This window comes from Macaca fascicularis, chromosome 9 (assembly GCF_037993035.2).
Source record: "Macaca fascicularis isolate 582-1 chromosome 9, T2T-MFA8v1.1".
Classification (NCBI taxonomy): domain Eukaryota; kingdom Metazoa; phylum Chordata; class Mammalia; order Primates; family Cercopithecidae; genus Macaca; species Macaca fascicularis.
Genome location: NC_088383.1, coordinates 93,063,385 through 93,135,473, shown reverse-complemented (window position 1 = coordinate 93,135,473; position 72,089 = coordinate 93,063,385).

Sequence of the window (72,089 nt, the reverse complement as noted above, 5' to 3'; positions counted from 1 at the left end):
GTACTTGAACAGGAGAAATTTCCCAACCGATTTCTATAATGGTGTTCACATCCTGCACTATCACCAGCAACGTATGAAAGTCCAGGTGCTCCACATCCTCTCTAATTTTTGGCATTGTTAGCTAAATTGTTGTTGTTTGTTATTTTTGTTTGTTTCAGTTTTGCCATTCTAATAGCTATGCCTGATATCTAAAAGTAATTTTAATTTGCATTTCATTAATGACTAAATATTTTAAATATATTTTCATGTCATCTGTTTCTCTTCTTGGTGAAGCACCCTTTAACACATTTTTTCATTTCACATATTATTTATTTTCATTGCTCACTCTCTGTATATGTTGTATGCATATTAAATTCTTAACTATATAGGTGTTTTGAAAATGGTTAATCTCAGTTTTTGTCTTTTTACTTTACCTTTCTTAACAGTATCATTTGATGAGGAGAATTTTTAAATTTTTATGAATGTCAATTTATCAGAATTTATCATTTTGCAATAATTTTGCCTTTTCTTTGAACCAAAGCCACGCAGATTTCTTTCTATATTTCCTTGTAGAAGGTTTCTAGTTATACGTTTTACATTTTAGTCTTTGATATTATTTTTACATATGTCATAATACATATTTAATAAAAATGTACCATTTTAAACTTGGTCCATTTCATGCTAATTTATGTCATAGTATATTTTTATTAGTTTTGTTTACTTTTTATTTTGAAGTAAGTATAAATTCATAGCATGCTGAAAAAAATATTTTATACAGAGGTCCCATATGCCTTTCCTTCAGTTTCGCCTAGTGGTAACATCTTTCATAACTTAGTACAATATAAAAACCAGTAAGTTAACATTGACTTGTTTTAGATTTCATCAATTTTACATATATTCATTTGTCTGTGTGTGTTTTTACAGACCTATGTAATTTTATTACGTGTGTATGCATGTAACTATCACATCCCCACTGTCTGTGCTACCCCTTTTTTGCCTAAGGTAAAACCCAATACCTTCCTTAAATCCTGGCTATCACTAAACTGTTCTCCAAATTTCTAACTTGTTATCTCAAAAATTTTATATAAATGAAGTCATATGTACAGTATGTAAAGTATATAACCTTTTGATACTTGCTTTTTAAAATGTAGCATAATTACCTTACAATTCATCCAAGTTGCTTTTCTTTTTTTTTTTTTTTTTTTTTTTTTTTTTTTTTTTGAGACGGAGTCTCGCTCTGTCGCCCAGGCTGGAGTGCAGTGGCGTGATCTCGGCTCACTGCAAGCTCCGCCTCCCGGGTTCACGCCATTCTCCTGCCTCAGCCTCCCGAGTAGCTGGGACTACAGGCGCCCACAACCGCGCCCGGCTAATTTTTTTTGTATTTTTAGTAGAGACGGGGTTTCACCGTGGTCTCGATCTCCTGACCTTGTGATCCGCCCGCCTCGGCCTCCCAAAGTGCTGGGATTACAGGCGTGAGCCACCGAAGTTGCTTTTCTTGTCATTGTTTTTTTTTGACACAGTTTCACTCTGTCACTCAGGCTGGAGTGCAGTAGCGTGATCTCAGCTCACTGCAACCTCTGCCTCCGGAGTTCAAGTGATTCCTATGCCTCAGCCTCCGGATTAGCTGGGACTACAGGCACCTACCACCAAGTCCATCTAATTTCTTTGTATTATTAGTAGAGATAGAGTTTCACCATGTTGCCTGGGCTCATCTCGATCTCCTGGCCTCAAGTGATCCTCCCACCTCAGCCTCCAAAAATGCTGGTATTACAGGTGTGAACCACTGCGCCCAGCATCCAAGTTGTTTTGTGTACCTATAACTAATTCATTTTTATTGCTGATTAGTATTCAATGATTTGAATCTACCATAGTTTAACCATTCACTTATTGCCAGACACATGAGTTGCTTGCAAGTTTTGGCTATTACAAATGAAACTGCTATTAAAATTTGTGTACAGATTTTTGTGTGAAATGAATTTTCATTTTTCTGGGATAAATGTGTAAGAATATAATTTTTTGGTTGTATGGTAGTTGCATGTTAAGTTTTTTTTAAAAAAACTGTCAAATTGTTTTGTAGAGTATTATTTTACCTTCCACCAGCAACTTATGAGTGATCACTTTGCCCACATCCTAACTGTGGCATTTCTTGTTCTCATTATTTTTTATTGTAACCATTCTGATATTCAGGATAAACATTTGATTGCAAATATTCGTTTAATATTGATTTCCATAGTGATATTGGACATCTTTTTATAAGCTGGGTTTCCACTTGAATTTCTTTTTGATATAATACCCGTTCATGTCTTTTATGCATTTTACTTTTTGATATTTTTTTCTGTTACATTTTGAGAGATTCATATATATTGTGGACATAAATCTTATGTTAAATAAGTAGTTTGAAAACCCGTTTTCGGCCGGGTGCGGTGGCTCAAGCCTGTAATCCCAGCACTTTGGGAGGCCGAGACGGGCGGATCACGAGGTCAGGAGATCGAGACCATCCTGGCTAGCACGGTGAAACCCCGTCTCTACTAAAAAATACAAAAAACTAGCCGGGCGAGGTGGCGGGCGCCTGTAGTCCCAGCTACTCGGGAGGCTGAGGCAGGAGAATGGTGTAAACCCGGGAGGCGGAGCTTGCAGTGAGCTGAGATCCGGCCACTGCACTCCAGCCTGGGTGACAGAGCGAGACTCCGTCTCAAAAAAAAAAAAAAAGAAAGAAAACCCGTTTTCTAGGCCGGGCACAGTGGCTCACGCCAGTAATCCCAGCACTTTGGGAGGCCAAGGCAGGCGGATCACGAGTCAGGAGATCAAGACCATCCTGGCTAACACGGTGAAACCCCGTCTCTATTAAAAATACAAAAAAAAAAAAAAAAAAAAAAAAGTTAGCCGGGCGTGGTGGCAGGTGCCTGTAATCCCAGCTGCTCGGGAGGCTGAGGCAGGAGAGTGGCGTGAACCCAGGAGGCCGAGCTTGCAGTGAGCTGAGATCACGCCACTGCACTCCAGCCTGGGCCACAGAGCGAGACTCCGTCTCCAAAAAAAGAAAACCTGTTTTCTCATATTTTGAAGTGTTTCATGGAGGAAAAAATAATAATGATGAAGTCCAGCTTATCAGCATTTTCTTTTATTGATTGCACATTTAATGTCAAGTCTACAAATTATTCACCTAGTCCTAGGTTTGTTAAGTTTCTATTATTTTTCTTTAAAATTTCATTTTTAATAGTTTTACATTTTAAATATAAATATCAGATCTATTTTGAGTTAATTTTTGTATAAAGTATGAGGATTAGGTACCACTTAATTTTTAATTAAGTGATTTTTTAAATCTACAGATGCCAAATTACTCCAGTATTTTTTGTTGAAAAGACTATCTTTCCTCCTATTGATTACATAGATATGCAGTAAGTTTAATATGGAAAAGTTATATTTTTCACTCTATTCTTTTTCAAAATTGTTTTAGCTATTATGATTTTTTGTCTTTCTATATAAATTTTAGAAAAATCTTGTTTTTATAATGCAAAAAACTTCCTTGGACTCTGATAGAAATTACATTAAGCCTATAGATGATTTGGGAAATATTAACATCATTATTATTTTTAATCTTCCAATTCAAGAACATATATCTGTCCATTTATTTAGGCCTTTTTTGTTTCTTTCATTAGTATTTGTAATTGTCAACATACAGATCCTATACATAATATTTTAGACATATATGTTTATGTTTCTTTTAGAGTAACTCCAAATAGCATTGTGATTTTAATATCATTTCTACACATTTGTTTTTATTTTATAGATACATGATTAATTTTTGTGTTGAGAATCTTTAACGCTACAACCTTGCTAAATTTACTTATTAATTCTAGGAGTTTTTTGCTTTGTTTTCTGTTGTTGTTGTTTTTGTTGTTTTGTAGATTTCTTATGATTTTCTGTGAAGGCCAGCATATCATATGGAAAGAGGAGTGTTTTATTTCCCCTTTCTAATCTCTCTGCATGACTTTTACTTCTTTCATTTACTTTGCTGTACTGGCTAGAACTTCCAGCACTATGTTGAATAAGAGTGGTGAAAATGGGTATCCTTGCTTTTTCTCAGTTTTAGGGTAAATTATTCAGTCTTTCATCATTAACCATAATGCTAGCTGTAGGGATTTTTTGTAGATACTCTTGATCAAATTGAGATAATTCCTCTCTATTTCTAAACACTGAGAGTGCTTTGTTTTTCGTGTTTCATAATGGATGGCTGTGAGAAAAAAATATATATATACACATTTGGAGAGCTAAATTATAACAAAAGTCTAACTCAAATCTGTGAAAGCAACTTGCCTGAGACCATTTGCATTTATTCCTGTATCTCCTTCTAAGTTAGAAGAAATTCTAGTCATACCAGGCTGGATCTGGAGCAAAAAACTAGTGATTTTGCTGGCAAGGAGTTCACTTAATTCTGTGAAGAAGGTGAGAATCTGTTTGAATAGCTAAAATTATAAACTGGTCTTCCAAATAAGACCAACTTATTTGGAAATGGACAATAAACATTTTCAGGTTTGTTAGTTCAACATGGTGGTAATCATACAAGGTGAGCAGTGAAACAAGAAATGTAATCAGAATCACCAAAAATGAGAGTCCATTGGTGTGATGTAAGTTTTCTATACATCTCTGGGTGAAATGAAACTACACACAAATGTGGGTGGTAAGAGAGTGGCCCGTTAACAAATAAAATAAACAAAACCAACAACAACAACAATAACACACACACACACCAACAAAACAAGGGAGACTTCAGAACCATTTGCAACTTTAAATGTGTTCTCTAACCCACACAGATGGAACAATGAACCGTGGCAAGAAACCTTAAAAAAAATTAGCTCTCCATACATAATTAAATATATAATTTTCTTGATTATAAGTGTCAGGAACAAGCATTTCATTTTATTATTTTTCTCTTTTTAAATTAAATCCATGTTTCCATGAAGAAACAGGCATTTTAGAGCAGTAAATAATTTTACCATTAAACACAGATAACATGATGGATAACAACCACCTATGCAATGTCCACCAATAGCACTTTAAAATTTACCCCCACATTACAACTGAACTTCCTAATTGTTCCTCAAATACAGGCTTTAGTACCAACTTGTTTTCGTCTACTCAAGAAGGTACACACAATGAAAATGAAAGTGATTGGCGGGCACGGTGGCTCACGCCTGTAATCCCAGTACTTTGGGAGGCCAAGGCGGGTGGATCATGAGATCAGGGGTTTGAGACCAGCCTGACCAACATGGTGAAACCCCATCTCTATTAAAAATACAAAAACTAGCTGGGCATGGTGGTGGGCACCTGTAATCCCAGCTACTCAGGAGGCTGAGGCAGGAGAATTGCTTGAACCCGAGAGGCGGAGGTTGCAGTGAGCTGAGATTGCACCACTGCACTCCAGCCTGGGCAGCAGAGTGAGACTCCATCTCAAAAAAAAAAAAAAAAAAAAAAAAGAGAGAGAATAGCTTTTATAGATATTGCAATTTGTTTGCACACTTTCACATTTGATACTTCTATTACTAACGCATTCTTTGTGGCACACTGCTAACTGACTCTTGTATACCATGAGAACCACTGCACTGGTGGTAACAATAGTTATTTGAAAACCAAATTTAATTAAGTAAAAATAATCGTGTTCTTATAGTGGTAATGGGAAAGCAATGATAATGCCACACCATTGTAGCCAAATGCAAAGTCACATAAGAAAAGGAATAAAAAGTTTCACTTAATGGAAAGGAGAAAAACGCAGCACTTAAACATTTCTTGTTGATTTAGACATTTTTTATCAATGACTAGAGAAAAATATAGTATCTCTTCCAGAAGAGTATGGGAAAAGAGGATTAGATGACACTCAAATTCGCTATTTATGTGTAAACATTTGTTCTTCTTACATATAAAAGTAAAACAAGTAATATAAGAAGTTGAGGAGTCTTCAGAAATAGAGTCAAAGTAATCAGAAGATCAAAGCAGGAGTGAAAAAATATGAAAAAAGAAAAATATGCCTATTGTACTGGAAATTGAGCAGAACAAGGAAATCCACATTAACTAACCCGAATTCTAAGTTGGACCACTATTATATGGCAGCAAAAACTTCACTAGCATATATCACCTTATACCCCCATTGTGAAGTCTTATGAGGTGAGGACTGGGTCTTTTTAACTTGTTTTTTCACAATATCAGATTCAAATAGAAGACCAAAAAGCATACCAAGTATTAGAGTAAAAAACATAAATATTGGAGATAACACTAAATTTCAAGCTGTAGGCTAGAATAAGTCTCTAAGGAAACTCCTTCACTAATGTTATAAAAACCTACAGAAAGTGAGACTTTTCTTCACTATTCACTTGTAGACCTTTTATTTTCCTTCTTTGTTTTCCTAATACTTTCTGAGGTCTACGGCTAGGTCCTTAACAAGGCCTTTTATTTTGTTCTTTTCTTTAATTATCAATCTTTTAATGTAGGCGCTAGTATGTCCAACTATTTAACAAGAAACTTAAAATGCAGAGAGTTAAACAAATTTGTCTGGGCCGGGCATGGTAGCTCACGTTGGTAATCTCAGCACTTTCAAGCAGAGGCAGGAGACTCGCTTCAACCCAGGAGTTCAAGACCAGCCTGGGCAACACAGGGAGACCCCGTCTCTACAAATGGTAATAAAAAGAATAGCTGGGCATGGTGGCATGCGCTTGTGGTCCCAGCTACTTGAGAGACTGAGGTGAGAGAATTTGCTTGATCCCGGGTGGTTGAGGTTGTAGTGAGCCCTGATTGTACCACAGTACTCCAACCTGAGTAACAGAGCAAGACCTGCCTTCAAAACAAAACAAAAGAAAATTTGTCCAACGTGATACCTTGTTTTGTTCTACCAAAGTAGAATCTTCTTTTAGATGCAAGAGCATCTTCTTAAATGACCTATGTATCTTAAGTAAAAAATAAATAAAAAATCATTCTGAGGAGACAAAAAGTATTTTTTGTAACAAAGGAGTGAAAGTAAGAAAAGATAAGGAACTTACCTGCCATTATACTTAAAAAGGCAAAATGAAACTTGAGGGTATATAGTTATATACTCCTAGTTTTCATTTTATTCTGACTTCATGATTGAGAAGTAGTAGAAAACAGAAATAGTTCTTAATGTTTCTTTTCTTTTCTTTTCTCTCTCTCTCTCTTTTTTTTTTTTTTTTTTCTTGAGACGGAGTCTCGCCTCGTCGCCCAGGCTGGAGTGCAGTGGCCGGATCTCAGCTCACTGCAAGCTCCGCCTCCCGGGTTCGCGCCATTCTCCTGCCTCAGTCTCCTGAGTAGCTGGGACTACAGGCACCCGCCACTAGGCCCGGCTAATTTTTTGTATTTTTTTTAGTAGAGACGGGGTTTCACCATGTTAGCCAGGATGGTCTCGATCTCCTGACCTCGTGATCTGCCCGTCTCGGCCTCCCAAAGTGCTGGGATTACAGGCTTGAGCCACCGCACCCGGCCCTAATGTTTCAATAAAATAATTTTGCGCTTCCCATAAAGATATAGGAGAGTTCTTTTAAACTTAAAATACTCCCAACTTCCTTATTTTACCAGAGACAATTTAAACTTGTTATGGAGGGATAATTAAAGATAATTTATCCCCTCTTTTGATTTTTCCCTAATTGTAATTGGAATGCAATGAGGACGGGATAAAACCTACTTTTAATGATTTAAGATATACTAAAAATATTTTATTGTATATTTTACTAAATAAAACATAGAATTTCACTTTATTGATCATTACCTAATACCAACTATGATAAGGCTGAGTAAACAACACAAGCCAAAAGACATTGGAATTTTCTACTGATAACAAACTGAAAATGGGTATGCTACCTGGATCTGTGCAGGTGTCTGTTTATTATGCAGGTATCTGTTTACTGCACAGGTGTCTGTTTGCATGTGTGTTTAACTGATTTTGAAAAAAGTACAGTGCAAGAAGACAAGAAGCAGTAACCTGAGGGTGAAGTCCCACTAGTAAAGTTATAAATAATAAATTTCTTCCTTCATAATTAATTTAAATAAATATCAACCTCCATTCTTAGTAAAGAAATAAGCTCAATAGATGAAAGTGTCTTCTCTCTCTCTCTCTCACACACACACACACACACACAGAGAGAGAGAGAGAGAGAGAGAGAGAGCAAGCAAGAGAGAGAAAAATCACCCAACTAGGAAAGATCTGAAAAAAAAAAAAAAAAACATTCAAATGATTGGCTAATTATTAGGCCATTCAAAAATGACTTAAGATTATTTATTTATAGATATATTGCAATAGCTTAAAACTAACAACGAGCCGGGCACGGTGGCAGGCACCTGTAGTCCCAGCTACTCAGGAGGCTGAGGCAGGAGAATGGCGTGAACCCGGGAGGCGGAGCTTGCAGTGAGCCGAGATCACACTCCAGCCAGGGGTACAGAGTGAGACTCCGTCTCCAAAAAAAAAAAAAAAAACTAACACCGAATTGCAAAATACAGCGTGGACGTGACAAGGTCAGGCACAGTTTAATCAAAATAATTCATGACTTGCCTACAGATTTTTATGAGAAAAAGTCTAACCAATAAAGTGACTATATTTATTCTCTCTTAACCTTCTGAGATTCTAATTGAATGTATTTTAGACTGTTTGATATTGCTCCACAACCCTTGGATGCTTTTGTATCATATTTTTTTACTTTTAGACAATAAATATCTAAATACAAATGTCTCTTATACCCATAATAATATAAGAGACAGATAAAATGTTTTTGCCTTTTTATCTCTTAGTATTTTATTTTTTTATTTTTATTTTGGTATATTCAAATTCATTGATTTAAAAAAAATGCTTGTTTTTACATTTGCTCCTTGTCTGATGATTATAGAATAATTCAGTTTTGTAAATGTCTTTGTTATTTGCCATTCTTTTAATAGCTGGTTATTTTTACTTGCTTGTTTTGTAAATCTCTTAAGATTTTGTTGAATGCCAGGCATCATAGGCATCATGAGGTAGGAGACTAGGAGAGTAGAGACATAGATAAATGGTTTCCCCGGAAATGGGCACGCCTCTCCTTCTGCCACAAATCTGCAATGAATTATTGTAAAGGTTGAGTCACTCTCAGCAAGAGTAGAGTTAGGTGATTATTTTCAGTGGTTCCTCATCACTAGCTTCAATTTTATATAGCATTGTCTTTTGACTAAGTTGGGGCATGTGTTGCCAAAGAACTTTCTCGATATTCCTATTCTGCCTTCAGCTATCAGCCTTTCATGTACCTAGATAGCCATATGGAAAAAATGAACTTTATATTTTACCACATGCAAAATAAATTGCAAATTAATCATAAACCTAAACCTAAATATAAAAGCTAAACTCGTTAAGCCTTTAGGAAAAATGAGGCGAAAAAAGTGTTGCTATGAGTTGGTAGTACCAAAAAGTTCTTAAAATATCTTAGAGGCCGGGCACGGTGGCTCATGCCTGTAATTCCAGCACTTTGGGAGGCTGAGGCAGGTGGATCACCTGAGATCGGGAGTTCAAGACCAGCCTGACCAACATGGAGAAGCCCCGTCTCTACTCAAAATACAAAATTAGCCAGGGTGGTGGCGTATGCCTGTACTCCCAGCTACTTGGGAGGCTGAGGCAGGAGAATCGCTTGAACCCAGGAGGCGGAAGTTGCGGTGAGCTGAGATCGCGCCATTGCACTCCAGTCTGGGCAAAAAGAGCAAAACTCTGTCCAAAAAATAATAAAAAAAAAATCTTAGAAATCCATAATTATATAAGAAACAGATAAATTCAATATCTCCAAAGTAACAAATTCTACTGTGAGTGGGCATGATTACCAAAATGAATACAGATGCTATAGACAGGAACAAAATATTTACACAACAGATATCTGATAGAGACTAGCATATAGAAGTTATACAGAGAACAAAGAGTAGTATACAAGAGATATTTAAAATCATACCATGATAAGATAAACACTCCAAAAACAAAGTATTTTAATATAGTTCACAAATAAAGATACGTGAATTAAATAATAAACACATAAAAACAGGGCTCAGCCTCAATAGTCATAAGAAAAAAGCAATTAAAACCAGTATGAAGTACAAAAACACAACCAATAGAAAAAATGAAAATGACTGGCAATACCAAATATTGCTAAAAGTTATTGATGATGTGAAATAACTCAAACTCTGATGCATTGTTGATATGAGGGTAAAATGTTACACCTTAGTTTCTTATAAAACTAAACATAACCTATAGTTATACCTATCTTGTCCTTTTATAGATACGTAAGAGATATTTATATGAATGCTCATTGCTTTACTCATAACAGCACAAAACTTAAAATGGATATAGTATCCATCAGTAGAATGGTTAAATAGGCTGTGGCATATTTAGTTAATGGAATATTATTCATCAATAAAAATGTGCAAAGAACTGATAGATAACAACATGATTTCAAAAATATGCTGGATGAATAAATCATAAAAATAATGTATGATTTACATAATGTTCTATAACAGGCAAAACTAATGCCCGATAAACATCAGAACAGTGCTTATTCTTGTGGGAGAGGTGTGGCCTGAGAAAAAGCATATGTTAATTTCCTTATCTTGATAAGCTGTATTTACTTTTAATCTGATCATAAAAGATAGTGACAGTGGTTTAAGGCCATTTTAGAATCATCCTTCAATTTTCTGGAAATCCCAATAAAACAATGACAGGAAAGAGCCAGAAGATTGTGTCTTTCTCTTAATGGAGTTTTAAAATTTTGAACACTTTAATTACCTGTTTTATTACCTGCTATTGTAGGCTTAATAGTGGTTGCCCAGTAATGTTCATGTCCTAATCCCTGGAATCAGTTACTGTGTTATTTTATATAGTAAAGGAACTTTACAGACATGATTAATTTAAGGATTTTGAGGTGGGAGATAATCCTGGATTCCTGGATTATCCAAGTGGGCCCAATGTAATGATAAGACTTCTAATAAAAGTGTGGCATGAGGGTAAAAATTAGCAGTGGGAGATATGACAATAGCAGCAAGAGGTTGGAGTGATGCAAGGATATGACCATAATCCAAGGAATGCAGGTGGCCTCTAAAAGCTGAACAAGGAAATAAAATGAATCGTCTCCTTGGTCTCCTAAAGGGATCAGTGCAGTTGACATTTTGACTTCATCCCAGTGAAGTTGATTTGAAATTTGAATCTCCTAAACTGTAAGGTAAACTTGTATTCATTTAAGCTACTAATTTAGTCTTAGTTACAGAAGTAATACCAACCAAATATATCTGCCATATTCATGATATACTCTGATTAAACTCTAACTTCAAAGGTGGCATGGGTATGAAGGTTAGAAGAAAAAAACAGTGGAATATTGAAGATTTCTATTTTCCTATTTTTCATTATCTAAACAGATTGCATTAGATCATTCAGATAGCTACCTTAGAAGAATTAAATCACAGAATTACAGTGGGGAAGAAATTTGCAGACTGTTTCTCCAAATGTTTCATTTTGTAGTTGAAGAAACTGAAACCCAGAAAGGTGAATTTATTTTTCAAAAGTTTCAAAGGTGCCATAGATTCAGCGTCCAGTGTTCTGAGTATTCAGAATGCCCAGTAGGCATCTCCTATAGAAAGAAAAGATGCTGATTTACAAACTCAAATACAGTCTACTTGAAAATTTCATGGTGCCCTCAATTTAGCCTTACAGATATGTGAAGATTGTGAAGACTGAATAAAATGGGGATTTTTAAATAAATGTAATTATATAAATTGTGAACTATAAAGACAGCTGTTAGATTTAGTACTTTGATTTGTAAATGAAAAGATTTTCCCTTTGGAACCACACTACCCTATAAATTAAGTCGATTTTGGGGGGAGACATTTTGCCCTTTATTGAACAGATCACAACATTCCTATTAGTAAAGCTGACACATTGCAGACTCTGAGGCATTTATTGACTAGTTCCCACTTCATTTTCTCGTAAAATGTATCATCTATTTTTTCATATATATTAATCCTCAAGATTGAAAAATGTAGAAATACTGTGCATTTATCTTTTTCAATTAAGGGATATTTATCAAATTTATATGTTCTTCTTTTTGGGATACTTTTGATACTAATAAAAGTGACTATCAGTTGTTAACAATGTGTTTTAATGCAAATATATCTGTGAAAGTCTGTAACATGGTTGCCAAGCTAGTTTAACACTCTGGTGTAAATGACCCCGTATGTAAAGTACTAGATATATTATAGAAATCCCTTACATTTTATTTTGCACTGGCACACTTTGGTTAACTTAAAGGACAGAGTTTGAAGGAAATGTCAACTTGAGATCAAACAGAAAAGGATATTACAACTTAGTGTTGACAGAATCACTCTAAACCCATTTAAAAGAAACAGTGTCGGCTTTCTGCAAGTAGCTAACCTAATACTGCTTGCTAGTCCCTGACAAATGAAGGGTAGGGCTTATAAAAATGGTAATGAAAAAAACAAAACAAAACAAAAAAAACCTCTTTTGTCCCAGAGCCCTCACCCTTCTCCTTTCAGAGGCTTTATTTTCATTTTATGTCTCTGTACACTGTCAGAAACATACATATAAATCTATATGTGTATATATATGTATAGATTTTATACATGTTTGTGTACATAATACATGTAGCTTGTGATTCCAGCAATAATGATGTCTGTATGTGTCTGTGTGTGTGAGTGTGTGTGTGTGTGTGTGTGTGCGCCTAGTCATATTGCAGGAGCCACAAGCTAAAATATCTACAAAGTTGAGGTATATAATAATGAGAAAAATGACTACAACATATACATATTTGTGTGCTTTCTGAGTAATAAAACTTGTATCACAATAAAAAAAATTGAAGAGCATGAATGTCTGTACCGTTTGAATCAGGAAACCCTTACTCAGATATTTCCATATTTTATTATGAGGAATATGTTGCCAGAGAAGTAAAAATCAATGTTTTATGTAAAATCTCTTGGTTTTTATACATGGATATACTTTTCAAAAAAAAAAAAAAAAACACCATACTCTGTGCATTGAATATTTCTAACTATCAAATTCTGCCAAATGTCTTCCAATTCAATACCTATCAAAACAAAGTAAAATCATATTCTCTCCAAATTGGTTTTATAAATTTAGTGTTATATGACTAAGGCAATTTGATAAAAAGAGTCAAACTCTGTAAAATATTTGAAAAGATTTATTCTGAGCCAAATATGAGTGATGAATGGCCTGTAACACACCGTCAGGAAATCCTGAGAATACATTCCCAAGGTGATTGGACTACAACTTTGTTTTATATATTGTAAGGAGACATAAAGCATCAGTTGATATGTGTAAGATGTACATTGGCTTGGCTCAGAAAGATGGGACAACTGGAAACAGGGGCTTCCAGGTGATTTTTTGATGGGAAATTAATTGAAGGAGTTATTATCTAAATACATAGAATCAATAGAAAGGAATGTCTGGGTTACAATAAGGGCTTGTGGAGACCAAGGTTTTATCATGCAGATGAAGTCTCCAGGTAGTAGGCTTTGGAGAGAACAGATTGTAAAGATTTCTTATCAGACTTAAAGAGTCTCTTCTATCAGTCTTAAAATCCCTGTTTTAATGTTAATGCTGGTTAGCTGTGAGGCATGTCAGACTCTCAACTTCCCATCATGGCCTGAACTAGTTTTTCAAGGCAACAATGGAATGCCCTTGGTAGAGAGGAACGTCTATTCAGATGGTTGAGGGGCTTATAATTTTATTTTTGGTTTATGGGCATAGGTATTATCTTTTAATTTTAAAAGTCTAAATTAACTAACTCTTTAGGCTTAAATTAATTAGTAATGGTAAAATTGAGGAGCTATTTGTACACAAAAACATTCAGCACCCTTCCAGATCATTTAACAACTAATTTTTGTATTGTTCTTAAAGCCAGTACACAGTTTCCAAACATAATAATCTACTACAAATATAAAGATCAGCCTAGTTCTAATACAAAGAAATAGCATTCTAGTCTTGTGTTTGAGACAGTGTAGGGAAGAGACTTGGTTTGGGCAGACAAAAGACATGAGCAGACTCCCAATAAGTCTCACATGTCTGGACATATTCCCTCCCCTACCTTCTTGCCTCTCTTAACAAGCTGACCCAAGTCACCTAGTAGAAAGCTACCCCTTCCTAACTTAGCTGACTAGACTGAATTCTTAACCACAAAAGGAAGAACCTAATCATTTATCTCCTTGAGTGACGCCTCCCAAGGTTGCTAAGTCAGGACTCTGACATTCCTGGTAAGAATTTTACCAGATGCAGTTGAAAACTCTCCATCTCTAGATGCTTACACATCACTCTTTTCTTTGTCTTAGCTTCCTTAAAATGACAAGAGCTCAGTCTTTCAGGAAGTTAGCACCAGGATCTCTTTTCTAGTTGTTGGTTGTTGTGGTTGGTTACCCAAATGTTTATCCTTTGCAATACTGTGGGGTTTTTTATTATTATTATTTTTAATAGGTTTTTGTGGAACAGGTGGTGTTTGGTTACATTAATTACACCATTTAGTTACACCACTAAATATTCTTTAGTGGTGATTTCTGCGATTTTCATGCACCCATAACCCAAGGGTGCTCACTGTACCCAATGTGTAGTATTTTATCACTAACCCCCATTCTTACCCTTCCCCCCCAAGTCCCCAGAATTCATTGTATTATGCTTATGCCTTTGCATCCTCATAGCTTAGTTCCCACTTATGAGTGAGAACATACTTTGTTTGGTTTTCCATTCCTGAGGTACTTCACCTAGAATAATGTTGCGGGAAGTCAGGGACCCCAAATGGAGCGACCGGCTGGAGCCGTGGGAGAGGAACATAAATTGTGAAGATTTCATTTTAATATGGACATTTATCAGTTCCCAAATAATACTTTTATAATTTCTTACATATGTAATCTCTTAATCCTGTTATCTTCATAAACTGAGGATGTATGTCACCTCAGGACCACTGTGATAATTGTGTTAACTGTACAAATTGATTGTAAAACATGTGTGTTTGAACACTATGAAATCAGTGCACCTTGAAAAAGAATAGAATAACAGCGATTTTTAGGGAACAAGGGAAGACAACCATAAGGTCTGACTGCCTGCGAGGTCGGGCAAAAAGAACCATATTTTTCTTCTTGCAGAGAGCCTATAAATGAACGTGCAAGTAGAGAAGATATTGCTAAATTCTTTTCCTAGCAAGGAATATTAATATTAATACCCTGGGAAAGGAATACATTCCTGGGGTGAGGTCTATAAATGACCGTTCTGGGAATGTTTGTCTTATGCGGTTGAGATAAGGACTGAGCTATGCCCTGGTCTCCTGCAGTATCCTCAGGCTTACTAGGGTGGGGAGAAACCCCACCCTGGTAAATTTGTGTTCAGACCAGTTCTCTGCTCTCGAACCCTGTTTTCTGTTGTTTAAGATATTTATCAAGACAATACATGCACCACTAAACATAGACCCTTATCAGTAGTTCTGCTTTTGCCCTTTGTCTTGTGATTTTTGTTGGATCCTTATCAGGAGTTCTGCTTTTGCCCTTTGCCTTGTGATCTTTGTTAGACCCTTAGTAGTAGTTCTGCTTTTTGCCCTTTGAAGCATGTGATCTTTGTACCTACTCCCTGTTCTTACTCCCCCTCCCCTTTTGAAACCCTTAATAAAACTTGCTGGTTTTGAGGCTCAGGTGGGCATCATGGTCCTACTGATATGTGATGTCACCCCCAGCGGCCCAGCTATAAATTCCTCTCTTTGTACTCTTTCTCTTTATTTCTCAGCTGGCCGACACTTATGGAAAATAGAATCTATGTTGAAATATTGGGGGTGGTTTCCCTCGATAGAATAATGGTCCCCAGTTCTATTCAGATTACTACAAATGCCATTATTTCATTTCTTTTATGGCTGAGTAGTATTCCATGGTGTGTGTGTATATATATTCACAATTCTTTATCCACTCATTGATTGATGGGCATTTGGACTGGTTCCATACTTTTGCAACTGCAAATTGTGCTGCTGTAAATGTTTGTGCAAGTTTGCAGCTGCTCCCTTAAAATTTCTCGAGTAGCAAGCCTATTAAACCTTGTCTAAGAAAAATGCATGTTTGTCCTAGTGTTAATTTTTATTTACATGAGAGCCAGAGAACTTGGAGGCCCAAGCTGCAGTAACAGGTTGATATGTTTAATAGTATGATATGATTACTAATGAGGACAAAATTCTTTGTCTGTTTATTTGCTCCCTAAATATAGTAAATTCATAAGAATTAGATTATGCTTATATTGGTGGTTTATTGATATTAGAAAAGAGATGTTTATTTAAATCTTGATGAAAGTATTTCAGGCTCATCATTCCTTTTCATGTATTCTTAATTTTCAGCAGAGAAAGAATATTCTTAAGGAAACTTGAAATACTATAAAATTTAGTAATTTAGTTGTTATGACATAGATATTATAATTCCAATTATGATTAATACACTAGGATATTTCAAAATAGCAGTTACATTTTTCAGAATTCTTAGATGAATCACGATATATGTTTGTTCTTGTTTTTAAATTATTTATTAATTCATTTATTTTATAAATTTCTTCTCAAAATGTATAGGTCAAGAATTTAGAGGCTTCCCCTATACATGGACTACAGCTAATAGTGGAAGGTGTGAAACTGATTTGGCTGAAATGTACATTCACTTTAGTTCCATGAATCCAAACTGTACCCCAGTGAATGCTCCATAAGCCAAGACCTTGGGTACAGAAAAGAAATTCATTTCTTTTTTAAGTGATTTGATAAATATAATGTTAATCCTTTGAGACAATATAAATGGACACTGAATCCAGCTGAACATTACTATATCAATGACTTGAAAACAACAATGATGCTTGAATTTTCAGGTACAGGTGTTGTAAAAGTGCACATTCTTCAATGTTTAGATACCACTTAAAAGTGTATGTCAGCCACAGACAATTACTAAATATATGCAAAGACAGACTCAAAGCTACTTTATGGAGCTGCCCCTGCCTTCTTCTTTCTCCTCTGAAGTTCTTTCTCTTCCTGGTGAAAACCTTTCCAAACCCCTTCCCTCTACCTTGGGAACGTTTCTTTAGGCATTTAGTACATCACATTTTTTGGAAGCTTCCCCCAAATTTTTTGTCTAAATTAGGCAACTATTAATTCTACGGTAATCTATAGAATATGTTTAGGTGGTGGCCCAGAATCTTAGCTGTGTTCACTACATTTTGATGCTGGGTTCACTATCTTCGAAGTAGTGAGTGACAGATTATTTCAAGGACCATAATTAATTTGATAATACATCACTTAGCTGAGATGCTCAACAGACATTTCTTAATCAGGCTGTTTGTCACCAAAGGCAACTAGTTGGGGTTGGAGTGCCTCAGTGGCCAGAGGGGATTAATAATCTAAGGTTAAAACTGAAATATACTCATTGGACATCTCATCTAGTCACAGCCTGAAATTTAACATGCACAACACTTCCTTTGAGCCATCAAACATTAATTATATGCCAAGAGAAGAGTTAAAATTATTCATGAATATAGATGCATTGTACTTTACATTTTTCTCATTGATATTTAAAAGAAATATTTCTCTGTTTTTTTCTTTATGTTTCTGAATTCATAGATATGGACATGAAGCTTAGCTAGAAAATCAATAGGTTTTTAATATTAGAAAATTTTTAAACATGTATTTACTTCTTTAGGTTATGTGGACTATAAATATTTCAACGTTTTTGTTTGTTTCAAAGCATTAAGTTCCACTATCTAACAAATATGTTCGTGTGTGTGCGCACACATGTGTGCTTATGTGCATTTGTATGCATGTCTTTGGGGGGAAAGTTTTTTCCTGATAAATATAAATAACTAAAGCTAAGTTTCTAAAACCCAGATAAGCCAATTTTCCCATATTCACTTCAGTGAGATTTGCTAAAAATATCTACTATTACTAGATACAAAATCTCATTCGAAGATCTATGATCCCATTCATGTGCAGATCCTCTTTTCTCTCAGTAGGAAACATATAAAATTAATCCATCCATTTGAAGATGTTCTGTGCTTATTTTTGAATTAACATTTCAAAAAAGTAATACATTATTAACCTCCTGTTTTAATGTAATATTTCTAAGTATTGCTACATGTACAGCTACATTCTTCTTTTGATATATATTTATTTAATATTTTAAATTGAGTGACAAGTTTCCCAACATTAAGACATTCTAATAAATCATACAGAATTTTGAATCAGAAAATAGCTATTTCTTTCCCAAGCAATTATAAAAATGATTCTGAAAGCATTTCATATAGTCTTAAATTTAAAAATTACCTCTCTGTAATAAAATATCAATACATTTTGTTATCTAAATTTCTTTTCAACATTATTTAATTCACATACATTATTTTTCAGAAACTTCCTGTGAAAAGGATTTAACTTTTGGATATCAATTCTACAATGTTATCTTCATCTAACTTAATAAATTTAGCTTAAAATGGTCTCAATAATATTGACATAATAATTACAATAAGGGTGATGTCATTGATGACTTAGAATAAAGGGTTTTCTGAATCCAAGATAATAATAATACATCCTACAAGTAATTTTTTGTATAATCTTTAGCCACTGCTTACTCTTACCATTTTAATAATTTCAGAAACTTCAACTCAAGCAATTAACTAAAACAACATCTAGTTAAAAGTTTCACCTTTGTGCTAATTGTCTCATTATCAACTTGGTTAAACTGGAAATTGTTTCCTAGAATCTTTTTTGGGGGATATGTTTCTGGGCTATAGTTGGTCAAAAGAGAAACTAGCACAAAATTCAGGAGTGGGCAAGAAATCAGAGACTTTTATGTATAAGCAGTATTTGTGTCCAAGTACAGTTATATCAGATATAAAAGTGCTTCATGTCTGCATTGTTTTTAATCTACCTCCTCTTCCTAATGGCTGACTTTGCTAACCATCAGCAGCCCCAGACACCATGGATACAAGCCATGTAGTCAACTATGGGGTTTTACCTGTGGAAAAGCAGGTTGGACAAAGATAGTAGCACTGGGCAAAAACCAGCAGGACCAAACTTCACTTTGGAAAACTCAGTTTTTCAGTGATGATACCTTTTTAATCTATAAAGTAAAGGTGATATAACTATATTAAAATGTATTTGGAGCTTAAAATACTAATCATTTGAAACAACAACTTATATACTATATCATATTAAATGTATGTAATCAGAATATATTTTACTATTACAGGCCTCCTACCAACATGACACTACCCATAATAAAGTTGGTTACTTTGTCTAAATGGGGACTTTTTAATTCAAATCTTCCAAATTGTTTTTTTTATGTTAGGTTTTATTCATTTATTGAAGGCATTTTCTGATATGAGACATTTCATTTCACATTCCGGACATGGTCTATACTGTACCAAGCCCCAAATGGGTAAAAATAGAAAGCAGCAGTATAAAGGTAAAGTTTTTTCTGTGATGAGGGGGAGACTCAAAGTGTTTTTTGTGGTGAGGGGGAGAAATTAAAGCCCCCAAATTAGTAATGAGGATAATTGTAATATGATATGATGATATCTAATATGACATAATAAAATAATATGAGGTTAAGTCCATGTTGTGGATTGAATTGTGTCCTCCAAAAGATACGTTGAAGCCCTACCCCCTGATTCCTATATATGCACTATTTTTTTTGGAAATAGGGTCATTGTGGATATAATCTAGATAAGATGAGGTCATAACGGGTTAGGGTGGATTCTAATGCAGTGACTAGGCTTTTCATCAGAGAAACTCTGGGGATATTTACGCTCAGAGACACAGATGCACAGAAGAAGGCCATGTGAAGGCAGAAACAGAAATTGTAGTGATGTTGCCATAAACCAAGGAACTTGCTGCCAAATTGTCAGCAACAGCCAGAAACCAATTAGGAAGCAAGAAAGGATTCCTTCCTGGAGCCTTCAGTGAAAGTATGGCCCTGTTGACACCTTCATTTCAGAACTCTAGTTTCCAGAAGTATTAGAGAATAAATTTCAATTGTTTTAAGCCACCAGGTTTCTGGTAATGTTTTACCACAACCCTAGGATAGTAATATAGTCAGTTTTTACTAAGTATTCTCATTAAAACACTAGATCTGCAGAATTTAAATAGATTACTTCAGGGGATAAAAGGTTTGTAGTCAAATAAATGTTCAATAACCTAGGTTTTATTTATAAAATTGGCTGGGTTTAATTGTTGCATTAAAATGCCATGTGTGCATTGTTAAATTTATATGGCATTTTCAAAGCCATTTGTAAAATAAGAAAAGATTTTAAGGTAGTATTCATAGAATTGGCTATCTTAAATGATAAACTTTTGAAAACACTGCTAGAAGCCAACTTAAATTCTAAAAACAAAATGTATATCCAAATAATATTTACAGGTAATTAATTAAGTCTTATCCCAGAATTATAAAATTCTGGTAGAACATTAGATAATATATTACTGTTATAAAATAGAAGCATAAATAAGACAAGTATCAGTGTTGTAGTCATATGTATGGTGAAGATACTCAACAGAAAAAAAAACAGGTTGCTATCTATAAATTCTGTAGAATTGAGAGAATGTTAATAATAAAGCTCAAGAACCATCTTACTGCCCTCAGGAATATGAAAATTTCTATCAATACATTTTTACTTTTATTACAAAATATTGATCTGAAAATTCCAGTCAATGCAATCACCTAAAGAGTAATATTTATTCAAAAATGAGGATATTCAATTATCATGTTAAAAGAGAAACATTTGATCAGTTGAATTTAACAGTTTTTAATTGAAAAAAGAATGATTTGCTAATAGGACAATCCTCCACCTTCCAAGCAGAATAGGTTCACAGTGACTCTGGGACTTCCACGTGGTTGGAGATTTGGCTACTTGTTACAAGAGTCCATTTACATTTCCAGTTAGATTACAGTTCACTATGTATGGAGAGACCTTTAGGCTGAACTTAAAATATGTAAGGAAGCAGCTTTAGGCTAAACTTAATTTAATAATTCCTCCCTTTTGGTTAATCTCTCAAAATTAAGACGTTGATCAAAACTTTAGGCATTGATGTCATTCTTTCACCATTGTAAATAAAGTAACTTTGTCTCAATTCCACTGGAAAATAGCAAAACAGTGGGTTTTGTAAGCAAAGAGAACAACAGTAAAAAAAAAGATAAATAACTGATTGGTTACTTCAGGTCACTTTTCTTTAAAGGTTAGAGCAGAAAGGATTTCCTTATTATTCTGTGATCTCCTATTTTCAGAAGACAAAAAGAAGTTTGTTTTGAGATCTCTTTGCTTCCTTAGCGTTTCCATTTGATCATACGGCATTTAGCAGGAATGACTCCATTTTGTTTGGTCTGGTCTTTTGGGGCCTAGTGCTCAAGCTCAGCCTGAAATAATGGCCTCTTATAGTTTTGTTTAATAATCATTATATGCAGAAAACATGATCTACCCAAAATACCTTAGAGAACCAGTTGAAAAATAATAAAATCTAATGAAGTCATTGCGATATTTGGTCAATTTTAATGATATATGTGTTTTTAATAATGGAAAAAGATACAAATGATATATAGTAGGTAAGTGAATATATAACATAGTATATAGTGAATATGTAAAATACAAGTTTTATATTAAATTATCTTACAAAAATACTAGAAAAGAAATCGAAAGTTTCATATTAATCTTTTTGTCAAGCAGAGGTATAATAAGAGGTGATTTCCTTAGGACATTTTTTCAAATTATTTCTGTGGAATATGAACTAATTATACACAAACACCCATATATAATTATATATGTGATTTATGAGGAAAAAAGTTACCATAATATGAGTTATGTTATTTTTCAATTCCCATAATATGAGTTATGTTATGTTTCATTTAAATGACACATATAAATGAAATTTCTTTTCATTTAGTAAAAATGAAGAATAATAGTTTTGTCTCATTTCAACTATAAATTTTCCTCCAGTTTTCCCTTTTCTTTCTTGTTTCTCCTCCCATTCCTCTCCCAACCCCCTCAATCCTAGTCTTCTCCTTTTTGTTCTTTTAACTTGGTATTTGAATACCAAGTTTTTTGAGTAACGTCAATTATTTAGACTGACATTCAAATACGGGGTTTTAGATTTTGTGCATTTTTTTTCTACATTGCATGAATTACAGAGGAAAGTTTTCTGAATGGTAATGCTTGTGTTATTCAAAGGGGAAGATATAACTTGGCATAATCCCTGGGGGAGGTCTATTTTCCATTTTCATCTGCTTTTTCTCTTCCCTTTTCAGCTACTTTTAAGGTTAGGATGATAAGGCTAAAACAGTTGGGCAAGTACAGGCTTAAGAGAAAAATCTGGGCTCTGGAACATGATTCTGTAACAGCTGAGTTGCAGTCTTCTTACTAGGCAAAAGGTTGTGTGGTAGTGAAAGAGGAGAGGAGAGGTATTCCTTTTTTTGTATCGCTCTGTCACCCAGGCTGGAGTGCAGTGGCGCAATCTGGGCTAACTGTAAGCTCTGTCTCCTGGGTTCATGTCATTCTAGGAAAGGTATTCTTATGAGACATGGGGTTGGCGTAACAGGGACCAATTATAACCTAAATGACTACTTAGGAAAACAGACGTTTCACAAATCACAAATTGATTGTTTCACAATCAATACACCAGTTCGGAGAACAAAGTCTACTTTACTTTCAAGAAACAAATCCTGATAGATTACTGAAGAAGCCTTTGCTTTGGTTTAATTTTGTGTTATGTACCTAAACCCCTAATCTGATTTCCTACAGTTATCTTGGGGAGAGTGACCATCTCTTGTCTTCCTGGTTCATGCATAAAATTCCTTGGGGTTTCTTTAGACACCAATTTCTACTCCCCTGGCTGTGTTACTCAAGTGGGAAAATAGTCAGACAAAGATATTTTTGTGGCAATATCCATGTTGTAGTGATGTACTTAAGGCATACAATAAAGTAGATAGATGTATGAGATACTGACTTACACCTGAACTTGTTCTTCGGTTTAAACCTGGACCACAGGAATGCTTGTGCCTCAATAGGCAGGACCTCTTTGCCATTCCACATCCAAGTGATGAATGCTAGTAAACATGAAGTCAATAAGAAAAGTCTAATTTTCTTAGTTTGCTAGACCTATTACACAGCTCCAAAAGAGTGGTAAAGTAAAACAAAGTAAATCAATAGAACATAGAAGTAAAATATTAGTATTACTTGTAATTAATTTTAAGAAACTAAAGTTAATAAATGTTATAATAAATAACAATAAAATTATTTATTCATTTTTGTAATTAAAAGTAATGGCAAAAACCATATAATTACTTTTGCACTAACCTAAATACAAAAACAGACATTAATGATATATAAAGTGAAAACACAATAGACATATTATTTAAAGCCAAAAGTTCTTTTCACAGTCTGAAAGAATAGTGCAGCAACTCATTAGTATCATTAAATACATAAATTGGAAATGAAAAGTAATCATAAGAATCAGAGAAAATTTTAAATCATAAGGGACCAATTTTGTACACCATTATACAAATGCATTTGAAAACTAGATGAGAAAAGCATGTTTCCTAGAAATAAAGCTTTACAAAACTGAGTCTTCTAGAGAAACTTTAGTCTTCTAAACAGATTAATTACAATAAAAGTAATAAAATTATTAAATACCAAATAATTGTTCATCGAAAAAGGACCAGGCTCAATTGTTTCTTCTTCTTTTAAGTGTCAGTGAAAGTGGTTACCTACTCCAAACATACAATGACAATTTCCATTTTAAAATGTTGATATTGGTCTCCAAAACTGATAAAAATTGCACTGAAATATAAAATACCAAATTTCACTCATGAATATGGATGGGAAAGAAATATTATATTACCAAATAGAAAATGAACAGCACATTTTAGAAAAGTACAGTCTGTTTTAAGAATGCAAAGTTGGTTCACTATTAGGAAACATATTCATATAATCCACTTATTAAGGAAGCTAAAAAGATTCTCCATGATGTCCCTACCCCCACAGCAAACTTCTGCTTGGACATCCAGGCATTTCCATACATTTTCTGATGATTTCCATCATTTTTAATAAATGATACTTTATGAAAAGTAGAGTTTATTTTATGAATGCAAAGTTGGTTCACTATTAGGAAATATATTCATATAATCCACTTATTAAGGAAGCTAAAAAGAAAAATCATGTAACTATTAATTTAAATGCCAAAGGCATTTGACAGAATTCAACATCCATTGGTGTTAAGCACAGTGGATGTTGAATTTTGAAACAGAGTCAAAAAACTAAAATTAATAAATGCATTTGCAACATGATTTATTTTTCTTATCCAAAAAGCAGGCAACTTCTTCTATGGAAAAAAATAAAGATATTTACTAATATGAGGGAAAAGATGAGAGTGGACACTTTTTCCATTATTATTTACTTTGTGTTGGATTTATTAGGTAGATCAATTAGACAAGAGAAAACAATTAGAGTAATAAGAAATGGAAAAGAAGTACAATTATATTTATTTGCAGACCATATAATAATAGATTTAGAAAACTGAATGTAATCTATGAAACCAGCACTATATGCAATAAATTAATATAATAAGATAATAGTCTGTGAAATAAACCTATAAAAACCAGACCCTCAATGAATAGAAACAAAAACTGTTCAGGAAGAAGATGCCATCATGTAGCAAACATAAGCAACTATTGCATACATTAAAAACAAAGCAAACAAATAAATGAAAACAAGCAAAAACTAACTGGATAATAAAAAGTATAAAACTGCTCTGAAACATAGGAATGTAGACTGAAACAAGTGAATCCCGTATTATGATCTTGGGTGGAAAGATTCACATCATAAAATTGTCATTTTTTCCCCTTATAATGACTGTATTAGTCTGTTTTAACACTGCTGATAAAGACATACCTGAGACTGGGTTATTTATATAGAAAAAGAGGTTTAATGAACTTACAGTTCCATGTGTCTGGGGAGGCCTCACATTCATGGTAGAAGACAAAAAGCACTTCTTACATGGCTGCAGCAAGATAGAAATGAGAACCAAGTGAAAGGGGTTTCCCCTTATAAAACCATCAGACCTTGTGAGATTATCACTTCCATGAGGATAGTATGGGGGAAACTGACTCCATGATTCGATTATCTCCCACCATGTCCCTCCCACAACATGTGGGAATTATGAGAACTATAATTCAAACTGAGATTTGGAGGAGGACACAGTCAAAGTATATCATTCCACCCCTGGCCCCTCCCAAATCTCATGTCCACACATTTCAAAACCAGTCATGCCTTCCCAACAGTCCCCCAATGTCTTAACTCATTTCAGCATTAACTCAAAAGTCCACAGTCCAAAGTCTCATCTAAGACAAGGCAAGTCACTTCCACCTATGAGCCTGTAAAATCAAAAGCAAGTTAGTTACTTCCTACTTACAATGGGAATACAGGCATTGGATAAACATATCCATTACAAATAGGAGAAATTGGCTGAAACAAAGGGGCTAAAGGCACCATGCAAGATTGAAATTCAGTGGGGCAGTCAAATCTTAAAGATCCAAAATGATCTCCTTTGACTCCATGTCTCACATCCAGGTCACGCCGATGCAAGAGGTGGGTTCCTATGGTCTTGGACAGCTCTGCCTCTGTGGCTTTGCACAGTACAGCCTCCCTCCTGGCTGTTTCCATGCACTAGCATTGAGTGTCTGTGGCTTTTCCAGGTGCATGGTGCAAGCTGTCGGCAGATCTACCATTCTAGCACCTGGAGAACAGTGGCCCTCTTCTCACAGCTCCACAAGGCAGTGCCCCAGTGGGGACTTTGTGTTGGGGCTTCAACCCCACATTTCCCTTCCACACTGCCCTAGCAGAGATTCTCCATGATGTCCCCACCCCTACAGCAAACTTCTGCTTGGACATCCAGGCATTTCCATACATTTTCTGAAATCTACATAGAGGTTCCCAAACCTCGATTCTTGACTCCTGTTCATCTGCAGGCTCAACACCACATGAAAGCTGGAAGACTTGGGACTTTCACCCTCTGAAGTCATGGCCTGAGCTATACTTTGGCCCTTTTAGCCATGGCTATAGTGGCTGGGACACAGGACACTAAGTCCCTAGGCTGCACATAGCAGGGGGCCCCAGGCCTTGCCCACAAAACCATTGCAAAGGTCTCTGACATGTCCTGGAGACATTTTTCCCATTGTCTTGGCAATTAACACTGGGTCCTTGTTACTTATGCAAATTTCTACAGCCGGCTTGAATTTTTTCTCAAAAAGTGGGTTTTTCTCTTCTATAGCACTGTCAGGCTACTTATTTTCTGCATTTTTATGCTGTGTTTCTGTGTTGAAATTGAACGCTTTTAACAGCACCCAAATAATCTCTTGAATGCTTTGCTGATTAGCAATTTCTTCTGCCAGATACCCTAAATCATCTTCCTCAAGTTCAAAGTTTCACAAATGTCTAGGACAGTTGCAAAATGTCACCAGTCTTTTTGCTAAAACACGGCAAGTGTCATGTTTACTCCATTTTCCCACAAATTCCTCATCTCCATCTGAGGCTACCTCAGCCTGGGTTTCATTGTCCATATCATTATCAGCATTTTGGTCAAAGCCATTCAACAAGTCTCTAGGAAGTTCCAAACTTTTCCACATTTTCCTGTCTTCTTCTGAGCCCTCCAAACTGTTCCAACCTCTTCCTGTTACCCAGTTCCAAAGTTACTTCCAGATATTTAGATGTCTTTACAGCAGTGCCCCAGTCCTCTGGTACCAGTTTACCATATTGGTCTGTTCTCACACTGCTGATAAAGACATACATCAGACTGGGTAATATATAAATAAAAGGGGTTTAATGGACTCACAGTTCCACATGACTGGGGAGGCCTCAGAATCATGGCAGATGACAAAGCAGCAGCAAAGTAACATCTTACATGGCAGCAGAGAAGAGAGAAAAAGAGCAAAACTAAAGGAGAAACTCCTTGTAAAACCATCAGATCTCAGGAGACTTATTCACTACCAGGAGAACAGTATGGAGCAAACTGCCCCCATGATTCAATTATCTCCTAGAAAGTCCCTCTCAAAACGTGGGAATTATGGGAACTACAATTCAAGATGAGATTTGGTTGGGGAAACAGCTAAGCCATATCAATAACCTATAAATGTAATGTGATTCCCACATAATACAGCTCCATTTTTGTCTGGAATTAATGAAGCAGGATATGTTCTTGACTGTTTCATGGGACTTGTGACGGGGTTCCTCATTTACTCAGCCCGCCCCTGTCTATCCCTTGTGGGAGGAGGCATGTGAGTGAATGAGTGCACGAGCAAGAGCAAGCGAGTGAGGATCCAGCTGGCTGCTCTTGGGTGCTGGCAGGAATAAACTCCATGCAGTCCCTGCAGCAGTATCCAGGTGGGGATGCTTGCAACTCCTGGAGCCCCAGAGGGCATGTTACAGTGCTCTTTTAGCTCTGCCATCCATGGACAGCTTAAGTGTTAACAGCTCAGTGACCCCTTTGCCATTTCATGTGAGGCAGCTGCTCTCTGTCAGTGAAGGCAAAGAGCCAATGAGATAATCTTTTATATCCACACCCGTGGCTCCTGAGCTCTTGTCTGGCATCCAGGAAGAATGAGGTCACAGGAACAAACTGAAGGATGGTAAATGCAGGGAATTTTATTGCTGACGAAAGTGGCTCTCAGTGGGAAGGGGAACTGTAAATCGGAGAGGGTAGGAAGGTTACGTTACCTTCCCCTGAAGTCTGGTCATCTCCACCCAGATTCTTCTCCAAAGTTACGCTGTTAAGCTGTCCTTCTGAAGTCAAGCTGCTTCTCTCCCACGTCCAGCCATAGTTCCATGTACCAGCTGCGTCTGGGGTTTTAATAGGCACAGAATGGTGCAGGGCTGGGCCAGGGTTGGTTGAGGAAAAAGTAACAATCAAGTGGGAAAACAGGTATATAAGCTCTCACTTTTGGCTGAGGTTTCAAGTTTTTTGGCTTGAGGGTGGCGTTTTGTCAGTGACCCACCCTTTCCTGGCTAGAATTTCTCTGCCCCCTGTCCCTATCAATAAGAGAACAAGCAAATTAATTTGAAATAAAATCATAAGCAAGACTATTCAGGGAAAGATTGAAAAAGAGCAAATTTTCAGTAATAAAAATACACAAATTTTAAAAATTAAAACCAACTTTTGCAGCTTGAATAGATGAACAATTAAAATAAAATGTACAAAAACTGGAAAAAAACACACTTGGGAATTTAATGATAAAAACATTTCAAAGCATTGAGAAAATATAAATTTTTAAGCAAATATTATCAGGATAGTGGAATAGCCATATGCAAAGAGGTAATTTTTGTTCTGTTTTAGTTAGTACTATTCCTTAGTCTTAGAGTATTTTTTCCTCTTTCCCTTATTTGATCTTTCTTCTTTCTCCACCAACCCACCACTTGTCAGTCCTACAAGATCCCAATTTGGTCACATTACTTTCCTAAGTACATTACTACTCTCAGTGGATGATATCTCTACATGAGAAAGTATTTTTCAGAAATTGTCTTTTTCAGAAATTTTATATTTTCTTATTCTAAAATGATGTGGTTTACTGACAAATAAGTTTGGTCTAGAAGGAAATGCCTCAGTTTTTGGATACTGTCATCAGTGTTATGCTTCTTAACTCTGCATTATATGTTGTTAAAAAGACATGATTGTCTTTGGGTTGCATACTTTAAAAATAGTAAAAATGGAAACAAGAATAACAAAAGTTGTAAAATTATTAATACAATTGCACAATTTTTAACATTTTAGATATATTTTCCTACTGCTTAAAGCCGTAGGAAGCAGGAACCACATCACTTTTGAACAGATCTTACCTATCTTTTGGATTAAAAGAAGCTTTCACTCTGTATGCTAGCATTCAATAATGCTAGTTTTGTTCCATTCTGCATCTTTGACTCCATTTGCTCAGTAGGCAGTTATCTGTGCAGTTTCTAAACACACAGGGTGCATCATTGTGTTCCATGAAGTGAGAACTTAGCTAGGGGCAAGAAAGTACTCTAACCTAGTGTTACCAAATAAAGTTCAAAGGCGATTTTAAATTTCTCCTCCTGAACTCCACACAAAAAGCTTAATAGGTGAGACAACTGCTTGCGATACATAAGTCCAGAGGGTTTTGTTCAGTGTAGTTATATGAACAGACCTTACAAATTCTAATGCTATGTAGGCACTGAGTATTTTACTTTATTCTAGCTTTCTTTGTGTCTTTTTGTTCAAAAATACTTTTAAAATATGCAAACACATACTTTCAGAAATTTTAAAGAGACTTGGTTATGCTGCAGAAATGAAGATACACTGACACTCGAATACAATGTGGTTTGAAAAATAACAGTTACATACAATTAGTAAGTACTCTCTTTGAACTTTATATCACCATTATTGAAACTAGGGAGAATTTAAAATTATAATTTATACTAACAAATATAGAACGTAAATTAATTTTAAATACACTAGTCCCTTGTCTTACATCTGTTTGTGTTCTATAAAAGGATACCTGAGGCTGGGTAATTCATATATTAACAAATAGGTTATTTGGTTTATGCTTCTGTTGGCTGTTGAAGAATCCATGGAACCAGAATCTGCTTCTTGTGAGGACTTTATTTAGGCTGCTCACACTCATAGCAGAAGGCAAAGGGGAGCTGGCATGTGCAGACATCACATGGCAAGAGAGGAAGCAAGAGACAGAGAGGAGGTCCCAGGCTCTTTTTAACAGTCAGCCAACTCTAGAGAGAACTAATGGAGTGATAATTCACTCACTGCCCCACTCTCAGGAAAGGCATTAATCTCTTCATGTGGGATCTGCCCTAATAACAAATGTCTCCCATAGGTATCACCCTCTAAGATTGGGGATCAAATTTCAACATGAGATTTAGAGAGGTCAAAAAAACCAAGCTATAGCATCCTCCCGTATCTATAGGGATTACATTCTAAGACCCCTACTGGATACCTGAAACTGCTAATAGTACCAAACTGAAGGACATAATAGTATTTCATCTCCAAATATACTCTTTGACATATTTTGAGATCGCTGTTTAGAGAGCCAGCAAACAGAAGTATCCCTGAAAAGTTGACTTGTGTAAGAGAGATTTGCATCTGTAGAGAATTTGCATTGATGCAGCCAAGCTTTCTCTGACCCCCCTTTTTTGTATGGATCTAGGAAAGATTAACTGAGAGTCTGACACCCTTAAAAGACTGAAAGAAACATTTACCATCTCTTTTTTTGCTGAAAGCTGCTACCTGTGAGGTTTTAATCTACATAACAAGACCACCTTTGCTAACCAGGGTTTCTCTTCTCTTCTTCCCATAACCTGTTTTGCCAAGATCCAAGACTTCCACTCTTTTTGTAACCTCAAAATGATATTTAAGCCACTGTAGCCCAATGGAATAATCAATCTGTAGTTATCTCCATTGAAGTTAATATTTTTTTTTTAGCTTCATTCCTATTAGTCTGCCTTTTGTGAGTTGAGTTTTCAGTGAATCTTCAGGGGACAAAGAGGAAGTTTTCCCTTGCCCTGTAAAAAACCCTATATACACTGTGTGTTTTTTTCTATTGGTTAACCAAAACAGCTACTAAATGACGAATGGGAAGGTAGCATATATAGTCTGGATATGCTGGACAAAGGGTAATTCATGTTCAGGCAAGATAGAGAGGAACAGCATGAGATTTTATCACATTGCTCAGAACAGCACACAGTTAAAACTTACAATCTGTTTATTTCTGTAATTTTCCATTTAATATTGTTGGACCCTTGTTGACAGTAGGTAACTGAAACCATAGAAAATGAACCTGTGGATAAGAGAGACTACTGTAGCAATGTATGATTCTGATAAATTTGTATTTTAAAATAGAAAGTTACATTAAATAACTATGTAGCACTCAATGTGTATACGATGTAACATCAATATTTAAATGCTAATTTTCATCTCAACTTAAAATTTGTTTCATTTTAAGAAATTATAGGTCATACTGTAAGGTTTATGCATTATTTCTCTTGTTTTACTATATCATAAGTAAAAGAACTTCAGGCCGGGCGCGGTGGCTCATGCCTCTAATCCTAGCACTTTGTGAGGCGGGCAGATCACAAGGTCAGGAGATTGAGACCATCCTGGCTAACACGGTGAAACTCTGTCTCTACTAAAAAAAAAACAAAAACAATTCACTGGGCGTGGTGGCGTGTGCCTGTAATCCTAGCTGGAGGCTGAGGCAGGAGAATTGCTTGAACCCAAGAGGTGGAGGTTGCAGTGAGCCAAGATCTCACCACTGCACTCCAGCCTGGGAGACAGAGCAAGACTCCATCTCAAAAACAAAACAAAACAAAAAACAAACAACAAAAAGAGCAAAAAACAAACAAACAAATAAAACTTCAATGTGGAAAGTTTGAGATACGCAAAAATGATAACCTGAAACATAGAAGTTGCAGATTAATTGTTGTCATATGTTTTAAAATGTGAAAACATTGTTATATGCTTTTAAATTGGTAATATGAGTGAAAGTCCTCTGTGTTAATAACTCAAATGCTTAGAATTTCATTAAACATTTTTCTTAGTCATTCATATATTTTATCTTTAAAAATTAACAAAAATTGGCCAGGGACGATGGCTAACTCCTATAATCCCAGAACTCTGTGAGGCCGAGGCAGTTGGATCATTTGAGTTCGAGTTTGAGACCAGCCTGGCCAACATGGTGAAACCCTGTCTCTACTAAAAATACAAAAAATGAGCTGGGTGTGGTGGCAGGTGCCTGTAATCCCAGCTACACAGGAGACTGAGTCAGGAGAATCACTTGAACCCAGGAGACAGAGGTTGCAGTGAGCGAAGATCATGCCATTGCACTCCAGCCTGGGCAACAGGAGCAAGACTCCTTCTCAAAATAAATAAATAAATAAATAACAAATTTTTTTTTTTTTTTTTTTTTTTTTTTTTGAGACGGAGTCTCGCTCTGTCGCCCAGGCTGGAGTGCAGTGGCGCAATCTCGGCTCACTGCAAGCTCCACCTCCCGGGTTCCCGCCATTCTCCTGCCTCAGCCTCCCGAGTAGCTGGGACTACAGGCGCCCGCCACTGCGCCCGGCTAATTTTTTGTATTTTTAGTAGAGACGGGGTTTCACCGTGGTCTCGATCTCCTGACCTTGTGATCCGCCCGCCTCGGCCTCCCAAAGCGCTGGGATTACAGGCGTGAGCCACCGCGCCCAGCAATAACAAAAATTTTGTTGTCAGAATATATTTAATTAAAAAGACAAATTAAATTTAAATTATTTAAATTACCTAATCACACAATTCATTTTTTTATGGCCAGAAGCCCAATAATCCTCCCTCAGTAACCAAATTCATTCTATAATTGAATAAAATTGTTTTCATACCCAAAAAATGAATACCAGCCCAAACTGTGACCAAAATGGCTTTCATTAACATTCTCTTCAACTTGACTAAATCTTGGACAGGTTTCTTCCTAGCTATAGGTCTTTGACATCCCTATTTTTAGAGAATTTACTGTATAAATCTTTAAGGTATAAATCTTTGCCTGGCCTCTCCCCAGTTTTACAACCCAGTAATGTCTTTCTCATGAGTCTGGGAGCCATCCCTTTGAAATATAACTATAGTAAAATAAATACACAAAAATGTATCACTGCTATCTCTCAGTCTCTGTGTGGGTGGGCAGAAGCCTACTTAATTAGCAAACACAGATTAAAAGTACCAATTTTCAAACACAGATGGCCTAAGGAAATTGACCAACCTTCTGATAAAGTCTTCCTATACTCTTCCGTTAGCTCACCGCAGTACTTAGTAACTTTCCTGCCTTTTGTTTCAGCATAGCTGAGTTCAATCTCTTTTTCTTAGTGCAATAGCCTTGACCTTTACTGCTAATCTTTCATAAAGTCTTCCTTGCTGTTTAATTTGCCTAGTGTAATTTTTCTTTGACATCTGGCAAATTACTTATTAAGCATTATAGTTTAATGACTAACAGCTTATGTTCTCAAGGTAGACTGCTTGTTCACAATTTCGACTACATGATTTCTAGATGTGTGTGTATGTGAGACCTTGAAGAAACTGTTTAACCATCCTCTGCCCATTTCCTTATCTATAAAATGAGAATGTTTTTATAATTCTGTCATGTGGTAACTTACTTAAGATAGCATGGGTTAACACGTGTGTATTGGTATATATCTAATATAATTTTCCATAACGTCAATGTGATCTTTACTGATCTTTCTAGACTGTGACTGGCAACTTACATTTAATGGTGAGTGACACATGTAGGAAAAGTCAGGCATGAGTGTCTACTGGTGTCCTGTAACCATCCCAGTTAAATTCTTTCAATTAAGTTTCATCACTTCTAAAACACTGTTTTCATCATGAGATATACCTGGCATTGGCATTGCTGTGTATGAGGGACTTCATCCCTGGTTTTGATTTATCTGAAAGCCCAGATTCTGACTAAAATGTTCCATTGGTTTCTTTAGTTCAAGTACCTATATGCAACAAGGCCTATATGGAAATTTTTACTTACAGAGTATGATAACAGCAGTATTTGCAAAGACCAGTTATAATAGGAGACAGAATTTGTTAAAGGCTTATGCTGAGCTGGGCACTATGATGTTTATTCTTCATGTGTTAACATTTTTAATCCTCACACCAACACTATAACTTAGCACATTTTACAGATTGAGAACCAAGTCACAAATAAGTAACTTACTGATCTCACACATTTTATACGTATCATAGTGAAGTTTTTATTTGAAGAAGAAAGATAACAGATGACTCTACTAATATACTGAAAAATAAGTCATGCACAGTTTATCATACAATTAAGAAAAAATATTAGAACAGTAAATACTATGGGAAACTAGAGACAATATTTAGCAAGTGTGGGGTAAAAGTAGATTTTGAGTTAGTCTAGTCAAACTTGTGTTTCTTACTTCTATAGTTTATTTCCAATGGATCCCTTATGGTTCTAAAACAAACTCTTGAAACTCCCACATTTATGTCTCCAGCCAGGATTTCTTGCCTAAACTTCAGAGGCATGTGTCCAAATGCCACCCCAGTGTCTCCATGTGTAGCAATATCAGATTTAATATCTCAATCAGAACTGGCAATTTCCCCTTCCACTGTCTTGCTTATCTCAGTAAAATACAACTCAGTCTTTCTAATTGCTCAAAATTGAAGTCATATTTGAGCCTCCTCTCTCTTCTACACTTCTCATTTCGTCAGTTGCATTCCTATCTTCTGGAGTTCCTAAAATAGTCAACAAAGTTTTTCAGATCTGCACACTTTTACCTCTCACTCTTTGATCATGATTTTCTACCCTCTCTGATTCTACACAAATAAAGTGGCTCTTTGTTGTTTATTCAATACTCCAAGCAAACATCCATTCTAGGATGTCTATACTTCTTTCTCTCTCTTCTTGGAGAACATTTTTCTTGTAAAAGTTCCACTCATTTTCTTCCATCCCATTTTGCACAATGTTACATTTTCATGGAAACTTACTCTGAATAAGGTGCTGAAAATTGTACTGCTTAATGCGTGACTCTTTCCATATCTTTCTTTAGTTTTCTCTGTAGAAATTATCACAAGCTGCCCTACAGTAGGTTTAAGGTAATCGTTTATTTGATAGTTTTTTGTTGTTTTTTGTTATTTCTTTACACCTAGAACAATGTAGGCTCCATGAAGGCAAATAATAATGTTCAGTTTTTCTATTGAAATATGTACCTTTGTAGTTCCAAGTCTCCCTCTAACTGTGACTTTAGCCAAGTCTACAAGTTGTGACACGTAGCATCTTGATTATCAGTCAGTCTAAATATTTCCTGGCACAGAACATGGTCAATTTTGGCAAGTGTTTTAGGTGCCCTAGAGGGAAATAGATATTCTACAGGTTATGCAGTTTTTAATGTAATGTGCTACATAAATTAGGTTTATGATTTTTTTAAAACCATAAATTTAAAAGAGTCTGTAAACACTGATACTACATAATATTTATGTTTTTTTTCTTTTTTCCCTTTTACATTTTGAATCTATACTGTAAAGCAAATGTGAATTTAAATTGAGAGTTGTTACATTTTAATGATACATTAACCACTTATTGCTAAAACTAGAGATAAAGAAGTAATATAGCTACACAAGCTTTCTTTAGGTTTTCTGTGCACAGCATATAATAGGCTCATTAAAATTAAAATAGACAAAATTTGATGTAACTGCTAATATGTTTGGATTCAAATTAATCATTTTAAATTTGTTCTGCCTGTTATATGTTTCTTTATTTTTTTTCTTGTCTTCTTTCAGGTAAGGTGCTCTTTTATTCTTTTCTTCTTCATTTATTTGTCAGCTTTACAGTTATTTAGTGATTATTTGAGGTTGTTTATTACACTAGGACTTACAACCTGATTTTTTAACTATAAATTAAAGCTTTTAGCATTTCACACAAAATGCTTTCATGTAAACTCTAAGGAGATGAAAAGAATGGGTCTCAATAATCAACATAGGAAATTTCTCCTCTGCTAGTAGTGAAGGCAAACATTACTTTCATATTAAGATTAAGATCTTTATCATTTTCATGAAGCACCTGGTTGAAAAGTATTGTGACCTATGTGCTTCTTAGAATTAAATTTTCTTTAAGAATTTTCTCATAATAAAATTAATTTGAGAATATTAATTCATCCCCAGCAAAAAACTTTACTTATATATTTCTAGTCTCTAAAATGTTTTAAATACATATATGACAAATGCCACCTTAGTGAATCTTTCTTTTTTCTTTCCCATTTAGATAAATATGTGCTCAAAGCAGGTGGCTCAATTCACTTATCAGCATTTGGCATACCAGGTAAGCAGTGAGAAATTTTGAGGGTTATTGAATAGAATAAGGCAATTTTCATTCTGGCACTTAGGGAATTAGCTATGTAATTCCCATTAATTTTAATGAGAGTGCTGTGTATAATCTGTAAAAATATAATGTATCTGTTTTGGAAATTTTTATAATGGATCAGCACAAAATTGTATAGCACAGGTGTTTAATTGGTGATGGATATAATATCAGGGATGAATGCATTAGGATCAAAGAATAAAAAATCAATTACTTGCGAAGTTAGGAACTTCTGGAATATAAAATGGTTGTGTCACATTTTGCACAGATTTGAAATTTGTTGCTGAGAGAATCAAAGATGACTATCGAGTAAAACTAATCTGCATATTGTTTAGTGGGTTGGGTGTAGATATGTCTATTTTTTACTTAGCAATTATTTGGGAAAACACTTAAAAACGTCCATTGTCAGTATTTTGGCACATGCATGATTCAATTTCCATAATAATTAATTTTAATTTCAATTAATCTTATAGAGCCAAAAAAAAAAAAAAAACCCCTCTCAAATTTCAATTTCAGATATTTCAGAGCAAAACCTTTCTAATCATTATGTCAAAAATAAAATATTCTCGATATTCCTAGGGACATTCTTCAGGGAAACTGAATGAATTGCTACTTTTTTATGGTATTCAGTGAAATAGCAGGGTTATTATTTTGTTACATGACTTAAAAAGGCTAAGAAACCAAAGTGGCCTAACAGGTTGTATCTCTCTAGCCATCTTTATTCAGTGATCTTCCTCTCATTTCTAGTCAAAGGAATTATGTAGACATCAGTATGATACGTGATATTACATCCTAGCTACTCTAGATAGAAACTTTTAATTGTTATTTTACGACAGAGTAATAAGGTGTATCATGAATGTATTTCTTATTCTATCACATGACAAACAGAATAGAAACTTTAATTTGAGAATTTAGATGATATTGTATTGTTTATTTTCACATTTGTCTTGGTAGTTACGCCTATGATTTAAAAACACAAAAAATAATCATAAACCACCATTTAAAATTATTTGGATATTACACAATGTGCATTGGGAATGTGGAATTCCAGTTTGTGTTTCAAGCTAATCTTGTCATTAATTCAAGTACCTGTTTTCCACTTTAAAATATTTGATGGGTATGCACTCTGTGGTTAAACAATCCCTATAGTCCTGCAGATTTTCTCTGACAAAAGACAGAGAAATATCTCCCTGACAAAAGACAGTCTTTTTAGGACTACTTCTGTTTTCAGGCCCTCTGAGAAGCATCTCAGAATAGTCAAACAAGTATATTAGGACATAAAATATTGAAAAATTGAAAAATTCTTTCATAAAGTTTCACATTTTTAAAGCCCAATTGATACCTTCGGAAAGATTTGAGTTCGAGATTGTGAGATAACAGACACAAAGGAGGGAAAAACCAATTGAGATAAGTAGAAAAGAAAAAAATTAAGTATATTGACCCATGTCTTCTTGAATCAGTCTCTCAGTCCCAAGAATGGATCAGTTTGATTAAACAGTAGTGTCCCATTCCAGGAGGTAGCATTCCAGATGGGCTCTCAGAGCTAGGCTTCTATGCATAATGAGAGCACACAGAGCTTTAATAAGAGGCATATCATATCTTTGGACACAGAATAAAAACAAAGGCTAATGTCTAGAGTAATCTGTAAGCTAGTTTTTCTAGAGGGTCTAAAGCTTCTTCAAATTACAGTAGAAATCTAACCAGATTTTTCTGAATTGTGGTTTAGATCAGGTGTTCAAGTGAACTTTCTAAGTAGTACAAACACACATCGGAAGTCATGAAGACTGTTTATATATAAGTTGCTGTGTTGGTTTTCTCCAAAGGTTACATTAAATTTTCTAGCTTCAGTTTGGAGATCTTCAAGGAAAGCACAGTCATAATTTCCAGTGATTCCAAGTGAGAAAAATGGTAGAAATTTTTGAAAACTTTAGTTTTGAGACTATTAGGAAGAATTCAGAATTTGGCCCAGATTTTAGACAAATAACAAAAACTCAAAAACAATAGACAGTGCTAGAATCTAATAACAAGTGTACTATAGTTTGTCTGAAATACAGCTTTTCTCTCTTTTGTTCCATATTTCTACCAAGAAGTCATTGTAAGATCAACTTATTTACTAGAAAAGTTTTGGTCTTATTATAAATTGGTCTGAATATTTGCATAAAGAACAACATGTATAGTGATTAGCCATACAGGATCTTTTAAACTTAGCTTTGCTGGAATATTTTCATAAAGAATCTCACAAAATACTTTTTTTTTGTCATTTTTATTTTATTTTTGTATATTCAGGGTATACAAGTACAGTTTTGTTACATGGATATATTGCACAGTGGTAAAGTCTGAGTTTTTAGTGCACCTATCACTCTAATAGTGAACATTGTACCCAATAGGTATTTTTTCAACCCTTACTCCTCTCCCATCTTTCCCTCTTTTGGAGTCTCCAGTGTCTATTATTCCTTTCTGTATGTCCATGCTTACCCATTACTTAGCCCCCACTTATAAGCAAGAACATGTGATACTTGACTTTCTGTTTCCTGGTTATTTAACTTAGGATAATGGCCTACAGCTTCATCCATGTTGTTGCAAAATACATGATTTCATTTTTTATGGTTTTGTGGTATTCAGTGGTATATGTATACCATATTTTCTTTATCCAATCATCCATTGATAAACAGGTTGATTCCATGCTTTTGCTCTTATAAATAGTGCTGCAACAAAACATACAAGTGCAGGAGCAAACTTACACCCAACCATATTAATAATAACTTTAAATATGAATACATTAAACACTTCAAAAAGAAGTCAGGGGTTTTCAGATTGGATAAAAAGTAAAGTTCCAACTATAGGTTGTCTATCAGTCACACATTTAAGATCCAAAGAAGCAAATGATTTACAGCAAAAAGATGAAAATAAGATCCCATGAAAAAGTAATTGTAAGAGAAGTTGTGTGACTATAACAGTATCAGAAAAAATATACTTTAAAATATAAATGTTACTACAGTTAAAGATAACTATGTTATATTAATAAAAAAAGTCAATGCATCAGGTAGATATAACCAGTAAAAACACATATGCACCTAATAATAATGCATCAAATTATATAAAGCAGAAACTGACAGAAATAGAGAAAAAGATAATTCCATGGTAATACTTCAACACATCGGTTTCAGTAACGAATAAAACAAGTGGGCAGAAGATCAACCAAAATACTGAAAGTTTGAATAATATCAGAATAGTAAACCTGACATGTATAGAATACTTCAGTCAAAAACAGCAAAATAGCTATTCTTCTCAACCTTACATAGAACATTCTTCAGGTAGTTCAATGTGCTAGAGGACAAAAAAGTATCAGTAAATTTAAAATGATTGAGATCATGCAAAGTATGTAGTCTGGCCAAAATGGAATTAAATTAGTAATCAAGAACAGAAAGTAACAGAAAATACACAAATGTGTAAATATCAAACAACAAACTCCTAAACAAAATGGGTTAAAGAAGAAATCACATGCAAAAAACCTAGAAAACATTTTGAGCTGAATAAAAATGAAAATACCACATACCAGAATTTATGGAATGCAGCTAAAGCAGTGCTTAGAGGACATTTATAAACTCTTATGTGAGAAAAAAACAAAGATCTCAAATCTATAATCTAATCTTTCACCTTAAGAAACTACAAAACGAAGAGCAAAAGATAGTCAAAAAGGTCAAGGTAAAAAATATACCATATTATGGTTAATTTTATGTATCAACTTGAGTAGGCAACATGATGTCCAGATATTTGTTCAAATATTATTCTGTGTGTGTCTATGAATGTGTTTTTGGATGACATGAATATTTGAATTGATAGGCTTAGTTAAACAGTATGTCCTCCCTAATATGGGTGGCCCTCATCTTCTCAATGTGAAGCCTTCATTTGGACAAAATGGCGGAATTCCCCATAAATAAGAGGCAATTCCTTCTACCTGATTGCTTGGGGCTGAAACATTGGTCTCTTCTAGGCTTCAGACTCAAATCAAAACTTCGGCATTCCTTGAGTCCCAAACCCAAGCTGTAGTTTTTGGGCTACAGCTTACACCATTGTTTCTGCTGGTTCTCAGGTCTTCAGACTTGGAATAGAACTAAACGCTGGCATTCCTGTCTTCAGCTTGTCAACTGCAGATCTTGAGACTTCTCAGCCTCCATAATCACGTATGCCAATTTCTGATAATAAATTTTGTCACACACACACATACACACACATACACACACACACACACACACACACACACACCCCTTATTGGTTCTCTAGAGAGCCCTAATTCAGATTTTGGCACTTATAAGTGGAATGTTGCCATAACAAATATGGAAACCTGTGGAAGCAGCCTTGGAAATGGGTCATGGGTGAAGGCTGAAAGAGTTTTGAGGTCCATTGTTAGAAATATGAATTTTAAGGTTGATTCTAGTGAGATCTCAGACAAAAATGAGTCACACATTATAATAAACTAAAAGTGAGCCTTGTTAAAAATGTATAGCAAATAACTTGGTTGGACTTTGTTCTATTGTTTTCTGAAAGGTAGAACTGGCTAGTAATGAAATCAGATATTTATTTAGCTGAAGAGATTTTTTTTCAGCAATATATCGAAAGAATGGCTTGGTTCTTTCTGACTCCATATAGGAAAATGCAAATGGAGAGACATGAACTGAAGAAAGAATTGCTAAGAAAAAAATAAATAAAAACTTAAAGTGTTGGTAAATACTCAGCCTAATTTTATGGTGGGGAGAAATAAAAGCAAGCATGTTTTGAAGAGAACACCAAAAGTGTGGCTGGACTATCACTCAATAAAGAACTAATGGGGTTTTATATCAGCAGAAACACTGTCAGTTTAAACTGAAGTGGATGGAAATGGGACAATATGAATAAACGTTGTCAGAAACTTCTGGAATTTGAGGGACAGGGTGATGGAGTTATTTAGCTACAAACATGGATATTTTTTAAGTAGAGGGAAAAGTGTCCCCATGGGCAATTCAGAGATGATCAGCGCCACCACCTTGGTTTCAAGAGGCCAGACAGCCTCTATCTGAAGCTTTGGGGTTTTGACTGCTTGACAGAGACTTGGGTATGGGACATTGGTCTGCCAGAGCTGCATGGGTGTGACTCCTACCTTGTTTCATGGAGGGGACACTTCCATCTCTGTCATGGGGATGACACTGGCCTTGAAGGGCAGAGCATCAAACCAAAGAATATTATATTTGAGCTTTCAGATCTAATGGAATTTGCCTTGCTAGGTTTCTGACTTGTGTGGGACCTGTCACCTCTTTCTCCCTTCTGATTTATTCCTTTTGGAATGGGAATGTCCATCCTAGGCCTGTCCACCATTGTATTTTAGAAGCACATAACTCGTCTGGTTTCACAGTTTCACAGCTGGAGAGGAATTCTGCCTCAAGATCTCTCCAATGTCTAATTTAGGTGTTATTTTGATGAAATTTTGGACTTTAGACTTTAGAGTTGATATAGAGTTAGTTAAGCCTTTTGGGCTGTTGGAATATTTCCATATAATAAGAACACAATTTGGCCGGGCGCGGTGGCTCAAGCCTGTAATCCCAGCACTTTGGGAGGCCGAGACGGGCGGATCACGAGGTCAGGAGATCGAGACCATCCTGGCTAACACAGTGAAACCCCATCTCTACTAAAAAATACAAAAACTTAGCCGGGCGAGGTGGCAGGCGCCTGTAGTCCCAGCTACTCGGGAGGCTGAGGCAGGAGAATGGCGTGAACCCGGGAGGCGGAGCTTGCAGTGAGCTGAGATCCGGCCACTGCACTCCAGCCTGGGTGACAGAGCGAGACTCCGTCTCAAAAAAAAAAAAAAAAAGAACACAATTTTGGGGGTGCTAATGCTGAATTCACTGTATTGAATTATTTCTCCTCAAAAATAGTCTATGTTGAAGCCCTAAATCTCACAGTACTGTATTAGAGATGGGCCTTTAATGAAATAATTAAGGTTAAATGAGATTATAAATGTGGGGTCTTAATCTTATAGTATTGGTGGCTTTATTTTTATTTATTTATTTATTTATTTGAGACAGAGTCTTGCTCTGTCTCCCAGGCTGGAGTGTAGAGGCACAATCTCGCTCACTGCAACCGCAGCCTCTGAGGTTCAAACAATTATCATGACTCAGACTCTCACATAGCTGGGATTACAGGCGTGCACCATCACACTTGGCTAATTTTTGTATTTTCTGTAGAAACAGGATTTCACCATGTTGGCCAGGCTGGTCTCAAACTCATGGCCTCAAGTGTTTCACCCACTTGGGCCTCACAAAGTGCTGGGATTACAGGTGTGAGCCACAGTGCCCACCCTTGGTGGCTTTATAAGAAAATGAAAAGAGGGAGAACATTATCTTCATGTGCATGCATTGAGAAAAAACTCTGGGGGCACACAGAGTAGCCTGAAAAGGACTAAGCCAGGTAGTGAGCTCTTATCAGAACCTAATCTTGCTGACTCTCTGATCTCAGACTTCTAGCCTCCAAAATTATAAAAACCAAATTTTTATTGTTTAAGCTGCTCAATGGTATTTTTTTCTATGACAGCTCAAGTCATACCACATTTGATGTCATTCCCGTTTTCTTTTCTTTTCCTTTTTTTTTTTTTTTTTTTTGCTCACAGTTTTCTGTTGGAATCAGGATTGTCTGATTGTCTGTTCAAATTTCAGCCTATTTTGTTAACCTAGACAATCTAAATTTTTTTATTAATCTTAGACCAGCTTGACAACTCCTTGAGGCAACTGCTAGATTCAATTACTGAAAGTTCTTTTGATTTCTAGTATTACATGAACACAAAGTTCTGTCTATTTGTGTTGCTTTGGAATTCATGAAAAAAGATTATTCTAGTGTTTCTCTGATAGCTTTCCCATGTCAAAGTTGATTCAGATGTCTTGATGAGTTGATATTTTTCCTTTTGTTAGTTTGAGAGGGCATGTAAAATATATAGCCTTGAATAATGTCTCACCAATGTTGGCCTACTTTGACTTTTTTTCTTCTGGGCAAACTATTGATACAGTAATACTATCTGTGGGACACTTGTATCCTTAAAACTCAAGTTGTAGTAATACCTCCTTTCATGTAGTTTTACAGAATCATTGCTTTCCCCTTTGGCTTTTGACTTAATTAGAAAAGCAATGGCTATGCCACCTCCTCAAGTAAAATTTCTTAAATTTAGGCACATACAACCTCTTCTTTCTGAGAATATATGAAAATATAGAGAAGAAGTAGGATATAAAGCCTACTTGCTTAGCTTTAAAGAAAGATTGAGATGGTGATTACAGAACATCAACACAGAGTTAATGTGAATAACTCAGATGTAATTAGAATAGAAAAGCTATAAGTTGAAAGACATTTAAATGTGATACTATGTAAATTACAAAGTCTCTAATGAGAGATGCATTTCATTCTTTGTCATCTTTGCTTTTAATAAAGATAAGTCATACTAAAAACTCACTAAAAACCTTCTTGACTTATGAATATGTATCTGGGACTTTTTAAGGTCTAAAAATGCAGAAGAGGTGCGACCCCGTTTCTACTAAAAAAATACAAAAATTAGCTGGGCACGGTGGTGGATGCCTGTAATCCCAGCTACTTGGGAGGCTGAGGCAGAAGAACTGCTTGAACCCAGGAGGTGGAGGTTGCAGTGAGCCGAGATTGCACCACTGCACTCCACCTTGGGTGACAGAGCAAGACTCCATCTCAGAAATAATAATGGTAGTAATAATAATAATGCTCTATTATTATCACATAAACAAATTAGTTTTTGTAATTTTTTTGTATAGTACAGTGTCTCTTTTCCTTGCTCTACTGTAAGTCATATGATTGGGGATATATCAGATATTTTACTTTTATGATCCATGTCAATCATAGTACCTGGTACATAGTAAATATTTAACGGCTTAATATATAACTACTAAAATTACTAAATATAGTTCATTGATTGCCAACATTTCTGAATGTCAGATACCCTTAGCTTTTTCTGCATGAAAACAATTGTGCCATGTCTCTGTTCAAATACCTGTATTTTGTAAAAAAAAAAAAAAGTCAAGGTTTTAGAAGGGATAATCAAAATCAAATGCTGTTAAGCAAAGGAGATGATGTTTAATGTTGTTTTTCAAATAACCAATCATTGAAGTAAGTATTTGCTGGTAAATGAAGATATTTTCAACAAAAATAAATATTTTGCTTGGGCTCCATCTTTTTTGTTAGAAGTCATCCAATATTTTATATTAATCTTTATAATTCTAATCCCAATAATGTTTAAGATAGTTTTGTTCATCACCAACACAATATTTTTTCAAATGCAAATAATAATTTAAAACATTTGTATTTTACTTGTACAAGATCTTAGATTTACAGTGAACTTTCTTTGATACTGGCAATTCAATGATTGCAGAAAGTATTTTGTTATTATAACAATCCATTTTTATTTTGCATGGTAAATTTGTCTCTAAGGTATTATGGAACTTGAGATGAAAATATAATTTTGAAACGGGATTAAAAACTACTGATAAAAGAAATTTATTGAAATATAACCTATTCTTGATGTGTCTTATCCTGCCACAATATAAAATAATGTATGAATATACATCTGTTAAGGAATGACATGGATTTCATAAACCCACATTTATTCATTTTGTAATCATATCTTCCATCATAATATTTATCTTTACTACTGTGTTTCCAAATTCCTGAGGTTAAACTTTAATGCTATGTTTATTTGAGTATGTGCAATTATTATTGTTTAGCATGCATCCTAGAAATACTTTTAGGAGTAGGTAATAGAAATGAGAAAAAGAGCAAAAGTTACCTGACTGAGCTCTTTCTTTGAGTAGCTCATGGCAAAAATGGCATTTACTTTTGCACCAACCTAATACATTTTTGGACTTTACAGTGGCGCAAAAACAATATACATTCAGTAGAAACCATACTTGGAATTTTGAATTTTGATTTGTTCCCAGGCTAATGATATACAATATGATATGTTGTTGCAATGCTGGTCAGCAGCATTGAGTCTCAACTCCCAGGGTAAACAACTGATACTATACAGTTTGCTGTGTTGCCAGCATTTTTTAGACATGATTTCACCCAATTGTAGGCTAATGTAAGTGTTCTGAGTACATTTAAGGTAGTCTAGGCTAAGGCATAACATTTAGTAGATCAGGTGTATTAAATACATTCTCAACTTACAATGGGTTTATTGGAACATAGCCCCACTATAAGTTGAGGAGTATCTATAGTTCAATCTTTTAAAGACTTATAAAGCAAAACATACAGATCATCATACTCTTAAGCTATTATATGATTTAACAAGAACACTTGTGAAAACTGTTTAAAGTTGTGTGAGTATTATTTCAGAAACTATATAATTTCCTTCTAAATAATTTGCTTCAATGTGGATAATTTGCACTAATAAAACTTCCTATGTCTTTGTGTAACTAATGCTTAGACTTTCCAAGGGTATATTTATTATAATCAGAAATGATTTAATTCAAATATAACTCTTTAAAAACCAACAGTGAAAAAAAACTAGGTGTTGAATTATATGTTTTAAGAGATGGCATAATTCTGAGCAATATTTATATGTTCCACAGATATTTATTAAGTATTTACTATTATAGTACAATCTACATATACATTAAATAGATTTCCTTTACTTCTGGGGCTCACAGTCTAGCCAGGGCAAAAGTAGTAGAAGAGTGATAATAAGAATATGAAACATATAACAATGAAAACATTTTTAAAAGCAGGAAGATAATTCAGGAAAAAAATATTTAATCATAATGTAGAAGTTAGAGTGGGCTCATGGAGAGAGTTATATTTAAGCTGAATCCTGGACATAGAGAACATTGCAATCATTGCATTTATGTATTATTTTTTAAGTTATAGAAGACTATTTTGGTGAAACCAGGCTTGAGATGGGGGAGAGGAAATATTAGAGTGAAGATTTTGTATTCATTTATTCAACATTTGAAATGTTCACATGATATCTAGATAGAATCATAAAATAAGCAGTTTTATACTGAAGTCTGTGCTCAAAGTTGAGTTCATGACTGTGTATATGAAATTGGTAGATGTAGACAGTATTGAAAAACTTAGGGAGAGACCAGGGGTTGGTATGCTTCCAATAAAAGAGCAAGGAGTGAATCTTTAAGAATTTGAAGGCCATGCAGTATCACAGCTACTCAACTTGGCCATTATAGTACAATGATAGCCAAATATGACATCTACATGAGTGGGCATGGCTGTGTTCCATAATATGTTATTTATAAAAGCAGCCAGGGAATAAATTTAGGTCATGGGTCATAGTTTGCTGTATCTAATTTAGACAAAAACTATCTTTGGGAATGTAATGACCAGTCCTTATTTCTTGTCACGTGGACTATCATTCTACCTTTCTAACTTGCCTGCTTTTAACTGTATGTCCCTGTAATTTATTCTTGGTGTCAGCAGATTATGGCTCATGCACCAAATCTGGATCTTGGCAAGGATATAGTAAAATTTTAAGATGAGAACAATGGTACAGAATAGAAAAATACACGTAAAGGGAGACAGCTGAGCATGGTGGCTCACGCCTGTAATCCCAGCACTTCGGGAGACCGAGGTGGGCAGATCACGAGGTCAGGAGATTGAGACCATCCTGGCTAACATGGTGAAACCCCGCCTCTACCAAAAATACAAAAAATTAGCTGGACGTGGTGGCGGGTGCCTGTAGTCCCAGCTACTCATGAGGCTGAGGTAGGAGAATGGCGTGAACCCGGGAGACAGAGCTTGCAGTGAACTGAGATCGTGCCACTGCACTCCAGCCTGGGCAATAGAGCAAGACTCTGTCTAAAAAAAAAAAAAAAAAAAAACAAAATGTAGAGGGAGAGATTGGAATATAAAAGATAAAATATGTAATATCTAGATACAACTCTTCAGTGGGTAGAATATGTATTAAGGCTCTTTCATTGCAGAAGAGAAAATCCAAATTAAATTAATTCAAGAATAATCTTTAAAAGTTTACAAACTAAGTAAATTACTCACAATTTTTAATTATAAGAGGAATTAAGATTTTTCTAAGTTAAGAAAATGGAAGAATGATGCTAAAAACTATCAGAAATGCCAGCAAATAAATAGGACTGAACTATCAATAGGAGAAGGATCTGGTAGAGAAGAACTAACACAGTTCCACATTGGCTGATATCCAGCCCATATGCACTGGAACAACTGTAGTCATTTTAAAAATATTAAAATGTGTTTATACTCTCGGTAAAAGAAAAAAATATACCACTTCTCTCAGTCCTTAACAATCTTTTGCTGCTATAATCTCCCTGCATCCTCTGTAGGTATCTACCACCTCTGTTTTGATCCAGATAGAGGGGTACTGCAAAATACGGAGCCTCTAGACCCAACTCCACCTCCAAGTTCTATACCACTTTGACACATCCACGTGATGTATTGAAATTTTTTAAGTGTGGAATACCATCCCAGAGTCCACTAAGATGAGAAGCAATAACACTTGAGTCGAAACATAGTTATGAACCAAGGGCCTTGTCCAGCTCACCTGGGGAATCCAGGCTCTAAAACAAAGGACATGTATTAAGGTAAGCTGAAAAGGAAAATAAACCAATTTAGATAGCCATCAGAAATGCAGGGATCATAAAGGTTAGAGGAAAATCAAATAACAAGTAATGTAACAGATACGTGGGAAGATGAAGACAACCTTTCAGGTTAGGAACAGAGACCACCAAATCTTTGCTGACTTGTAAGGGATTACTGAATAATAATATGACACTTAAGAAAGAAGGAGGTTAAATTAGATCTATTAAATGCTTTTTACCTATGCAAATAGTTTTTCCCTTCTCCAAGAATTTAATGGTCCCCACATGCGAATACCCAAGCTACAGCTCAAAATAGAGTCCATGGCTGTATATATGAAATTAATAAACATAGAAAGTATGGAAAAAAATACGGAGAGGTAAGGGGTTGATTAGCTTCCTGTTTCAATTACAAAAAGGCACTCCTTCTGGGGAAATCAAAAACCAAAAAGCATCCTCATCTAGAAAAACTAGAAAAATGCCTCACTTCCTCTAAGCTGGATCCCCATGTCAGAAACTTGTAGAGCAGAGGATGTCCTAGATTTCAAGGTCTGCCCGCCACCACCATCTTAAGACCTTCACAGAGCATTTCCACACAGGATACAGCCTACAACTTCATACACAGATTCTGATGAACCCATTTTAATCAGAGCATTCAGTGTTTGACTGAGTTGATTATATTGGCTGACTGCCTTGGCACAGAAAAATCCAGACTGTATAATAATGTTATATCTGAGCAGCTGTGGAGAAGCCCAGACAGAATTCACAACCTTTATATATCCCATATTTTGCTAAGCATACAAAAATTGCTCACATTTGTCCTTATTTGTTCTGTGCTCTTCTTAGTTTTACCCTCAAAATAAATATGTAAAGCTGAATACGTAGGCTTCAAGGTTTGGACAGAGCAGTTTCAAAACTTATTTTAAAGTTAAAAATCCTACACTATATTATGTCTCCCCCACAGTAAGTCTGAATTTCTATGAAAACCGTTTTTCCTACATTCATATATATTGCTTACATAAATCTCCTGGGCCATAATCACACTTATGATATGTGATATATGACATACATATCAAGCAAAATGTATTATTTATAAGTTTGGATTGCCTGAGATTCCAGCTATCATAGACACTCATTGCAATCTTAACATTATTAGAAAAAAAAATCCATTTTATTCTTCAAATAGGCCCATAGCCTGGCTTTTGAAATGCATTCTTAGATCTCCAAGACCCTGAGAAGGTACAACAATACATCAACCAGGGAATGACTCTCTGGTGATGTTCTATTTCAATACATCACTGGTACAATGATTCTTTAATAATATACTGCCAAGTGTCACACAGCAAGAGAGCACTTTGGAGCACAGAAGTCACTTTCTTTATTTATTAGTGCTATCGCTCATTGCACAGTTATTAGCTGACACTCAGGTCATGAACCCAGAAAGGAGATTCTGCATCATTGTCATTATGATAAGCAATATCCTCAATGCCAAGTTGAAAATAACTGAGCTTGCCTTGTGTGTCCTCAAAGAGTAATTGTGATCATTTTGACAGGGAGGTAAACATTGTTTACGTTGTCAAATAGCAAGTAGCAATTTTAATATAAATTTTAATAATTTGTAGTTGTTACTTGTAACTGTATTCAAACTGTGTAATAATGTTAGACTCATGGTATATCTGATTATAAATCATAACTTATTTCTTAATGATTTAGGTTAACATGCTTATTTATTTGATTTAGAACATTTTATTTGCTGTATAAATGCCCCATTTTTGTTAACTTGCTGCAACTCTCTATTCTACCTAAAAAATATCACAAATCCTTTCTCCTGAGTTTGAAAATGCAAAGCCTAGGAAGGAAAATTGTTCTTGAAAAAAACTCATTTAATTGATTTATATTATTTGCACAATAGCTTTTCCCTATTTAAAACAAGCCTCACAGATATCTAACTACTTCCAAGTCACTTACCTCTGTGCCAGAACAAAATCTAACTCTCTCTAAAGGACCACGACATAATCAAGGAGATAACAATGTAAATCTTACAATGTCTAGCATCCAAACAAATATTACCTGCCCTGTTTCTTGGTTTAAATGTGTCTCTTCCAAAATTCAGGTTTTGCCAATGTGATAGCAGTAAGAGGTGGGGACTTTAACAGATGATTAGGCCATGAGGACTCAGCAATCATGAATGGAATTAGGTGCTATTATAAAGGGGCTTAATGGAGGGAGTTCTTTTGTTCTTTCACTCTTCTGCTATACAAGGACACAGAATCCCTACCCTCAGGAGAATATAGCATTCAAGGCGTTGTCTTGCAGGCAGAGACCAGACTTCACCAAAAAACAAACTTGCCAGTGCCTTGATCTTGAATTTTCTAGCCTCCAGAACTCTGAGAAAGTAAATTTTTTATTCTTTAGATATTATCCAGTCTATGGTATTCTGCTATAGCAGCATAAATGAACTAAGACACATGTGAAAAAGCAGGAGAATATGGCCAGTAATCAAAGGAAGGCTAATAGAAACAGATACCAAAATCATAGAGAGAATAGATTTAGCAAACAAAAGATTTAGAAAGCTAGTAGAATCATTATAAATATATTCTATTCGTTCAAGATACATATATATCCTATATGTTCAAGAATACAGAGGAAAACCTGAGCACTATGATATGAAAAATAAACAGTTTCTGAAAACTGAAAATGCTTGAAATGAAAAATATGATATCTGCAAAAAATTTACTGGATAAGATTAAAAGAAGAATATTCCCAAAGGAAAAAAAATATATAATTGAATGCAGAAAAACAACATATCTAAAATAAAGGACAAAAATGTTTTTAAAAGTTCAGCAGAGCATCCAGTGACATATGGAAAAATATTAGCAAACTAACACACATTCCTGGACTTTCATAAGAAAGGGATTAAAAATATGTTTGAAGAAATATAAAACTAAATCCACAAGTACAATATGCTCAGTGATTGAGACACAAAATAAGTGTATAGAACTCTAGCAAAGAGCATCATAATCAAATTGCTGAGAATAAATAATAGAAAACATCAGAAACAGAAAAAAGCACGTGCAGAACAATTATAAAAATGACAGCAAATTGTTTTCAGAAATCATACAAATTAGAAGATCTAAAATCTGTAAAGTTTAAATCTAAAATCACTAAATTTTTGAAAATGTTTGAAATGCTCTAAAATCTCCAAATTTCTGAGAATTAAAAAGTGTACTATTAAAAGAACATGGGTCAAAGGAGTAATTAAGATGTACATTAGAAAATATGTTGAATAAAATGAAGGGGAAAGAAAAACATATCAAACTATATTCAGTGAGGCAAAAGCAATGCTTCAAGGGATATGTATAGTACAAAAAAAAAACTTGTATTGAAAAATAATTAAGAATGAATTAGCTTTCCCTTAAAAACTGGAAAACAAGAGTGAGTTAAATTCAAAAAAAGTTGAAGAAAAAATAATAAACATATCCTATAAAATTGTAAAATATAAAACAGAAAAACAATAGATAAATGAAATCAAATGGTGGTTCTTTGAAAAGATCAATAGAATTTATAAACATATAACTCAAATGATCAAGAAAAAAGTGAGAAAATAAAATTAGCAATGTCAGGAATGAAAACATGTCTTATAGAAGTTAAAAATATAATGACAATGTATTATGAATAACAGTATGACATTAAATTTGATGGCTTAAATGAAATGAGCTAATTCCTTGAAAGGCATGTATTGTCAAAGTTCATTTAAAAATAGTCTGAACAACCCTGTATCTACAAAGAAATTTATTTGTCGTTAAAAGTCTCACAAAGAAAATTTCAAAATACAACGGCTTTGTATGCGAATTCTACTAAACATTTAAAAAATAAATAACACAAATGATGATATAGAAAATATCTAAGGAAGTGCTATTACAAATTTTATACAAACTTTTCTGAAAAATTGAATAGGAAGCATTGCCTAACTCATTATGAGACCCACTTTATTTTGACAGTAATACTAGACAAAGCCATTAGAAGAAAACTAACTATAAACTAATATCTCACATGAGCTTAGATAAACAAATAAGAATATTTTAAAACAGCAAATCTGCTAATAAATAAAAAATAAATAAGATAATATATGAGTACCAAATAGGAGCAGTAACTATCCTAGAAATGCAAAATTGGTTTGACATTGCAAATCAATCATCCCACTTCACAATGCTTATAACCAAACTAAAAAAAAAAAAAACACAATATGATCATCACAACATACACAGAAAACAGTCTGACAAAAGTTAATACAAATTTATAAGAACTCTCAACAAATTAATAATAACAGATAACTTTTTCAAACTAATGACAGGCCTGTATTTTAAAAACTGCTAATTTTTTATAACTCATGATAATATAATTAAAGTTGAATACTAATTTCTTACCCCAAATATCAGAGTCAAGGCAACAATATCGACTTTCACTTTCAGTACCTCTTTTTTTTTCCCCCGCCCAGGCTGGAAAGCAGTGGCGCCATCTCGGCTCACTGCAAGCTCTGCCTCCCGGGTTCATGCCATTCTCCTGGCTCAAGCTCCCGAGTAGCTGGGATGACAGGGGCCCGTCACCACGCCCGCCTAATTTTTTGTTTTTTGTTTTTTGTTTTTTTGTTTTTTTTTTGAAACGGAGTCTCTCTCTGTCGCCCAGGCTGGAGTGCAGTGGCCAGATCTCGGCTCACTGCAAGCTCCGCCTCCCGGGATCTCGGCATTCTTCTGCTTCAGCCTCCCGAGTAGCTGGAACTACAGACGCCCGCCACCACGCCTGGCTAATTTTGTTTTGTATTTTTTAGTAGAGATGGGGTTTCACAGTGTTAGCCAGGATGGCCTCGATCTCCTGACCTCGTGATCCACCCACCTCGGCCTCCCAAAGTGCTGGGATTACAGGCGTGAGCCACAATGCCCGGCCTCAGCACTTCTATTCACTATTGCATTGTAGGTCCTAGCCCGTGCTATCTGCAAAAATTTTTTAAGAGTCATAACAACAAAGAAAAAGCAAAACTTTATTTTTTTAAAAAAGTTAGTTTATATAGATAAGCCTAAGCATTTATAGCATACTACTAGAACTAATACGTAGGTTTAGCAATGTCACAGGACTTAAGACTGATAGATAAAATCAATTATATTTCTACCTGCTAGCAATGAAATTTAGAAATTAATATTTTAAAATACCTTTTAAAATGCCAAACAGCATAATATATTTTAGAATAAAATTAACAAAACAAGTGCCAGCAAATTGCAAACTACAAAATTTTTCTGAAAGAACTAAAAAAAAAATCTATATACAAAGATAAACTGCATTCAAAGACATTAAGATTCAATATTGTTAAGATGTCAATTCCAACAAAGTGACTTGTAGATCCAAGGCAATCCAAGTCAAATTCCCAGACGTCTATTATTGCAGAAATTAACAACAGGAATCTAAAATTTCCGTTGAATTTCCAAAGAACTATTGAGGAAAACAGTGAAACTTTGTAAAATATTTTAAGTGATTTATTCTGAGCCAAATATGAGTGACCATGGCCTGTGTCACAGCCCTCAGGAGGTCCTGAGAACATGTGTCCAAGGTGGTTGGGATACAGCTTGGTTTTATACATTTTAGGAAGGCATGAGACATCAATCAAATACATTTAAGAAATACATTGGTTTGGTTCAGAAACGTGGGACAACTCAAAGGATGGGAGCTTCCAGGCCTGGATAAATTTAAACATTTTCTGGTTGACAATTGGTTGAGTTTATCTGAAGACCTGGAATCAATGGAAAGGAATGTTCAGGTTAAAATAAACAAAGGTTTGTGGAGACTAAGTTTTATTGTGCAGAAGAATCTCTGAGATAGCAGACTTCAGAGAGAGGGCAGGTTGTAAAATATTTCTTATGAGACCTAAAAGGGTGCCTGGCTCTTAGTTGATTATCTCCTGGGTCTGGGAAGGAAAGAAGGAAAAAAAGTGGAAAGGGGATACAGAATGTGGATTTTTCTGACAAGAGACTTTGGAGGGCAGTTTCAAGGTATGGCAAGGAAATTTATTTTGAGGTAAAACATTTTGATTTTCTTCATTGTTATGCCAGAGTCAGATTGGAAAGTAAGTCATGATATACAGGGTCAAATAAAACCCATCTGATGAGAATTTATGGTTTGTAGGGCATGACTCCCCAGACCCCTTAGGTAGGAATTTGGGCAGGATAAAAAATCAGAGCTTAGTCCTCATAACTAAACTAACCAGAACAATTTTGGATAGGAGTAACCAAGAGTAGAACTTGACTTAGTAAAAAACAAAACAAAACAAAAAAACCCCTACAGTTTGGTTTGACATAGGCTTAAATATACAGAGCAGTACAAAGGGAATCCAGAAATATACTCAAGTGTATATTTCTGTTGATAATATTGTTCAAGTTAAAGCAAAGAGAAACAAATAATCAACAGATGGTTTTAGATCAATTGGAATACACTGAACCCTTCTCTTACTCTGGGAACAAAAAACTAACTAGAAATGTATCACAGACAGAAACGTAAGAGCCAAAATAATAAAACTTCCAAAAAAGTGAAAGATTTCTTAGATAGGCTACAAAATAAAGAATTTACCAGAAAAAAAAAAAAAAAAAAACAAAAAAAAAACTAATACATTGTATTTTGTTAAAATTTAAAATTTTGTTCTTAAAATGGCACTGTTAAAAGAGTAAATGACAGCTGGGTGCAGTGGCTTACACCTGTAATCCCAGTACTTTGGAAGGCTGAGGTGGGCAGATTACCTGAGGTCAGGAGTTCGAGACCAGCCTGGCCAAAATGGTGAATGGTGAAACCTCATCTCTACTAAAAATACAAAAAAATTAGCCGAATGTAGTGGTGCATGCCTGTAGTCCCACCTACTCAGGAGACTGAGGCAGAAGAATCACTTGAACCCAGGAGGCGGAGGTTGCAGTGAGCTGAGATCATGCCATTGCATTCCAGCCTGGGTGACAAAAGCAAAACTCAGTCTCAAAAAATAACAAATAAAAAAAAGAAGAATAAATTACAAGCCACAAATGCAGATTATATTTGCAAGATATATATCTGGTAAAGAATTACTTTCAGAATATATAGTTTAAAAAATCTCAACATTAAGAAGACAGAAACCCAATAATAAAAATGAGTACATATTTGATTTCAAATTTTACCAGAGAACATTTACAAGTATCAAGAAAACACAAGAAGATGTGAACATCATTTCTCATGTAATTAAAGTCACGCAGAATTTTTTGTTCATCCACTAGAATGTCTAAAATTAAAAGGAAAAATCTCACAGTACCAGGAACTGATAAGATAATAGAGAAAGGGGAACTTTCATGTTTTTTGTAGGGGAATGCATACTGATACAGCCACTTTGGCAACACTTTGTATATTTTTGTAAAATGAACATACCATAAGATCCAGACCAAAAAAAAAAAAAATATGTTCACACAAAGCTGTTTATGCATATGTGCATAACAGCTTTATTATTCTTTACCATCAAAACTGAAAAGAATGTAAGTATTCATCAACACGTGAATGGAGAAACAAATTGTGTTATACAATGGATTACTATTCAGCAAAAAGGAAAGGAAAGAAAAAGAACAAAAAACTGACACAGTCAATAACATAAATGAATCTTTATTAAGCTATGTGGAAGAAGTCATATACAAACCACTACATATGTTGTGATTTAATTTATATTAAATTCTAAGGAAAGCAAACTACAATGACAGAAAGCAGATCAGAGGTTGCCAGGAGATAAGAGCAAAATATAAAGCTGACTGCAGAAGGTCACAGCAGAATTGTTTTTTGTGGTAATTGAAACATCTTATAATTATTTTGGTATTTAAATAACTATAAAGTTCAAACACATTGAATTGTATACTTAAAATTGGTGAGTTGTATTTTATGTAAACTATACCTCAGTAAAGCTTAAATAAAGCTTATTTTTTAAAATAACAGCATTTGTTTACATTTTGAATTAGTACAATTCTTCAATCTTTATTAGACACTTAGATGTATCAATTTGTTATATTGTCCTACAAAGTAATATAACGTGTGCAATAGATCTTTTGTTTCTAAGACAAAAATTTGGATTAGGTATGTATTCAATATATATTTTATTAACAATGACTTTTTAATGGCATTATATTAAGTGGAAAATATGGCTTTAGTGTTACTAAATCAGAAGCCCTTACAAGAGGCAATAAGTTGTTAAGGGGATTTTGGTGAAGTTTGAAGTCTGACTTATTTTTATCTAGCAACCAAAAAGTTACCATTATTAATTTTATGTTCCAATGGCCTAGAATCCTGTAAAAAGAATAAAAGTACAATATTATGTAAGTCAAAAAAGAAAAGAAATTAAAAGATTAAAAATCTAATAGATGATGAACATTTTAAAAATTCATGTCCAAAATCACGATTTATTTCCAATTCATTATCCATCATGCTAAAATATTGTTAATTAGAATTTTACATGCTTTGGTGGTTTTGTGTGTGATTAATTTGTAAATGTATTTTGATTTTATAGCTGAATAAACACTCTGCAGAAGGTGTTGAAAATTTATACATATGACATTAATGTTAAAATAAATATAATTTGTCACTATTCAGAAAATCATATGATTTTATTTTGTTAAAATGACCCAAATATTGTTCAATTTTGAGGAAAACTGGTGAACAGGAATAGGATTTTATATATATAATACATATGTATATGTGTATAGTATATTTACACAATACTTTTCTCTCGACCAAAACAGTATTTTATATTATTTTCTCTTCAAAATTTGCTATGTGAAGAGATACTTTTTTGGCATTGTTCTAAAATATGTCCTGTGACTTTGAGCATGATCAATACGTCCAAGTTTATTGATGGTAAAATAAAAATTATGCTCAATTCCTCATGTTCACTGTTTTTCTCACTAGAAAATGATTTAAAGTGACAGAGAGTTGAAAGTACTACATTTCTGTATCACGTTTCCAGAAAATATTTTCATGTCATGGATTCCATAGGTTATTCAGTGGAAAATATGAAAAAAAAAAAAGAAAAAAAAATAACCAAGGGCAAAGAAAATAACCCATATGCTTCTGTAGCCTTTTTTATTGCTCTGTTTTGTTTTATATTCTTACATTATTGATCACTCTGAAGAGGTAATTGTTATCATCGGTTTGCTAATAGAGACTTGAAAAGAAGAAAAGCAATTTTATAGGGATTTGCACTATTTACAAATTGTTTAACTGATCCTCTTTGGAAAAAAACAAAACGTTGCCTAGCTGTTAGACAAAACAGGGTCTCCCTGTCATTGATATAATTTGTCTGTTTGTGAGAGGATCTGCAATGCATTAGAATTTCAAAATACTAAATAACAACATCAATGTAAAAGCTCCCATGTAACACATACACATATCACACACACACATACATATGCTACTGCTGCTTTACCGAAATGAGTTCTTATTTCAAAGAAAACATTTTATAATGATTTAGTTTCCAAATGCTCATAACAGTTTGTCAGTTAGTATAGCTCATTTTAATATTTTGCTTTCTGGGTACATGTTGACTCCCCATATGCCTGTAGTTAGCAAACAAAATTTATCCTTTATATTTTTTATCAATTGTTTATGAAGCTGACAGATTTATGTCAGCAATTGCTTTACTCAGAGCTGTAACATTTTGAGCTCTCATAGTTTCTAGTTGAAATAGTATGGTATGCAGCCAAACAAACATAGACCGTGATGTATTTAGCGTTTATGAGCTATACTAAAAATAAAGACAAAAATTACTTCCATCATTATTTCCATGATGAGTACGATTACCTTACACACTTTCTGTATTTACTGTAATGACAAATAATGCCTTTCATTAAAATATATTTTTTCCAAAAATTGACCTTCCATTTAATTTTTGACCAGTTAGTAGGAAGTTATATCATTTTTTCAAAGAACTTTGAAGAGGATTTACAGAGACCCTTGCAAAAGCATGTCGCTTACCGCTTAGCATGGTGGACTGTGGTGAGATAATATTGATGAACTGCCATCAGGTGGGAGTGTTGAGAGTTAGTTGATGGTTTAATTTGATGTGGAACAAAAGAAAGAAGGGAAAGAGTTGCTGTTTAGTTGAGGAAAAGATGTCTAATGTCAAAAAAGGCTGTGACAGGAAAAAGTTGCTAACATTAAATGATTTTCAAAAAAAGAAAGGAACAAACACTCATCATTTGGAAACATCAATTATGTGCTAAAGATCACAGAAACTATAATATGTTTCTACTAGGTCTACTGTTCTTTAATTTTTATAAGCTCAAAAGTTGGGCCTACCTTTTAACATTTTCCTTATGAAATTTGTAAAAATACAAAACTAGTAAAAAGATAAATCTTTCTTAAAATGAAGTCACAAAAAACTTGCTCACGTAACTACAAATTTAAACTAATACTGTATTTCAAGCAAGCTGAAATAAGAAAACAATAAAGGCTACAAAAACAGCACAAATCAGAATTAATAACTTAGAAATGAGATAAACAAAGACGCATTATCAAAAATTAGAACTGTCAGTACTTAGAAAAGAGATAACAAGAAAAATTTCAATGTTGAAAACAAAACAATAAAAGCATACACACAGAAGATCAAATAAACACCATATACAATTCTTATTAGAAACAGAAGTTGAAAGGAGGAAAATGAAAGTAAATTAGAAAGCTATTAAGGAAAAGATAAAAATGATTTTAGAGAAGTAGATATATTTTAATATAGATAATAACTACTCATTAAAAAACTATTCTGTAAATTATAAATAAATAAATAAGGAGAGATTAACATTCCTAGTTTGAAAATTTTGTGGAACTGGCACATTTCAGTTTGAGGAAATACCAAATACATCTTTTTCTAATCACTTTGGATTTAAGAAAGCATAGATTTATAAACAAATTTTAGCAGTTAACTTTTTCAAATATGGAAGAGATTTTGCGCAAAACATGGTGAGTGATTAGTGTTAATTCAAAAGTAATTCATGGCCAGGCACGGTGGCTCACGCCTGTAATCCTAGCACTTTGGGAGGCCAAGGTGGGTGGATCACGAGGTCAGGAGATCGAGACCATTGTGGTTAACATGGTGAAACCTCGTCTCTACTAAAAATACAAAAAAAAAAAAAAATTATCTGGGTATGGTGGTGGGCGCCTGTAGTCTCAGCTACGTGAGAGCCTGAGGCAGGAGAATCACTTGAACCCTAGAGGCGAAGGTTGCAGTGAGCCGAGACTGCACCACTCCACTCCAACTTGGGTGACAGAGCAAGACTCTGTCTCAAAATAATAATAATAATAATAATCTTTATAAATAAATAGAATTTGTTATTTTCTCTCTGTTTTTATGAAACATGAATCCAAGAGCACTTAGTCTGAATTTCAAATACATGTATAGAAACAATATTTGGGTTTATATTAGTTTTTGTTTTTCCAAAATAAGATTCCTTGAATCTTCTCTCCATGCTTGTTTCTCTTTCATCCTTTAATAATACACCATTCAATGTAATTAAAAGAAAAATTATTATTGTTATTATTATTTGAGATGTAGTCTAGCTCTGTCGCCCAGGCTGGAGTGCAGTGGCATGATCTCCGCTTTCTGCAGCCTCTGTTTCCCACGTTCAAGCAATTCTCCTGTCTCAGCCTCCTGAGTAGTTGGGATTAAAGACGCCCACCACCACGCCCAGGTAATTGTTGTATTTTTAGTAGAGACTGGTTTTTGCCATGTTGGCCAGGCCAGTCTCCAACTCCTAACCTCAGGTGATCTGCCTGCCTCAGCCTCCCAAAGTGCTGGGATTACAGATTTGAGCCACCATGCCAGACCTCCCCATTCAATGTAATATATGTTTTATTGCCTAACATCTTTGTTTTCCTTCCTGGGTTATTTCCATACTCTCTCTCTCGCTTGCTGGCTCTCCTTTTCTCTTCATCCATCTCCAATTCTAGCCCTGTCTGTCTCTTTAACTTTGCTAATTTATTTTTCTAGAAACACATATATATACGCACATAGGTCAGACAGTCTAAAACAAATGAGTACACAACAGTGTTAAATGAAGAGACATTTATAGAGGTAGGCCGTTAATTCAACATAAATGAGATTAAGTATCTGTTAACTAATTTGTCACTTTTGGCTTTAAAATTTTTTCTGTGAATTTTTTGTGCTTTTTCCAAAAAACTTTATTTTTTTATTTTTTTATTTTGGCGTTTGGTAAAAAAGCTCCAAAGACATTGACACTTTTTTTAGTCTTTTAATGTGTATAAATTTTAAAAAGCTTTCTTTGCCCTAAATTAGCAATAAAACCTTGATCTCGTTATATAAAATGTATTTAGAATGGAAAAATCCTTACAAAGTTGTTTTCATGATGTAATGAAATGCTTTGAGAAAAAGTATCTAACACATAGTTTTTCATATAATCGAGATTCAATACATATAACTTTTAATGTTGAGATTACAGCTTTCCCAGTTTTGTCTGAAGGAATAACTCCTTTTTCCAACCAATTTGACCAGCTATACAGTGACAGTAAATAATTTTTCCCAGCACTAAGTCATTGAAGGTACCAGAGTAGGGCTTCAGCAAAGTGGAGGCTGTGACAAGGACGATGAATGAATCTAATGGAACTGTGTGGCACTTAAGTAATGAGAAGCAAGATTGTGATTGAGGGGCAGTGAGAACCAGGAAAGTGGGAGCTGGGGACAAGAAACCACTAGAATTAGCATGGCCTACAATAGTAAGCCCCTATTCATAAGGGCTAAGATTTTTTCATCTTAGCTGACTGTCTTCATTTACTTGGTATCTTTCCTCTTCTACCACAGGGACTGGTTTCACAGCCATTGTTCCTTTGGCCATTACCTAGTACTCCTAATTACATTTCTTTTTTCACTGGTTCATAAAGATTCCCTAACTCTTCCCTAAAGAAAACATACAGTCCCTTTGACCTCTTCTAAGGCTGTGGTTTTTGTAAAAATGAATCATGGTAATAATGTAAAATTATAATGATAATTGCACAATTAGCCTAAGATATATAATGTTTTTATGTGATGACTAAGAAGTCAAAGGTCACCCACATATGCCAAAAAGCAAGAGGTATATGTAAGTAATCCCAACACTTTGGGAGGCCGAGGCGGGTGGATCACAAGGTCAGGAGATTGAGACCATCCTGGCTAACATGGTGAAACCCCATCTCTACTAAAAACAAAAACAAAAACAAAACAAAACAAAAAATATTAGCCAGGTGTGGTGGCAGGTGCCTGTAGTCCCAGCTACTTGGGAGGCTGAGGCAGGAGAATGGCGTGAACCCAGGAGGTGGAGTTTGCAGTGAGCCAAGATCGTGCCACTGCACTCCAGCCTGGGCAAGTAAGAAGGACTCCATCTCAAAAAAAAATGAATAAATAAATAAATAAATACATAAAAATAGATATCTTCATGAAGATTCAGTTGCAACTGGACCTGCTTTCAGTTTCTCTACTTCTGCTTTGCTAGGATTTCATCCAGTGTCTAGAGGAAAAGTTGTGGAAGTGATGAGCAGAGTTGTCCTAAAGCTGTGGGTAAGAACTGGTTATGGATATAGACATTGTTGAGCTGCATGGGAGGAATGATCCAAAATATACTTTACATTTGCTACATTAATGTCACCATCCTGCCAGTGTAGCTTTCATAGTATGGTAATCTAATCTCAAAGTAGCAAATAGGTAAGAGTTTAGGTTAAGAGAGTAGTGAGCAAAAGAGACCATAAAAGATATAATCTAAAGTAATTTTAAATAAAAAGGAATTTTACATTTACTGAGTGTCTTAGTCTTCTTCTTCTTTCTCCTCCTCCTCCTTCTTCTCCTTCTTCTTCTTTTTTTTTTTTTTTTTTTTTTTTTTGGCTTTTTGAGACAGGGTCTCACTCCAATGCCCAGGATGAAGTGCAGTGGTGCAGTCATGGCTCATTCCAGCCTCGAATTCCCAGACTTAAGTGATCCTCCCACCTCAGCCTCTCAAGTAGTTAGAATTACAAGTACACACCACCACACTTGGCTATTTTTTGTATTTTTTGTAGATGGGGTTTTGTCATGTTGCCCAGTCTGGTCTCAAACTCCTGGACTGAAGTTATCCTCCCATCTTGGCCTCCCAAACTGCTGGGATTACAGGTGTAAGCCACTATGCCTTGTTGTCACTTATTCAGAGCCTTAGTCAAATATTTGAATTCAGGTAGTTTATTTGAGACTTCATCCAAAGAAGCAATGAAGAGAGAGCTGAGATAGTTATGGAGGAAGGAAAGATGTGTTATTGAGAACACCATGGTAGGCCACCACTATGCTTTATGCCAGGGCCTCTAAGAAATTTGCAAGGTATCTCCCTGTATGATCCATCAAACTGATGAGAAGTTAAGAATTGTCCCTAGTTAATTGCCTTTCATTTACAATCTGTGCTTTTTCATATGCTGAGCCTCTATACGACTTCCTCCAGAAAAGGCCCTGAGGCAGAAAAATGGGGCATCAGGTACAGAGCCATAATGGAGTGGGCCACTGTTAGTGACACCTAGAATCATCTATCATAACTGTGGCCGAACAAGGAGATGAGCCAAGAGGATGTGACTCCAGCTAGGCTGAGCTTCCCTCGATACAGAATTGTCTTTAATTTGAATGCCAAAAGATTGTGAGGTAATAGAAATGTAGTCCAATTTATTTGTTTATCTATTTAATCTGTATTTATCAGGTACCTGTTATCTGTCAGACACTGTTGTTTGGAAATAACACAAGATGAGCAAGCTCCTACTTTCTTAGAGTTCATAATGCAATAGGCACAGTGGAGATGGATGACAGCAATCAAATCACATTTGATTTATGGGATAAATGTCATAGTAAGGGCCATATAGGGTATAAATGAAACGCAAGAGGAATTGGCACACACTGAAATGGGTAACACATGGTTGCTTGAAGAAATGATTTCTAAACTAAGCATGAAAATTTAGTTGGAATTACATAAGCAATCACAGAGTGGAATGCTTTTCAGTAGGAAAAAAAAATAAAGCTTTCTAATTCCTACATGACCATTTATATAGGAGTGTTTTTATATTTTGTATCCAGCTTTGAAGTGGTCAAGGACCAATTTACTCCAGAGCTTAATATGCATTAAATGCTTAATATGTGTTAATTTTTTATCACCACATCATCATCATCATCATCATCAGCATCATCGATACCTTGTGAGTTTCTCCATGGTTTTCTTAAAAAAAAAAAAAAAAAAAAAAAAAAAAAAAAGGCCCTAAAGTAGAAAATAGCAACATTAGGTGCAGAGCCATGACGAAATGAGCCACTTGTCAGTAAGACTCAGAAAATCTCAGAAAACATCAATATACCAGAATCCCGTTGCTAGTGGGATGTCCTAAGAAAATGGAGAGGTAAGAGTTAGCAGTCATAGAGATTGACAAGGGCCTAAGAACTCCAGGAAAATAATGCAATGAAATGCATCCGGTGACTTAGGTTTTCATTAAGAAGATACTACAGGCCAGGCGCAGTGGCTCATGCCTGTAATTTCAGCACTTTGGGAGGCCAAGGCAGGTGGATTACCTGAGGTCAGGAATTCAAGACCAGCCCGGCCAACATGGTGAAACCCCTTCTCTACTAAAAATAAAAAAATTAGCCAGGCATGGTGGCAGGCGCCTGTAATCCCAGCTACTCAGGAGGCTGAGGCAGGAGAATTGCTTGAATACAGGAGGCGAAGGTTGGGGTGAACTGAGATTGTGCCACTGCGCTCCAGCCTAGGCAATAGAGTGAGACTCAGTCTCCAAAAGAAAAAACATAAAGAAGATACTATAATATATGCAAATACATTATAAAAGAATAGCCAAGAGCCCAGGGTTCATCATCAGGGAGGTTCTGTTTCTGCTGAGTCTTCTTTTTTCAGCTTTGTGATTTTAACAACAAAGCCTCTATATACTTCAATTTCTGAAACTGCAAGATGTTTGTATTAATTACATCCAGTTCACAAAGTAGTTATAAGAGTTTAAAAAATATCATTCAGGCACAGCATTTAACATACTGCCTGAACCATTCTTAGTTGTAGATTAAAGTTAATTATTATTTCCTCTGTTTTTAAATACTCAAGTGAGGTGACCACTCAATCAAACTACTAAAAATATTTTGAAGGATTGTATTTTTCTCTGGTATTATATGAGACTCACCCTCCATTCTAAAAGTTACAATATTAATGATTTTTCCTGCAAATTGCTTTCAATAATTTTTATTCTCTTTTTTTTTTTTTTTTTTTCTGAGACAGGGTCTTGCTCTGTTGCCCAGGCTGGGTTGTTGGTGTGTTATCCTGGCTCACTGCAACCTGAAACTCCTGGGCTGAAGCAATCCTCCCACCTCAGCCTGCCAAGTAGTTGGGACTACAGCTATGCCCCACCATGCCCAGCTAATTTACTTTTTATTTTTGGTAGAGACAAATTCTCACCACATTGTCTAGGCTCATCTGGAACTCCTGGGCTCAAACTATCCTCCTACCTTGGCCTCCCAAAGTGCTGAGATTACCGTTGTGAGCCATCATAGTTGGTCAATAATTCTCATTCTCTTCATGTTTGTTTGTTTAACTTATAAGCACGTTAGACATCCATAAAATTGAATTTGATGTGAACTTCTCAGATCGAAGCAATTCACAGTGTGACAGAAGCAGGTACATTCAGTTAGATTTGACCAAAGTTATACTCAAAGTGCTTAGTCATTGGTCCTGAGTCAAGATTAGTCACCTACTCTAATCACATTGAGAATGACCTTCCCAGATTAAACATAGCATATATTGTATATCTTGGTGCTAAAAGGCATGCTGGAAATCAGGCAGCAAAATCATATGCTAGTGCCAACTCTACTGTCTACTGCCATTGTTGGGGGGCTAATTTTGTCATCAGTGTGTACATGCTTAGAGAGAAGGGTACAAATATGCTTATTAGGTAACATAGACGATGCTAGCGCAGGACAACCATTTAACTTTGATGTTACTCTGATATCAGAGAAAACAGTTTGGCCAATTCATTCGTTATATACCACAGATTACTTTGATATTTATTTTCAAATAAAATTGCTCCTTATGTCCTACTTTCCAGTTCTGCTCTTAGCAAATCTTGCCTGAGCAATCTCATCACAATAATTAAATAAGTTTACACAGCTCAATTTAGACAATGTCATTGTCCTGTTCAAACTTCTTTACAACTTCCTGAAATAAAATGCTTATCATTCAGGCTGGCATTCACAGTCCTTCACAATCTGACCATACCCAACCTGCCATTCTTCTTTTCTTATCCCTCATGTTACAATGAATATCTTATATCTTACACGTTGCACTGCCCTATGATTCTTTCTCAAAGATGTTATTTAATTTCACACTTTTCCAACTTTCCACACACAGTTTCTTTCCAACAAAAACTTTGAATCTTAATTTTCTCTGTCTACAGACAGTCTGCTGATTTCTGCAAGCCTACCTGAAAGGTAACCTTCTCCACATAAGTTGCGCTGACTGCTTTAGGCAAACAAACAAACAAAAATAAACCTGCTTTTCCCTCAACACTGTGCCTATATCTTTTTATTACAGTACAAAACATTTGCCCTATATAACCAAATTTGGTGCATTTCAGTCTATGTATTTCATTTGACTGTAAAATGTTGATATTAAAGGCCATCTCTGCTGGCTTTTGTAAACACGAGTTCGGCAATCCAGCATGGTGCTTTGCACATATTAGGCACTCCAGCAACAATAAAATGTTTGCTAAAATAGCTCATTTATAATAAAATGCTAATTCAGATTATCTTCAGCTGAATACATTTAAAATATTTACATATATTGAAAGGGATCTTCTGAGATATAATTATTTATTGGTGAATTCTTTCTGGCTCAAAGAGATTAGCGGCCCCTCCCCTGTCCAAGCAGGAAACTGATCATGCCAAAAGAAACTCTGCCCTCAGGACACTGGGAAGATTGCAGAGGCAGGCCTTCCTGGACTTTGGCCAAAGAAGTTTCCTGGCTATTATTATCTTGAAACATCTAAAAATATAAATTTACGCTTTTATAAAAAGAGTTATTAAAAATGTTTATAGACAACGTGTCTAAATGACCTTTTGTTAATTATGTGGGTTGCAGAAAAACACATTTTGTTCTCTGAGTTTGATTTTACATCGCTCATATTCACTTTAGTCAATAGAAGGTTATCACACACACACACAAAAAAGAGTCTCATTAATGAAGTGTCGGTAAACCAATACTGTAGTGTTTAAAATAAGAAGAGAATGTTCTTTCATTTCCTAACAAAAGTTATTATGAAATTTAGGCACCTGAGCTTTACCTAAAATGTAGGACAGAAAAAAATAGTAAGAGCCTATTCAGATCAGAGGTTCCATTTCAGACTTTAAAATCTTTGTGTACCCAGGTCATTTGTAATGTATCACAATAAGTTTGTTACTAATATCAAACTACTTAGGTTTACAAATGATATCTTTTTTAATAACAAGAAACAACACTATCACTAAATCATTTGTCTTGAATTTCAATGGGAAAAATGCTGGTGTGTTTACACATAAAGAATTGTAAAACAAAAAAACAAAACAACAACAAAATAATTGTAAAACAATCTTTACTTCTTCATAAAAAGTACTGAGAAATACAAGTCTTTTGAAGTTATTTAATTCTTTTCAGGAGACTACTTATGTATGCACAATCAAATTACCAGAAAATTGTTGAATGTACACATTGTGGAGATAATTATATGGAATTAAAAATATTTTTTGATTTTTAGAATAGTTCATACAGTTGCCCCTCAAAGTACAATGGGGTTATAACATCGTAAACACATAATGAGTTGAAAATATTATTAAGTCAAAAATGCACTTAATACATCTAACCTACTAAACATAGCCTAGCACAGCCTACCTTAAACATGCTCAGAAGACTTAACATTAGCCTACAGTTGGGCAACATTATTTTACACAAGCCTATTTTAAAATAAAGAGTTGATTAGCTCATGTAATTTATTGAATACTGTGTTGAAAGTGAAAAACAATGGTTGTATAGGTACTCAAAGTATGCTTTCTAATGAATACATATCACTTTCATACCATCATAAATTGAAAAATTGTTAGTCAGCAACAGTCTGTATAGTGAGTAAAGATGAGAAATCATATATTACAAAATAATACATTTAAATAATACATAAAGGAATCAATTATATATGCTAGAAATACTATTTATACATATATATATTTACAGAGAGAGAGAAAAAGAAAGAGAGAGAAACCTGAATTTAATGAAATAGCACACTCAAGACATCTGGGCTACTGTGGTCAGTGCCTACCCATGGTCAAAATCAACAAACAACAACAAACAAACAAAACAAGAGAGAAGGAAGGAAAAGAAACACAGAGTATTTGTAACAATAAATTTTAAATTTTATCTCCAGGTAAATTACGATTACTTTGGGAAAATGTATTAATTCTATCCTTCCAGATGAGAGCTTTATGATGACTGGGATGACAAATATTCTATTTTTTTCTTTTTTTTTGCATGGCCAACACCAAATATAGTAGCAGATAATTAATAAACCATTGTTGAATAAATAAATAAAAACAAATTATTCCTTTTACTGGCCCTCTATATTACACTTGCTTTGATCTTATTACATCTGGCCTGGCTAATCTACAACGTCAAATTTGGATTCTGTCCTACCCAATATGTTCTTTAATTCCATGCTATAGGTTGGACCAAGTATATATGTGGAAGGTTTCCACTTAGACTGGAGGGTAGACTTAAAATTACTTTCCTGTAACTAGTCAATACACCTCCAAATATAGTAGATGATTACCTCAGTTTGATTTTCCTCTGTTACTTAGTTTCTACTCTAAAACTAAAAATCTATATTTAATCATCAATTTCTGCTGATACTTAGATATAAACAATCTCACTAGAGATTGATATTTTCCATCACTATAGACTTTCTTGTTTCATTGAATTAGATGATCATTTATCAAAAGTTCCATGTAAGAAAAATAATGCAAACAACATAGTGCAACAAGTAGAATCAGATACCTGCTTGCTACAGTGCATTGCCCATCATTTTGTAGTACTTTAAAATAGTTTTTAAAAAATCATTAAGCATTTTTCATTGTTACTATTTTAAAAATGCTTTAAAAATAAAATATTATTTTTTCATACATAATAACTATATTCTAAGCATGATAGCATTTGTTACAGAAAAGTCAAAGAAATATTAGAAATAGTTTAACCTTTAAGGTTCTTGCAGTATATTGCATATAAAACACTAATTTATGTGACAAAATAAACAACATAAAACAGAATACATTATTTGATACAACTATGATAAAAATTCTAAAAGAAAATGAAGAAGATAAATAGGCATTAATTAAAATAATCTTTCAGTGGGTTGTTTCAAGTGTGTAATGTATACTGATTAATGAATTAAATAAAGTTATTAATATGTATGAGAAGCTGAGATTAAAATAGTAAGAGAAAAAAAGCATATATTATTGCCCTCCCTGGAGATTATTACTTAATGGAAGTGATACATTTTAATAAAACAACATACAGATAAAGCCAAAATCACAACTGCATTACATGTAAAAAGGACAGTGACCTGTTGCTATATTACAGCATATCAAAGGATTGTGACACAGTTAAGAATATCAAACAGGTTTTCAAAAAAAGTGTAATGGTGTCATCATGCAGTGTTATCTGACTGACATCTTTGTCCAACCCACTTTCCCCTTTCTTTGCCTCTACAATCAAGACTTCTTTGGGAGTTAGATTTTCTTGAAACTAGACTCAATTGTCCAGCTGATAGTTTCAATTAATGAACTGAGAAGTGTTAGAGTTCTAGACTTAAACTGAAGTTAAACTGACACAACCCATTCTTTTGTTTCTAACAGATGTGATTCCTTATGCTACAACAGCTATTTTGCCTCCTCCTTGAGTTAAACATACACGCATAAACACACATACTCTCTCTCACACACACACACACATACACATACACACATACACACATACAACATACCAGGGATGGCAGGAGGTAGGAAAAATAAAATCTAGCTTTGAGTATATTGTTTATCCCCTGAATCAGTCCCAGATTGCCTACCTCCAGATCTTCTTATGTGAGATTTTTGAATGTATCAATTGCATAAGGCACTATTAACTGACTTGCTATTATGCACAGTCTAAAACTTTGATTCACTGATGATACTCTGATAATTGAGACGATGGCTAAAAGGTGAAGAGAAGTCAGCTAAACTAATGGGGTGAAACTGAATACTCCCAGGAGGGGATATTCCTGCTTAAAAGTAAAGATTTTTCTAATAATTCTTTGACTTTCCAACAGCACCCCTAATCTTGCTTAAAGCATAGCAATTAATATGTATTAAAATAACTATTTCACTATTAAATTTATAATTTTAGAAGATATTAATAAGTTTGAAGCCTAAATTTGAAGTATAATAATGAAACAAACTTAAAAAAAACTACAAAAATGTTAGTGAATGCACTGTAGCAAGCATGTACGTAGTTCTACCTAATACAGCATGTTATTTTCACAACTATGCAATATGTGCTCAGGTCCTGAGGAAGGGGAAATAATAAGGCAAATCTGAGGAGCTGATACTCAGGCAAGATGAGTATAGAGAGTAAGAGAACAGCAATGTAAACTGACAGGTGAAGTGGGTAGGTTGCAAACCAAGAAATTTCCTCAATGCTACACTAAAAGTTTGTTCTTCTTTGTGAGAAAAATGATAAATCAACAAGATCTAAGACTAAATATCTAAAGAATGACATTGGCAGACTTTTATTTTATAAAGATCACTCAGGCAACATGGATAGAAAGTAAAAAGGGATCCAAAGGAGAAGAAGTAAAGATTCTGTTCTGTTCTATGCTATCTTGTCCTGTCCTGTCGTATCCTATTCTAATGTTTGTGAGAATGATGACAGTAATTCCTTAGACTGTAGTGGTGGAGACAGAGGAAACTACAGGAAATTCGGAGATATTTTAAAGGTAAATGGTCATATTAGTGTCATATTGTGGGCTTAAGTGATAAGAAGATGTAGTTATTAAGCATGATCCATGAATTTGGGGTTTGTGCAACTAGACATGTGGTGGTACTATTCACTGAATTAAGAAAATAATCCTAAAGTGCAAGAATGAGGAATAGATTACTAATTAGGGTTTGTACATGTTGGGTTTACAATTTCAATAAGATTTTCCAGTGGTGACATCAGTAAGGCTGTTATGTATATTAATGACTTTTAGAGGAGAGGAGGAAAGGTCTGGACTAATGACATACATTTGAGGGTTGCCTGTGATTATATTACAATTTAATTATTTAAAGTGGAAGAGACAATGAGAAAGTATATGTTGAGAAAATAAGACTAATGACTGGGTATTAAAAAAAATCCAGTGTTTAACATTTGGTCAAGAATGAGGAGGTTGCAAAAAAATCCTGGTCAAAACCTAAATAAAGATTGATCAAGAGATATTAGAGAAATAAGGAACTCTGTATTTTCGTTAAAATCTAAGAACAATTGTAATTTCAAAATTTAATTATCCGCATTTCAAAATAAGGAAAATGAAGATCACCAACTTTAAATTCAAGTTTGGGCTAGATATAATGTTTCAGAGTTATCATTTGAACACAGTATTTTTTTATTATTCCAAAATCAATGTTATTCCTGTTACAGGCATATGAACATTAAAAAAAATACCTTGAACATAATATGGGATGTGTAGTATCAGATAGTATTATTTTCATGTTTTCTTCACATCTTTTATTTTTTGGTAGAATGTCCTTACAAACACAAGTGAGATCACTCATTCTATCAGATTCATTTTTCTTTCTCCCCAGAGAAAATTACCATTCTGAAATTATGAGTTACCCTTCCTGTTCACACTTCTTTTCCAAATTCGTGCATTTAAATTGACAGATAAAATTTTCTGTGTGTATTATATATAACTGGATGTCTTGGAGCATATATGCATTATGGAAAGGTTAAATCCAGCTAATTAACATATTCATCACTTTACATAATTATCATTTTTGTGATAGTAACACTTAATATTTACTCTTCCAGCATTTTCTTTTCTTTTTTTTTTGTATTGTTTTCTCCCAGCATTTTCAAGATGGCTAATATATCATTAGTCTCTGTAGTCACCATATTGAACAACGGGTCTTTTAAAATTATTTCTTCTATCTAACTGTAATTTTGTATCCTTTAACCAGGATCTTCCCAGCCTTTCCCCCCAGACACACACCAGCTGCCCCAGCTTCTGGTAATCACCATTCTACTCTTTATATGAGATAAACGTTTTTAAGATTTCATGTGTGAGTGAGATCCTGTGGTATTTATCTTTCTGTGCCTGGTTTATTTCACTTAGCATAGTGTCCTCCAGATTCATCCATAATAGGATTTCCTTCCTTTTTAAGACTGAATGGTATTCCCTTGTGTATATATACAATATTTTCTTTATTCATTAATCTGTCAAAGGTTACATCAGTTGATCCCATATCTTGTCTGTTATAAATAATATTGCAATGAACATGGGAGCTCAGAGATAATTCTTTGATATACTGATTTCATTTATTTGGCCTATATACCCAGTAGGGAGATTGCTGAATCATGCTGAATCATATAATAGTTATATTTTTAATTTTTGAAGAATTTCTATACCGTTTTTCATAATGGCTATACTAATTTTCATTCCCACCAACAGTGTACCAGAGTTCCCTTTTCTCCATATCCTCTCCAAAATTTGTTATCTTCTGTATTCTTGGTAAAAACCATTCTAACAGGTATGAGGAAATATCTCATTGTGTTTTTAATTTGTATTTCCCTGATGATTAGTGATGTTGAACATTTTTTCATATACCTGTTGGCCATTTGCATGTCTTCTTTTGAGACATGTGTATTCAGTTCCTCTGCTTATTTTGCATTTGAGTTGTTTCCTTGATATCGAGATATATGTTTTTCTTACATTGGATATTAACCCTTAATCAGATGTGTGGTTTGCAAATATGTCCTCCCATTGTAGGTTGTCTTTTCACTCTTTGGTTGTGTCTTTTGTTCTGCAAAACCTTTTTAGTTTGATGCAATCTCATTTGTCTATTTTGCTTTTGTTGCATGTGCTCTCAGAGTCATATCAAAAAAAACTTATTGCCCAAACCAACATCAGTAAGTTTTCCTTTTATGTTTTCTAGTGCTTTTACAGTTTCAAGTCTTTTATTTAAGTCTTTAATTCATTTTGACTTGACTTTTGTATACGGTGTAAGGTAAGGATCTAATTTCATTCTTTTGCATGTGGATATCTAATTTTCCTAACACCTTTATTGAAGAGACCGTCCGTTCCCCGTTGTGTTATTGGGACCCTTGTTGAAAATCAATTGACTATAAATGCATGGATTAACTTCTGGGCTCTCTCTGTATTCTGTTCCCTGGACTAAATATCTTTTTTTTCTTTCTTTTTTCTTTTTTTTTTTTTTTTTTAATGCCAGTACTATGCTGTTTCAGTTACTCTAGCTGTGTAATATAA